Source organism: Rosa rugosa, chromosome 6 (assembly GCF_958449725.1).
Source record: "Rosa rugosa chromosome 6, drRosRugo1.1, whole genome shotgun sequence".
In the NCBI taxonomy this organism is placed as follows: domain Eukaryota; kingdom Viridiplantae; phylum Streptophyta; class Magnoliopsida; order Rosales; family Rosaceae; genus Rosa; species Rosa rugosa.
The window spans coordinates 54,831,918-54,897,539 of NC_084825.1; the positions used below are offsets into that span (position 1 = coordinate 54,831,918).

The 65,622-nt window shown below is 40.2% G+C and overlaps 2 protein-coding genes and 2 long non-coding RNA genes across 13 annotated transcripts; 3 read left to right on the forward strand and 1 right to left on the reverse strand.

Moving 5' to 3' along the window:
* Positions 1-2,005: 2,005 nt before the first annotated feature.
* Positions 2,006-2,915, forward strand: LOC133714086 (sialyltransferase-like protein 2). Its single transcript, XM_062140162.1, has 4 exons — positions 2,006-2,208; positions 2,292-2,365; positions 2,507-2,596; positions 2,822-2,915. The coding sequence occupies exons 1-4, from the start codon at positions 2,121-2,123 to the stop codon at positions 2,891-2,893; spliced, it is 324 nt and encodes a 107-aa protein (XP_061996146.1). The 5' UTR covers positions 2,006-2,120; the 3' UTR covers positions 2,894-2,915.
* A 17,883-nt stretch (positions 2,916-20,798) lies between these two features.
* LOC133718269 (uncharacterized) lies at positions 20,799-24,440 on the forward strand. Of its 10 annotated transcripts, none has more exons than XR_009850192.1 (6): positions 20,799-21,080; positions 21,222-21,428; positions 22,308-22,406; positions 22,503-22,607; positions 22,708-22,880; positions 23,086-24,440. It is a non-coding gene; the product is annotated as an uncharacterized LOC133718269 (long non-coding RNA). The 10 variants fall into 10 exon arrangements; XR_009850196.1 differs by having other exon boundaries at positions 20,804-21,428; positions 23,086-23,165; positions 23,807-24,440; XR_009850194.1 differs by having other exon boundaries at positions 20,800-21,428; positions 22,708-23,165; positions 23,807-24,440.
* Positions 24,441-26,872: 2,432 nt separating this feature from the next.
* LOC133717256 (cytochrome P450 736A117-like) lies at positions 26,873-28,909 on the reverse strand. Its single transcript, XM_062143940.1, has 2 exons — positions 27,925-28,909; positions 26,873-27,627 (listed from the first exon to the last, which is right to left on the reverse strand). Exons 1-2 carry the CDS (start codon positions 28,891-28,893, stop codon positions 27,010-27,012), a joined length of 1,587 nt encoding a protein of 528 aa, XP_061999924.1. The 5' UTR covers positions 28,894-28,909; the 3' UTR covers positions 26,873-27,009.
* A 301-nt stretch (positions 28,910-29,210) lies between these two features.
* On the forward strand, positions 29,211-31,000 carry LOC133714193 (uncharacterized). The gene is made up of 3 exons (XR_009848488.1): positions 29,211-29,720; positions 30,222-30,278; positions 30,698-31,000. It is a non-coding gene; the product is annotated as an uncharacterized LOC133714193 (long non-coding RNA).
* The last annotated feature ends 34,622 nt before the right edge of the window (positions 31,001-65,622 follow it).

Genomic DNA, 65,622 nt, shown 5'->3' on the forward strand with positions numbered 1-65,622 from the left:
TAATACCAATTCGTTAATTTAAAGGTTCCAAGGCAGAACCGAGAGATATCCGACGGTCGGATTCTCGTAATTCGATAATCGAAACCTTAAATTTCAAAATCCATAAATAATTCTAAGTTTCTCTAAAAATTACCAAATTTCACATACAAGCTCTACACAATTAATAGGATTTAATGGGCTAAAAACCGGAATTAAAACACTGCTCTACGCGCCTCCACGCGCTACCCACAGTGGCGGCGCGTGGGGTCCACGCGCCGGCAACCACTACCTCCGATGACCACCAAAATCCGGCAATAGCATCAACACAACAGACCCAACAATTTTCCCAACAGCAACACATTCCAATTTTACCTTGAAGTAGTCGAATCCAACCAGTGAAGAAAAGCCCCGAAACCTGAAGAACCCTAGAAATGCAACTCGTTAATTCGACCTCTACAAAGCAAATTGGAATGAAATACTTTAGGGGAAATGATCTCCATCAAAAACCGAACCTTCGACGTTAACTTGGTGGCCGGAGGTGGCCGGAATTGCCGGAAATCGGCGAAAACCCCAAACTGCAGCCGGAGAGAACTTTGCTTCGATCCGAGCTTTTCCGGCCAAATCGTTGAAAACAAAGGGCACCAGCGTGACAAGGGGGAGGAGGCGACCCTGTGGTGGCCGGCTTTCTGCCGGGTGATGGCCGGACGGCGGCCAATCGAAGGGAAGAAGAATTTCCCGAAGGAGAAAGAGGGAAAAATCGGGGGAGAGGAGAGAGAAAGGTGGGTTTCCGGTTTTGGAAACCTACCACAGTAAATTTCCTTATATATATAATTTTCTTACCATGAACAGTAACTTTCTTAAATCACTCATAACTTTCGCATACGAACTCTAATTTAGGTGTATCACATGTCCACGGACTCGGTTTAACGTCCTCTACGACTTTCAAGAAGGAAGTTTTCTCAAATTTTGGCCCGATCAAAAAGTCAACTTTTAGGGCCACTAAAATACCGAGTTAGAGTAAAAAGTGAGAGTAGTTGTCATTTACCGTCCAAATGACTAGTAAACGGGTAAGTGAAAATACGGGATGTTACATATCATCACAGCACTCTCACTTTGATGAGAGAGAAAACAGATCTGAGATTTCTCTCTCCCCGTCTCCATGGCTGCAAGCTCCAGACCGGGTATTTCTTCCGCCCCACAACACTCGTCATAGCCACTGATCTTCCACTATCGACTCCGTCTCCGCCGCCTTATAGAAGTCACCACCACCTCCTGTAATTTTCGAAATTTCTCCCTTCTCAAATTCTCCATCTCCATCTTCTTTCAATCTCCAATTTAGGATTTCTGATTTGATCCACCCTTTCCCCCAATTCTCAGAAACAAACTCTCATCAAACCTAGGGTTTTATTTCAATTAACCTAGTGTCGCTCTGAAGAAGTCTCCGGTGAGGCACCCCCCTTTCTCTCCAGCGAGGCACCCCCCTTTCTCTGAAGTGGAGCAAGTGTACATACCTCCAATAATATGGAGTATTTGCTATCTCACCAAGCATAAGTAACGCCCACTTTGGGACATCCACAAGACATGGCAAGGCCCAACCGAGACATACATCGTGTAGCCCTATGTTCAGGCTACGCAGCGGTATCCGGAAGTCACAAATCCGCCACCGGGAAGTCGTGTTTCCGCCCTTGCCAAGATGCCACCACAACATAGCTTTCTACATGCTTCTAGGCTTTCTAGACTAGAAATATGTGGAAACTTGTCCCACATCGAAGAACAAGTAATGGAAGGGCATTCCTTCATCTATAAAAGGAATGCCTCCTCCCACAACTCAACACATTCATTACATCTCTTGTAATCTTGTTAGGCCGCAAGGCTCGACACATTAGTATAGCTTTCAAGTGGACGTAGTCTCCCGCTCATGCGGAGGCGAACCACTATACATCTTGTGTCAATCTCTCTCTCTCTCTCTCTCTTTCTTTATTTATAGCTAACTAGAGACCCCTCGGTCACTAACGTTAACAGCAAGTATAGAGCAAAGCAAGCGTGTCCGATCCAGAAAAAGTGAAATCGAGAGCTTCTTCTATTCTCTACCAGCTTCTTCTTTAATCTCTCTCTCTCTCTCTCTCTCTGAGTCGCAGTCAATGAAGCTGTTGCGGTTAGCGTTCGTCATCGCTTTATTGTTTGGATTGGTCGCCATCCTCATCTACATCACCGGAGTCTCCGATCTCTGTAAGCATCTCTCTCTCTCTCTCTCTGTCACTATATAAATATATATGCATGATGTGTATAATGGTTTGAATTGTGTGATGCAGATGAGATCAATCGGCTCACCGATGATGATTTGGAAGCGCTACAAAATCTGCAGAGCCGTTTCCAGAAATGTGTGGTGAGTCTCATCTTCTTCATTCTTTTTAGTCTAAATTGTGTGTGTGTGTGTGTGCTTTGGTAAAATTTAGTAATGTATATGCGGAATTTGAAGTGATTGAAAATCGGTGTTGTTACTCTTATGCCTGGTCTACCTATGCAGGCTGCGAATGGATTAGGTTTACAAGCTGAGACTAGTAAAGATTACTGCGGAGTCACCATGAAATTTCCTAGTGACACCATTCCTAAATGGGTGAGCATTTCTGAATTACACTTTATCCGAAAATCAGTGTAGCTGCTTAATGATTTAGTTTACAGACAAGAGCCAATGTTAAGCGCATTTTTGTATTGACTTACAATCTCATCAAGCAATACTCTGGAAAAATTTGTGTTTGCTTGTTTATTGTGTGCTATTTGTGGTTGATGATTTACGTAAGTTGATGACTCATATATTGTCTGAATTTTTATGTACAAACAGAAAGATCCCAAAACCAATGAGCTTGAAGGTTTATCGTATGAGTTTAATCTGTGTGAAGCTTTGGCTACTTGAGAATAGGTGAGTACTGTGTTATGTTTGCTAGCTGATGCATGTATCATTCTTAGATATGTGCACAAGACTTGAGAACTGATATCTGTCGTAACTGTGTCGTCAAATCAAACATCCAGCCATGCATGTCAAATGTATTTTATTCTGTCTGCTCTGATCTCTCTTTCAGCTGTCAAATTTGATTTCGTTTTATGCTTTACAATTGATTTGTTATTCAGTGAGTTGATTGCTCAGGTGCGGAATAGTACCACCATTCTCACTTGGGAGTTCATTGATTCTTTACCAAATGGATGGGAGGATTATGCATGGCGTAGGATTAATAAAGAAGTACTACTGTGAGTAACGCACATGAAAACCTTTTACAGAATAAAGCACTAGTTTTGGATAAAGCAGTAGTGCAGCAATGCAAGGAGTATCATCAGGCATCAGATACGGTGTCAAATACCAAGGTCAATACCCAAAACCCTTGCTTGTGGCAGAATTTGAGAAATTGAAGCTTGGTGTGTTCTCTCTTGCTTTCTTCCAATCTTTGTACCAATTGAATTTGTGAGCTATGCAATTTTGGTTTTAATTGCTTTATTCTAGTCTTTGTATGGTCACCTTGTCTTGGCTGAAATGTTCTTGCTTATAAATTGGTAGGACAAGCATGTGAATCAGTTTTGAGTTTTGAGTTTGAACTGTTGATTTTGTTTTGCTTTTGAGATTGGGTGGTCTGGAGTTGACTAGAGAGGAAGAGAGTTTGGAGTTAGTTGGTCCAAAAGTTCAGAACTGGGTCTTGTTATATTTTAGCAGCATTTATCATTATTAGGTTGATAGTGTGGGCTTTGTAGCTATGGTTTGGTTCTATATGCCCCTCTGGTTGGGTGTTTTGAGTTTAGATTGGAAAATGAGTGAATATGCCAAGACAGTAGCAACTGAACTAATGGAATGGTGCAAATTGTGTAAAACAATATTGAATATTTCCGTGCAAATTGGGTAGCTTCTAGTGCTTCATTCGCAAAAACAAAAACAAATGGTTTCTTTGTTACTAGTTTTTAAACCCAAAGATTAATTGTTTCTTTTACATGGGAAACATGAACTTAACTCGACCTCCTACCCTCATTTTCATTGTTGCAGCTTGGTTCTCCATACAAAGTCCCAGTTTTCTATTGCTCTCTCTCTTCACAAGTTTCTTTCAGGGAATAGGGTATGAATCTTTTTGTCTCTTTACTGAAATATATAAACCTATGAAAATTAGCTTCTTTCTCTTTGCAAAGCTACATACTTTCTTTGCTCCCTCTTAAACTTTATCGATTCTGCTCTTTTCTTTTCTTATTGTTGATTCGAAAGTTATGCTTAGATTATTTTTTTTTCTTCTTCTTGTTTATATTTTTCATATACCTTGATTCACATTCTTAATATAAATACTGATTGTGTGTCTTTGAAACAGTTAGGTTGAAGTAAGGTTTTAATTCTTGCAATTAAGTCGAATAATTGGCTAATTTTTTTTTTTCCCTTCTTCAATCTTTTCTTTCTCATCGTTACTCATTGAATGGGCTTAACCAAGTTTTTCCCTTCTTCAATCTTTTCCTTCTCCTCGGTCTCTTTATGCTTGTTCTTATCATTTTTTCTGGAATTCTCACCCTTTCTCCTCTGATATGCTTGTTAAAAAGGGTACGCCTTATGAATTTTAATCTCAATTCTTTGATTACTTTCTATTGATTTGCAGCTCTTCATATTCAAATACACGTCTGGATATCTTTTAGCCTCTCTTTGATTAAGCTCTGTTCTTATAGAAACCAATTGGAATAAGCTTTTAGTTCTGTAATGTTATTAACTCATACTCTGTTTCAATTTTATATTTCCAAATAGCTTGAGTTTTGACAAACTGAACTGATACATGATCTTTGATAGTTTGTCTTTCGGTTCTCACTTTTCTTTAAAACTATATATGAGTTTGGTTGTACTTATCAAATTGGACTATCACTTACATAAATTATTTCAGAAACTACAGTTAAGACATATGAGAGGAAAATCAGAAACTACAATTATATAAACTGTTTCTGTAAAACTGTAATTTTCTGTTAATAATTTGAAGTTATTTTCTCCTGAGAATTTGTAGTGGACTTGTTACAGAGTATTTGAGACTTGGAATCTCCTAAAAATGAGTTTTCTATAATTAGTTATGATTTTTCAAAGTTACAGGTCTGTTGCAGGAATTTCAGAAAACAGTATCACTGTCATGTTCTTTTTGTTTCCTTTTGCATCTATTTGTTCTTTCTCATAGTGATAAAGATCTCAACTTCTTTATTTATTAGTTTAGTTTGATCATTCTCTTTTCAGTTTGTGCAAGTTGTTTGTGGGTGATTAGTTTTCAGGTCTTTATCTCTGAAGACAATGCAAGAACCTGTTAGAGTTAGTTTTTGCTTGATTTGAATTGGTCGTGAGTTTGAAGTTGAGCTTATTCTGTTTGCAGGTTTGGGAATATCTAGTGAAATGTTGCCTAAAGAGTCACTAAGTGATCAAGCATGGAATACCAAGCAATGAAGCAAAATATATTTTCTTTCATCATGTAAATTCAGCTAGCTAGGAAACTTTATAGCAATGACATGTTACTTGGATTCAATATTTGGTGGATATATTGGAATTTTATTGATGTATCACATTGCTTTTGGCGTAAATATTAATTATTGTTCATTGGATAATGATTTCAAGCACTAATATAGTAAACTTCACACAATTAGTCACTGTTCATTAGGTAAAATGGAGCATTATTATCAATGCACAAAATCCAAAAAAGACGATTATCACACAACAGAATTTCTAATGTTCACACAATGAATCCTTATATAACATGCAACGGTTCTAACAAACATACATTGTCTGATTTACAATCACACAACAATAAAATTTCCAAAAGTGAAGTGTGAGGATAACTCATACAACAGAGAAAATAAAATGTTGTTGTCTGATTCGCCTTTCATACAACGGCTCGGAAACAACTTTCGTTGTGTGAATGATGCCAATGACATGTGCAGCATGACTGCGCGGCAACTGTGGCTGCCATCTGCCGAGAGAAGGCACAACAGTTTTAACCAAATAAGTGTTGACTGTTTGTGATTCACACAACGGATTTCCACTGTTGTGCCATTTTTCATCACACAACACTCCGATAAACAACGGAGATCGTCCAAATCACACAACGAATTTGGTCCGTTGTCTGTTCGCTTTTTTGGCCTAGTGTGGTTTGCAAAAATTGGGTGCGCTGTTTCACTCCCCTTCTATAGACATTGTTCTCATTTAGGTCATATAATATTTTTTTCGTTTTTCATTTTTCAATAAGAAGTTGAAAAATGTTGAAACTGAAAAGTATTGCAGAACAAATAACATAATATATATATATATATAAATCCTTCTTGGCTAAGGACGTCCTTACCTAAGCTTAGGTACGGATTTTCAGTTTTTTGCCACTTTTCGATCACATATTCACATCTTAACCGTTCAGTTTTTAGGTCCTAATGTATAGATCATCTCTGCAAAATTTCAGCCAAATTGATGATCGTTAAGGTATTCAAAACTGCAATTTACAACAATGTACACGAACGGTTCTGATTCAACAAATTCGGTTCGTTCGTGTAAATTGTCGTTTTGGATGTCTTAACGATCATCAATTTGGCTGAAATATTGTATAAGTGATCTATACATTAGGACCTAAAAACTGAACGGTTAAGATGTGAATATGTGATCAAAAAGTAGCCAAAAACTGGAAATCCGCCCCAGGCGACGTCGTCGAAGGACTGGACGAAGTCGACCCCGAAGATGCCTGAGTTCGAGTGAAGGAGAAGGAGTTCGAGTTTGAGAGGACCTTGAGTTAGTCGATGTCGTAGTGGCAGCCGGGAGGTAGATGAAGGCGGCGACTTCGTGTGAGGAAGAGAAGGAGGAGCTCGAGCTTAGGGTTTCTGTTTCAGTTTTGGGGTTGGGCTCTTTTTCTCTAAGTGTGAAATTTTTAAGTTTTGGTACCCGCTTCAATTAATTCACTTAAAACACTTAGCGCTTTCAGGAAAATTAGGTTCCCGTAAATTTTAAAACTAAAATTTTAACGCCGGTCATTTTAAGAACTGATGTTAATGATACATTTAAATCGGTATTTTTCTAAAACGATGTTAGCTTAGTTTTTTACATCGTGTGCAAGTCTGACCGATTTAAATTATGTGATGTCTATTAACATAATTCTAGTAGTGGCATCAGTATGTACTTGGTTTAAAAGGAAAAAAAATTTCAGGTATTTTGTATTGATGGCTGAACCATCACGCATGTGTAATTATGGGATTATATATTGATTTTTAATGTTGTTTAAAAATCGGGGCGTGACAGTTTGGTATCAGAGCGTAAGGTACATATTTGGTAATAATAAGTACTACTCGAGCGATGGCCCGTCTATAGCAGATCCCCATCTGATGCTCTTCAATATTGATATAATCATTGGGTATGTAGCAGTGTTAGTTGTGAGTTAGAGTGTAGAATCGTCAGAGCATTGGTCTGCTCTGTTAGTGAAGTTGTGAACTCTTGTGTAGGGTCTATGAGTTAAAGTCTTTTGAGGAAATGACAACCTTCGGATTTAACTCGAGATTGACGTAAGGATGGAATTGTATCCTTTGACGTAGTGTTGTGGTTGATTTAGTCACAGTGTTGACTTATACTTGTGTTCGAGGGTTGTACAAGTATTAACCACGTGTTGCTATGCTTCTTAGGTAATGGATCATCTGGGAGGCAGAGCTAGGGGTCAAGGTAGACCTAGAGGCAGGGGTAGAGCCCGACGTAGGGGCAGGATCCCTCCTGTTGAGGAGATATTCGAGGATGATGTGTGTGAGCCCCGGAAAAATGTATCGAGCTTAATGGTGATCATACGTGAAATTATTCAACGATCTCGATAAATGTCAAGATGCTCGAGGAAATTTTCAGAAATTTTCATAAAGTGAATTCCTCAATCTAAGAGTTGGATAATAAAGTACACGACACGATGAGTTTGTTGAAATTTTCGGGGAATTTTCCTGACACCCGAGCTATTTATAGTGATTTTTCGAAGTTATGGGATCTTAGAAAATATTTTAGAGAAATGGAATTTTCTACTGTGCGATCGTGGCCGTCCATCCAGCCACCGCTTCATCCCAACCATCCATAATCCCACCGATTGATCACAACCATTAGATATTAAGAGGAGGGGCTTATATAGTTGCTGGACCAGATCAGGTGATCTAGAAAACACGACAGAGAGATAGAGAGAGAGCTGGGAGCTCTGACCCGAACGCCACCGCAACCCAAGAAAGAAACCCGACCAGAGGGACACCGTTCGGCCACCCCACGATGGCGCGCGGCAACCAACAGCTTCATCTCGTCGTCTCCGTCACGCCTGTGGCCTTTGATCGCCTATGCACCGGACAAGGAGGGAGACTCTACGGTGAGAAGCAGCGACTGCTCCGGTGAGTTTCTGCAATTTCCGGCCACCGCTTGGGCCGCATTCGGTATGGAAGTTCCTCCTCCGCTTGGATCACGTTTTGACGATTTCGTTTCTGGGTTCATTTCGGTTCTGCCGTGTTCTTCGTTACCAGCGACTTTTTCGGCTCTCCTTGGCTTGTCCCGGTCTCGAATGCAACTGTAGACAAGGTATTTAGCAACTGGCTAGGTAGATCATGTCGAAACCCTCAATTCATCACCAACCTCAATTCATATAATTGTTCAATGTGATATTAACGGTCGAAATGTTGGAATCTAGGACTCCAGTAAATCGAGGAACAGATGGTTCGCTACTCTCGGACTGCGTGAGAGAAAGCATCGGAATCCAGGTAGGGAATTCAGGACTCTCCTCGGTTAGCTGTTTTCTTATATATTGTGTTAAAGTAATGCATGTTAAGTGGTATGGTTTGGTTATGTTAAAATGCAATGCATACTAACCAAATTGTGAGAAATGTGATGGCTTGAGAGCGAAAGGGGCACTGACTTCCTTGGGTTCTATTCCCTAAACCTCCGGAGGGTTAGCTATGCCGGTCGTCTGAGTATCCGCAATCACGGACTCGGTACGTGTGTGTAGCTAGGTAGTGGACGCTCTTGCTACGCTTACCTGGTGATAAATTAATTTGAGGTAAGGTCGTGTAGTGGGTCTATGGGACCGGGCATCAGGTAATACTTGGATTTGGCGCCGTATTTATTAAAGCATCATGCATCGGTTTTTAAGTTATAAAATCTTATAAAGTTTGTCGTTCCTTGGAGTCTTTGGTTTAAGCATGTTTTCATACTGGGATCCCAAATATATGTTTACTGGTTTCAAACCTAGTCGTGGTAGAGTTCCTGTAGAGCAGCGAGGACGAAAGCTCACCCCTACAACAGTTTGGATACAGGTACTATGCACTGGTAACGGGACAATAACGGACGGAGCTGGGTGTGCAAAACAAATTTGGTAAATTACCTTTCTATTCATTGAAGTTCGTATTCCGAGACTTGTGAACAGTCAACTGTGTGCCAAATCTAGTCACACTCTTGTTCTTTGAAGTTTGTACCATCTGTGTGAACACTAATTCCTAGCTTTAGACGAATGAAACGAATTTTCACCTCAAAAGTATTTGTAGCTTCCGCTGTGTTTTTACAAAGAGTTTTCAAACAAAATGCCTAGCGGTTCTCTAGAATGTAAATCGAGCGTTCGGTTTATGTTTTAAAGACTCGCGGCACTGTGACGTGCTTAAGCTGGTGAGGTGCAGCTTGGGGCGTTACAATGTGGAGGCATCAAATGTTGAGCTGCCTATTCCACCTGTTGTGGATGTTGTGAATGTTTTGGATGCCACTCGTCTGTCGAAGTTGGCAAAGGAGATTTCGAGGCTGGGAGTAGTCCATTTCAAGGGAGGTACGGATCACATGTTGGCAGATCAATGGATCGAGAACATGAAGAACTACTTCGAGATGGTCGTCTGTGACGACATGGAGAAGAGAAAGATAGCCTTGTTTATGCTTCAGGACGATGCACGGGTGTGGTGGAACTGCACACAGAGGGTTATGGATGTGTCCACCATGACCTGGGAGGGTTTTGTGGAACTCTTTAGGACGAAGTACTTTCCGCCTTCAGTGAGGGAATAGTTGGAAAGGGAATTCATCTCCCTAGTCCAAGGGGCTATGAGTGTGAGAGATTATGAGGCGGAGTTCTCCAGGCTATATAGGTTTGTGAGACAGATGGATGTTGAGAGTTTGGCTATGAAGTTTCAGCGGGGGCTGAATGCTTCGATCAGGCGCGATGTCGCTGTTCTGGAACTGAAGACGGTGGAGCTCATTTTGGCTAAGCCTTTGGCCATAGAGCAGGAGAACAAGACTTTCCAGGAACATGAGTCGGCTGAGAGGGACTCCCAAAGGAAGGGAAAGGCAACTGCTAAGAGCAGTGAAGGGACAGACAATCAGGGTGGGTCTTGGAAGAGGCGAAAGACTCATCAGCAGGTGCCAACTAGGGAAGCAGCTGCACTTGTTAAGACTGCACCCGTCGGGCAAGTGTCACCCTAGAGATGCTTCAATTGCAATGAAACAGGCCATGCTGTCAGATTTTGCACGAAGCCAAGGAACTTGACATGCTACAAATGTGGCTAGTTAGGGCATTACTCCAAGGATTGTGCCCAGGCGCGAGATGGGGGACAAGGGAATCAACAGAGGCAACTACCTCAGGGAAATGCAAGGGTGTTTGTTGTTGTTCAGCAGGGAGCTACGGAGGAAGGTACTTTATCTATTTTCGCTTACCTTGCTAGTAGGGTGTGAGGTGGCAGAGTACTTCGTTTATGTGGTGTTGTTTTGTGTTGTGTTGTGCTTGATGTCTATAGTTAGACTTTGGCATATGACTTCCTTTTGGCCAGTGTAGTATGTGCGTGATGCATCTTTCATCGTTATGGCTTGATTGTGTGACTATGCCATGTGATGAGTTATGTATGGGTTGATCAAGGCTAGACCTTATCGTGATTTCGTGTTCTGAGATGGTATGACACGTATTGAGCTGCGATGCAGATACTATTGTGATAACATGATTCTACTCTTGTGTAGTCTGTGGGTAGTATAGTGGTCACAGAGTCTTTGTGGGTAGTGTACGAGGATGAGATCCATGAAATGTTTTGGTACCACCAAGTGGGTGGTAATGATTCTATGGTTGTGATACCAGGTAGGGTACCAGTATCCATTATTGATTGAGGTAAGTTATCAGAGCTGAGGAATGAGAATTGGATTTGAGCATGATTTATCCGTACTTGTTGGCGTGATACGTTTAAATTTTGGGACTAAATTTCTTTAAGGAGGGTAGAATGTAATACCCCGGAAATTCGTTATAATTTTCCGAGGATTTTCCGGAATTAATTCAGTGGTTGTTGGTACGAGTACGTGGTTCGGGAATGGAGTAGAATTATTTTCGGAAGAATAATTATTCAAAAGGCACGTTTTAAGGGGGGTGTGAAGGTTGACTTTTTATACGTGTGGGTTTTTCCCGTGATTTGGGTGGGTTGTTTCCTTAAATGGAACATGTGGTTTTTTCCCGTGATTTGTGTGAGTTGTTTCCTTAAATGGAACGAGTGGGTTTTTCCCGTGATTTGTGTGAGTTGTTTCCTTAAATGGAACGTGTGGGTTTTTCCCGTGATTTGAGTGAGTTGTTTACTTAATTGGAACGGGTGGGTTTTCTTGTGATTGGTGTGAGTTGTTTCGGTTGTTGTATTTGAGTTTACTCATACAAGCTTTCATAAGCTTACACTAAAGTCGATGAAATCCCCCTTTTAATTCCATTTCAAATTACTCAACTCAAGAGTAATTTAAAGTAACCAAAATCAACCCCACAATTCATTCAAAATCAAAGTCCCACATGGACGACAAAAGCAAGGACATGCCAAAACTCTCTTTTATAAATATATATTCATGAGCACGATAACACAAATTATCCCCAAGCAGTATATTGTACTCAAGAGCACGATAACTCATAGTTATTCCCCAAGCAGTACATTGCACTCAAGAGCATATGATAACACAAAGTTATCCCCCAAGCAGTGCATTGGCAGATAGACTAGAGCTCTAACTGAATCGTTGCCAGTCACCCTGGCCAAGGTTTAAGCATCCGATATTTTGCCTCGATCAACAATGTGATAAAATGTTCCCAGACCGAAACATTTAAAAAGTCTACATGACTCAAAGTGTTACTAAAACTCGACTACTCTTTTAACACAATAAAATCAGCAATTCCATAATATAATGTATTTCCACAAAGAGTAAACGCTCAAAATAATAATTCAATCAAATCACAATCATTACTTCACCCTATGCCACAACATCCAAATATATATTTCACGTAAATATATATATACGTAGTCATCCACTCAGGAATGCCTACTAATCCAACTACAGTTCACACGTATTAAAACCAAGAAATTCATTTTATACTTAAATTCATTTTTTTACCTGTGAGCTGTAGCCCTATGCACTGTAGTCGATCGAGTTCATATTATTTCAAACAAATCTTCCTAGTTTTGAGGTTGACCTGGTGGCTCGTGGATCCCACGTGTCGCCACTACCGACAACGCATCCGGCCATGTCTGGGCAGTTTCAGGTTTTGTTTATCATCTACTCGTCGATATGAGCATTTTGATATATAATATGTAATTTTTGGAGATCGTATGAATATGTTAGGGTTTTTACCGGTTTCGATTATTTCAGTTTTCGATTCGTGAGGATCGGGCCGTTCGATTGACTTGTAGTTTTGACATATTGACCGTAGGAGTGTTCCGAAGACTTTGGGTGGTCTCGGATGAAATTCCACCTCGATTGGTGTTACTTTCGGGTTTTAGTTCAAACGGGGGTTTCGAACTTTAATGCCGTTCCGATTCGTGTGTTAAAGTGTGACCATGATGTGACTAGGTGCATGGCTAGGTTGTTTAGGATGGATTGTGGTGCTTGTGTTATCTCGTACGGCGTGTGAAGACTCAGCGGGATTTCGTGGTGAGTAAATCTCACGTGGTTCATTTATGAACCGAGTTACATTATTGTTCGGTTTAATCGCTAAATTGTGAAATTGTTTTCTGGAAATAAAGATTTGTTTTAAATTATATGAACTTGATCGGCTACGGTTCATGGGTAAGTAAAATGAAATTTTAAGTATAAAAATGACTATGTATAACTATGTAAGTATAAAAATTTGGTATTAGTGACATTCCTGAGTGAATAACTATGTATATATATATTGTGGTTGAGATTCGTAGTGAGTTGAGGAATACTTTATCATATCATTGCGGTGATAAATGCTTCCTGTCGAGAGGAAAGAAAAATAATTTCTTGGATTTGTTGTTGAGATTTCAAATGATTTGGTTGTCACGATGTTGACTTGTGTTTTCCTTAAAAAGAAAAGGATTTTGGTGTTGAAATTAATCATTGTGTTGATTTGTGTTCCTTGAGTCGGAAGGCTTTGTGGTTATTTAGACTCTAAAGTAATGTAATATATGACTCTAAAGAATGTAATAAAGTAATGTAATATATGACTCTAAAGAATGAGTCCATATCGACGTTTGTGAGCTCTGTTTGTTTTGTTGCTTAATTTAAATGAAAAATTTTGTAAGTGTTTTCTTGTGCTTGTTCATTTATCACATTTTGGATTCGAATTTCTTTATTCGAAATTCGGGGCGTGACAATTTGATTTTGTGTTATGAGTTTCATGGTCACCTACTCCAAAGGTATGATATTTAGTGATGTTCATGGTTATGAGGTAGGTTGTATTATACTATGAGTATTTTCCCATAACTTGTCAAGTCGTATATAGTTTTGGATCAAGATCCTCTCCTAAGCAACTTCCCCTCCTAACCTACCTAAGCTTTTAATTAGATTTCTACACGTGGCCATAATGAATTTAATGGTCTACGATTTTTAGTTTATCTTTTTCATTTTTTTCTCTCTCCCCTATTCTTCTCTTCCTTCACGTGCAGTGCCTCATATCTCCTTCCGGTTCTACTTCACTCAGCACCAATACAAAGTAAACCTCCAATCCTGCCACCCACAACCCCTCTAACTGGATTAGGGAGCCTTGATGAAGAACGAATGGGATAGATATCTAAGCACAAAGGTTTAAAACCAATTTCCAGAACAGGAATTCTATATCCGGTAATGGCGAATTTGACGATGAAGGTGACATAGTAAGATTTGACGGAGATCTCTGGCTGGTGCTCCAAGAAGAAGGAGAGGTCGGCTTGGATTTCGTCAAAGATGGCTGGATTTTGTCTGATTGGAGGTGGTTTGGTTCCATCTGGAATGACTGGATTTGGGATTGTGATGAAGACATGCATCTGTAATTTTTTCGGTAAGGAGATTGGGTTTGAATTGTTAAGAAAGTTGAAGACTTGGAGCTGACAACAATTGTGAGGAAATCGACAAGAAAGAATAAGGAGGTTGAGGTTGAATTGTTAAGAGAATAAGGAAGACTTGGATTGATTGAAGCCTTGAAGGGCCTACTGTTTCTGTTTCTGTTGCCATTGAACACTGATGGATCATAGATTCATAGGTCACCTGAGCTAGGATCATTGCTAGATTTCATAATCAGCTTTGGATTTAAGGACATCGTATTCCGGGTTTTCTACTGCAATTTTCCAAATACCTTGTCCAAGTTAAAATTTGGGGTTCTGTTTTTGCTTTGCTTGTAAAATTTGAGAGAATGTCGATGAAATTTTGCTGTAAATTGTTGTGAGAAGACTTGTTTGTATTGATCCTTTGCTTGGAGAGGAGGTTCTCTCTTCTCATTTGTATGATTTCTGTCTATTCAAGGTCATTCAAATGTTGGATTGGATGGAGGCTTTGGAAACGTTTTCAAGGGTTGGGTGGAGGAGAGAACATTCAATACCTTCAAAGGTTGGCACGGGAATTATTATTGTTATCAAGAAATGGAACCCAGAAGGCTTCCAAGGCCATGAAGAACAGTAGAGAGAGAAAAAAAAGAAAAGCTAAGCTTCTTAAAGACCATTAGATCTAATAGTATACACGTGTCACCATCTCCTTAAAAGCTTAGCTAGCACAGGTGAGAACTTAGCTTAGGAGAGGATCCTCTCCCTATAGTTTTAGATACCTTATTGCTATGTGATTTATTAGTTATCTAATCTAGAGGTATGTTATTTAATATATGGCTATAAGATATTTTTAATGTTATTTAATGTCATGGTTATAAGATATGTTTAACATTATGAGTATAATGTAGTAAGGACTTTCAAGTTCAAAAAATTTAATGCATGCCGACCTTTTTTTTTTTTTTTTATGTTACAAGGTTCATTGGTTTCCTATTTCAACGGAATGATATATAGTGAAATTCAAGGATATGAAGTAGGTTGTTTTATGTTATGTGTTTTTTCGATACCTAGTCAAGAGGTATATAGTTTTAGATACCTCATTGCTATGTGATTTATTAGTTATGTATTTTAGAGGTATATATATATTGTCCTGGTTATAAGGTATGTTCAATGTTATTTAATGTCATGACTATAAGGTATGTTTAGCGTCATGGCTATAAGGTAGCATGGTTCTAAAAATCGGCCTGGGCAGCCGCCTAGGCGCTAGGCGTCGGCGCACCGTTCCGATTTTGGCCTGGGTGAAGGTATTAGGCGCTGGCTTCTTAGGCACCCGCCTAGGCGAGCTAGGTGGAGGTTAGGCGGCTTGAGTGGAGCCCACTTGGCACTGGGCGCTTGCATTTTTTTATTTTTTTTTATCCTCATTCGTCAAATCAACAATTCTCTTCTCTCATTCTCTTAGTTCGCCGACAACCCATAACTGAAAAATCCATATTCTAAGCATACAAATCACAATTCAAAATCAACATCATCTATTTGGGTGCAGAGAAAACACGGGATTTTGCACTTTCGTTCAAGAAAAGCAAAAGCTTCAACCTTTATTATATTCCCCAATTTTCTTGACCACATTATCTGGGCAACGAAACAGAGAAAGAGAGTAGTAGCTTACATGTTAAAGATTGGAAATTAGGTTGAGGTAGGTGGAGATATTGGAGGTCTCAGATCTTTGGTGGCCTTGCCCTATGTTTTGAAGCAGAGAACGGAAGACTCAAGCTGGGATTTTTTTTTTTTTTAGGAGAAAAATCTCAACAAACAAACTAGGTGGAGGCCCAACCCGAACTTGTCAATTGAGCAATGTCTTTGTCCATGCCATTCTTTTTATTTTCAAACATTATCCATATTTTATATTTTTATTTATATAATTATATGTTATAAAAATAAAAATAAAATATAAAAATAAAAACCACCTAGTCCCCGTCTAGGCCTCCGAGCGCTAGGCCTCGGGTCACCGCCCGACTAGCGCCTAGCGTTTTTTAGAACCTTGTAAGGTAGTAGGCGATGGGATCGATCAGTGCATTTGCTTCGACCCCGATCTTTGAGGGTTGCAATTTGGGATTGGTATGGTTTGGTTGTTAGGGTGGTGTGATGGCGATTGAGGCCTTGACTCGATGGTGGTGTGCCGGTGTCGGTGATGCAGCAGAGGCGGCGGCGGGGTTATGCAGGGGGGCTGGTGTTGATGCTGCGTTGGGCTTGGGTGCTGGGCTGTTGTTTTCTCCCTGAGATTTGGGTTGGATGCTGGGCTGGCCAATTCCTTAGGAGTGATTGGGCCTAGGCTTTGAGATTAGGCCTTGGGTCTGTTTTTAATTTCCATGTTTTAGTTTATTGTTATTTGTTTGTTGTTGTGAAATTTTAATTAAAACTCAAAAGAGCACGAATCGTCGTTAGTATAGTGTGCAAGTACGAGGTCGTTCCAACTGAGGATTGATAATTAACTTAAATTGTAACCTAATTAATCCAAACTATGAACACAAAAACACAATGAACAATGAAGAGAAAGAAGATACTGTTTTTAGATTTTTGAATAAAGAAATAATGTGAAAATTAAAGAAAGAAACAAACGAACAAATAATGATAAAACCTAGGGTTTCAGAATCAACCACTAACAATCCTATTTATGTTTCAATGCAATAACAAATTCTTTTGTTTTTGTAGATGATAATTCCCGTATCTAAGTCCTTCTCAGGTACTCTAGACCATAGTTTTCCTTAAGTGTATGATGCTCTCCCTCTTGGGTAAAGATCTTATATCCTAACTATGCAGTTTATCCTTCTCAGGTATAAATTTAACATGCAGAACTCATTACGCTTTAGAAAACAAGGGAATCAAACAAACCATTAGTCTTTCTCAAGTAATAATGTAATTTACCACACTTAATCACAAGAAGCTAATCAAATTATATTGCATCTCTGCTTCAAATTCGTCTTCCAATTACTATATGCAAAGCCCTAAGGTTATCAATCAAAGAACCTAAACATAAAGCATCAATTCAAATAGTGATTAAGCATTCCATATTTCTCTGAAAGAAAATTCCATATTTGTATAGACTTCATTTTACTTACTAGGCATTGTTGCTTTTCTCCTTCCCAGATATTAGCAGTTGGAGCAGAGCCTCTACTTAGCCGTATTGACATAAATGGGGCGATTCTTTCACAAATGCAATGTGCTCCCTAGTCAGCCTTTTCTGTCTCATTACATGCATCTGGGGTAAGAACTTGGCTTGATCTTGCACTTTTACTTAAACAATCTTTGTGCCTGCTCATGTTTCAAAATGTTGGTCACTGTGGTAAGATTACAAGAATACTTGTTAGTCATGAAAATTTGTTCTCTGGTCTTATGCCACTGCACCATTCTTCTGTTCAGGTTACAGCAATAGGAGGTTATGGAAGAGTTGTGGATGTTATTTCCCAGTTCGGAAGCCATTTGTGCACGTTTGGCTGCAAATGTGTTTAGATAGAGCTCACTTGTCTTCAGATATGGTGTGCTTGAAAGCTGAAAGCAGCGGAGTAAGCCTAAAGAACATTGAAAACTTTCTTGCTCCGGTGTTGATTTGTTCTTAAGCCTAAAACAATGCTCTTGTTGTTAATGAACCCTGGGCACTTCCTTAGAGTGGGTATCAAACCACCCAAGGCATGTTTTATATAGTATTGCTGACTTCATACTATTAGTGACATGTTCAATAATTTATCATGCTTACCCTAGTAATGTTATCATGCTAAGAAGTCTTCTTTCTTATTTTATTGAATTGTTCCAGGGTGTTCTGCTCTATGGACCCTCGGGAACAGGGAAGACATTGCTAGCCAGAGCAATTGCGAGCAACATAGATGCTAACTTTCTAAAGGTTAATTATTCATGTCTGTGGCTTTTATACTGGGGTTTTACTTTTTATGCAACAGAGTGCTTATTATTTTTGTTTGATCATGTATACTATTTCATATGAGAGCTAAATATACATGTAGAATGTATATTTAGCTGTGTGTTTGATTTTTCCCAAGGATACTTTGCCATTACATTAGATCTGTCTTCTCAGACTAAATCCACTGTCAGTTCTATTATTTACTGCTAGCTTAACTTTGTTTTTCCGTATTGAAGCCCGTACAAAATCTCTTCGAGGATAATGATACGTTACTCATCATTCAAGGTAAACCTATTCCTCACATGTCTTGTCATTATAATCTGCACTTGATTTGAAATTTAACACTATAACCTATTGTTATTAATTCTGCTTTCCCAATTCTTTATGTATAGGTGTAACTTCCATTTACTTCTATGTTCCCAGTTCTTAGTAAGGAATAACTTGAGGATGCTTGTGTTGATAATATTATACGGCTGCGAGGTACATAACACATCCTAGCAGTTATCTAATTGTATATTTTCTGGGTTGTTTATTTAGGATATTATTTGGCAAGGAGATATCAGTGGAGTTAATGCAGTGCTGCAGTTATTCATGGTTGATATATATCCAATCAGAAGATTAGTAGAGTATTCATTAAGTTATTTTTTCTAGTTCATTTTGTAGTCACTTCAGACAAAATTTTGTATGTATATTAATGTATTTTAGTGAGTAATATAGTCCTTTTGGTGGTTTTGATGCTTTTGATAATTTTTTTTTTGGATAGTTTTCAACTTTTAAGGACACATATTATGAGTCCTTACAAGCAAAGGATGACACTTTCATTTTGTTTTGAGGATACAAGAAATGTGTCCTAGTAGGGAAAAGAGGACACATTTCTATTGATATGAGAACACATTTTATTGTCCTCGATCTAATGGATACAAGGACACCTACTTTGCACCTTTGAGGACACAGTTTATGTGTCATAGTAGGGAAAAGAGGACACATTTCTATTGATGTGAGAACACATTTTGTGTGTCCTCTATTGGATACGAGGACACATTACTTTGGTCTTTAAGGACACAATTTAAGTGTCCTTGTAGGGAAAAAGGACACTTTTTCAGTGTCCTTGTATGTGACTTATGATGACACCCGGATAGAGGACACATTTTTTCGGGTGTCCTTAAATGTAATAGAGGACTCATTTTCAATGTCCTTAAATCATGTTATTGTAGTAGTGCGAGGACTATTCTCGCTAGTGGGATTTCATGTAGATATGAGCAATAGAGGTGCTAAGCATGTAGCAGTATGTGGAGCAAGTATCGCATGTATGTATGTAGCAATGTAATCAAGATAAAAGCATGGCGTGTGTTTAGCATGTATTTGTTTTGGAGATGCGAATAATACTTTCCATTTTGTAAGCAAGCTTAATAATCATGGAGACATTAGCATAGCATTAACATTTAGGCGTAGTGAATATGCTATTAAAATTATCGCATTTTATAGGCATGCTTAGATTGTAGTAATCAATTAAGCATGTGAAGTATAGCATTAGCTCAAATTAAAAGGGTGTAGATGAGAACTTATCTGGAGCCGTTTGTAAACTAGTGGGTGGAGGAGAGAGAGAGACTCAGATTTACTTTCTCTTTCCTTAAAAATCACTGTAAACTGAAATTGAGAAGCTAAAGAAAAGCTTGATTTTTCAAAACCCAGAACCCTTTAACGTTGGATTGAGATTATGTGAAGCGTGATGAGCTGCATAATGGTACGAGAGATCAGTCATGGAGGAGAGAGAAAAACTCAGATCTACTTTCTCTCTCCTCAGAGCTCATTGAGCAGAAACCCAGAAGCTAAAAAGCTTGATTTTGACGTGAGGGAGATGAAGATCAAGAAAGAGATATAACTCTTGATGTGTGCAGAGAAAGATCCGAGAGGAGAGAGAACATTTGCTGCTCGGAAAAAAATTTCCAGCGAGATGATGAAATTGCTCGTGCTGAGCTATGAGGTTGTTTTCCACTTGGGAGACCCTCCTTCTAGCGCCAAATGTTTCAGTGGTAGAAACGGGATTGTCATGAGAGCTTCCACCTCCGAGATCCGTACCTGCCAACCATGAACAGAGGTTAGAGGGAAGACCGGGCTAGCCGGCCTTCAACCCTCCGATGCCTAAGTCAGATACATGTAAGAATGTAGACTAGGTAGGAGTCACTACACCAATTTCGGAATCAGACAACACATATCAAACGACAGCAAACATTTTAACTGTCGTCTGAAATAATCAGACGACAGCAAGAAATATTCTGTCGTCTAAGTTTTCGAATCCAACAACAGTTTTTTCTTGGCTCTTGTGCAAAAGCATTTCAGACAATGGTTGATTTTTTTGATGTTGTCTGAATGAGTCAATTCAGACAACAGTTATTACGTTATGTTGTCCAAGGTTTATTTATACAATGGTTGATAAAAGATGTTGTCTGATTGTTTTTAATCAGACAACAGTTACTACTTCTCTGTTGTGCAATTACCATTAATACAATGGTTAAAAAAGATGTTGTCTGATTGTTTTGATTCACACAACAGTTTTTCAGTTGTCTATTGTGTAACTCTCTTTCAGACAATATACTGAAATTGCTGTTGTCTGAGTTTTAGGGTTCAAATGGGCGCGCAACCCTAGTTATATTGAACACTTGGCCAAATTTTTAATTTTCACTCTTTCCCTCCATTAGTTCGACAAAATTTTACTTTGATAGCGACTAACCCTAGAAACCCAGCTGTCTCTCTTACTCGGCCGCACGCCCAATTCTCTGTTATCTCTCCTTCCGTTTCTCCCTGCCATCACTGGAGACCTCCGTTTCTAGCCATCAATTCACGACACCGCCACATACCAATCGAACCAGCACCTTAATAGGATCAAAACCCAAGCCCAGCACCGCCATGCACCGACTCCTGACTCTGCACGCGACCCTCTAAGCCGCGATGCTACTGGTCCCTTACTTTGAGTTTATGGGTTTCTGTTTTTCACTCTTCAATCCATCAATTGATCGGTTTCTTACTTTGAATACTTTCTGGATTTTCAATTTTCAGTCTTCAATTCCTATTGAAGAAAAGGAAAAGCTTATGGAGGGTAACTTTTTTGGTTCTTTTGCAGAAGGAATTTGTGCTGTGTTGAAGTGATTTCTTTTATCTATTTTGAGCACCGGCTTGTAGGGCTGAGCAAGTGAGTCACCGATGTGGCTTTGAGATTAAGCCCAAATTGATTGATGGGTGTGGCTGATTCCGTCAATCTAAGAGAATTAATTGGTAGGATTCATTTGAGGTGCATGTTGTTTTTCCCCAATTGCTGCAAAAACCTCAGGTGATCAGGGCTTTGCATTGGAGCCCTCGACTTTCCCTACTGAAATTCCTAGCTGGGCTTTTGTTCTTGATATTGTTACTGAGTAAATATTTTTGCTTTTTTGTGATTTGGTTGTGAATTTATGAGGTGTGATAATCACACTACTTAGTTTTTGACCGTTTGGAGAGAGAGTGTTCTGGGTTTGCTCTAGTTTGGAACTTTTTTGCCTGTTTTGTGTTGGGGTTGAATTGAATTGAGGATTTGTTTTTGAGTAGAGTTGGCGGAGGAACTTGATGAAGGGAAGGGATTGGGTATCTCTACTTTTGATACTGCATTCATCTTGATTTCTACACTGGAAATTTAACATTCATCTTTTTGGGCTTGAAGAATTCAACAGGGAATATGTTTTATTCGCTCCAACTTTCTTTCTTTTGGTCGAGGATTATTTGAATTTACCCTTCTAAGAGCATAAAAATAGTCGTAAGCTTAGTAAACTTGTGCATTATTCCTGGTAGGCTAGCCAACTGTAGTCATGGCTTTTAAGGCCTTTTTGAGCTTTTAAGGCTTAGCTGAACATATCATAACCTTGCCTATGTTTCCATATACCACTTTTAGGCTTTTAGGTCCTCTGTTTATTCTCAAACATACTTTGTGATATGAGCATTTGGGAACTCATCTGCAAAGCATGCTCCTTTTATGCATTGCATAGTATGATGTTCGTATCTACAATTTCCTTTTCTGGCTTATGTCTTTACAGTATGTTTTCATATTTAGTTCATGTCTAATTCTAGTAAAAAGGCTCCTGAAGAGATAATCCTAAAAATCTTCTTCGTCTCACAGTCTCACTAGAATCTGAGCTGATATGGTCTTATATTAATTCATTCATTTTTTTTTTTGCAGCCTAATGCTGAAAGTGATGATGGTCTTATATTAATTCTTACTCCATTGTTGTCATCTGTGGCAGCTGGTTCACTGGCGTGCTTGGAGTTATTGATTCAGGTTCACTTTCTTCCTTAATGATTTCTACACTATAGTTTCAGTAAGTGAGACGCAGTACAAAGATACAAATATTTTGAATAATTTTCCCTGATACAGATTTTAGGTTTCCAAGTAGGGAGATGATGAGTGAGCCGAATACAGCTTATATTTCAGGTGCTATACAAGATTAGATTCCTTTCACTCAAGGATAAGGAAATTTAGGTTAGTTGATGTTCCTTGCTTTGCTTTAACACTATAAAGTGGGCTACTAGATGATATGTTATTCAGCATTGTCCATTGATTTGCAAAAAACAAAATGCAGGTTAAATTAGACAGAGAGAGATCCTCTCCTACGTGACTGGAGTATAGGTATGGAAAAGGAGATGACTTGATCAAGAACTTGGGAATTATAGCAAAATCTGGAACTTCATGTATCTTTTTTAGGTACATTGAAGTTTACATTTGTTATCTATTTCGAATGAAATTGTTGGAAAGGTAAAAGTTATTAAAATCTATCGTTTGTTTATTTGTCTTCAGTTTGTATACTAGTACCTTCTTCTACTTGGTATGAGTTTTGCATCCCTAATAAATGTCTTATTACCCTGGAAATAAAATGCTAGTAATACAAGATTGATAAATTATTGTTCTTTTGTGTGAGGACCTTGTTGATCTAGTTAAATTAATTAATTATAGTTTGCAGGGGTTGATGTTAAATATGAAGAGATAATTGAAGCAAATTCAACTGGCTCCAGTTCAATGATTTTCAGGATTGTTCGAATGGTTAGTGAACTTACTTTTATTGATGACACAGACAATTATTTTGAGCAACCTTGCCTTTGTGCAAAAACACAAACTCATTGAGGATATTTATGTATCTGTGCAAGGAAAATCTCTTTGTTTTGTTTATTTTTCATGGCACCTGCTTTCTGACTTTTGAAATTTGAATGATAATTTCTTAACTAAAGAGGTGTACCAGGAGCTATTTGCCTAAATCTTGTGCCTAACTCAATTGTAAGTCTCCTATATTTATTAAGATTGATTGCCTCCAACGAAGTGTACTGATGGCTCATGAATATGGCAGGATTGTGTAGTTTAATAGCTGTAGGTTTACATTTGTTGGTATGTTATGTTCTACTAATGTTGGTCTGTAGCATTTGAAATTTGTATGATTGGTTCAGTTAAATACTGTGGTCTATATAGAAACAATGAAATATAGAGTAGTTCTGTGCTCTATTGATGTTTATTGAAAGTTCTGAGTTTCTGACCTAGTTGAACTTTTACTGAAAACTGTACAGTTTGGTTGGGAATTTGAAATTATCATATTCTTACAAATTGCAGTAGACATCTTAAAGATCGTTTCAGAACTGGAATCTCCTAAAAATGATTTTTCTAGAATTACTTATGATTTTTCAAAGTTGCAGGTCTGCTACAGGAATTTCTGAACACAGCAATACTGGGTGTTAAACTATCTTAGTTTCTTGGAAAATAGAACACTGGGTTTCTTATGCCTAAGGTGTTTGTTGAAATGCGTAGCTGAAATTTCCTGTCAGACTTCTTTAACATCTTATATCCCATTTTGGTAACTGATATAATTTTAAGCCCAAGTTGTTCATGTTTTGTGTCTTGGATCTTCTTTAAACAGCAGCCTACAGTTTACTAATTTCCAGTTTCCAGGTCATCAGTTGCATATATTTACTTCTATTTATGGATGTAGGTTATGGAGAGCACCTGTGGATTCCACTTACTCCTAGAATGGTAGACATGCTCAGTGAATAAGCTAAAGTAAACAAAGCAGGCCCTGAGCCTTTGTTCTCTGTTAATTATATGCAGCATCTCAGCAAGGAAAATTTCTGTTCTAGGACACTTTAGGATGCCGGAAAGGGATCACTATCACATTTGCTTTAGTTATAGGCATGGTTAATGTACAATGGACACGTTTTATGGACAAGTTTATATTTTTTGGGTTTATGTATTTATAGGCACCTAGGCAGTGTTAATTCCTTGTAAATGTTGGGATGAATATTGCTTATGGAATGAAATGGTTTTTGGAATCAAGGATGTGTTGTTCAATTGTACAGAATGTATGTCTTCTCTTCTATCTCAGACAATTCAACACCAACAATAAACCATTGTCTAACAAATGAACATGAAGAAAAAAGAAAGAAAAAACTATTGTCTGAATCATCTATCTTCAATAGTTATTAAACATATTTTGTTTTAGGATGCAATAACACACAATGGCTTTAACAACTTTTTTGTTGTCTGGTTCAAAGTCAGTCAATAGTATTCAATTACTTTGCTGATCTCCAAGCGTCCTTCAGACAACAGTTTTTTACAAAAAAATGTTCTCCAACTGTTCTTTACACGTCCCATCCTTCTAGGATTTGCCAACTGAAATTGCTTTGCACAAGAGTGAAGGTACCAACTCTGTTGTTCTTTGTGGTATTCAGACAACAGACTGAGTAATAACTGCTGTTGTACTAAATTTTATCAGACGACAGTTTTCTGGTATTGTCTGATTCATGTATCAGACGGCATTGAGATAGACAACAGCAAACCTTATAATCAGACGACAGTGAAAAACTGTCGTCTGATTGAATTTTTGGTGTAGTGAGTAAATGGAGAGTGGTGGCTTACCTTGAATGAGTGGAGAGACATGTATTTATAGTGTGGGGATGGGCTTGTCAGCCCTTTGTTTCCAATGTCGGACTAGCTGTGGTCCACCCGATACCACAAGTATATGGTATCGGCATCATGTCTGGGCTTTATTGGCGTTACTTTAAGTGGATAGTGAACCTTGTGCTTCTGATACTTGTGCCTGAGAGGTATCTATACCAACACTATGGGTAATGGGAAAATCCATAAGTTTGGTGGTAGAAGGGGGAATAAGTTCCCTCAACTTAGGGTATTTAGGCATTTCCCCAAATAACTTTTGAAAGATTTTTATTCCAATTGCATGTATCTATCAAAAACAAAAACAAAAAGCATAACCAGTCCAAGTTGATAAATAAGCTCTGGAAGCTTAATGTTTAGCCAAAAGTTATAATCTTTGGATGGCTATTGCTTAGAAGAAGGCTCAAAACTAGGGATAGACTTTCCAGGTTTGGGATTATTAATGATAACTCTTGTCTTCTCTGTAATAAAGATAATGAGACTGCTGACCAGTTGTTTGGTTATTGCGATTTCACTAAGGAAGTTTGGAAGCTGGCAAACATTAACACACCTCAGTGAACTGGGAGGAAGGGTATCCCAAGGTCTTTGAGGAACTTTTTTTACAACAACCTTACAATGCTGACCTGTTTGCAAAGATTATTACTCTGTGCTACCAGGTTTGGAAGATTAGAAATGATGTTATTTTCAGAACAGCTTCTATTAATCCTATGTCAATTGCTATGTCAGTTGAAGAAATAATGAAAAGTTTTGTTGATTCTAACACTAGAACTAGTGGAGCAAAAACTTCAAAACTTTCAACCACAATTAAGTGGTCTGCTCCTCCTAATTCTTGTGTTAAAATCAATTTTGATGGTTTAGTCAATACAGATTCATCTGCTAGTGGTTTCATTATTAGAGACCATAATGGAAGACCAGTTATTGCCGCCACCAAGTGTAATATCCCGAAAATTCGTTATTAATTTCTGACGATTTTTCAGAAAATATTAAGTTGGTCGTTAGTATGATTTTGTGGTTTGAGAATAGAGCAAAATTATTTTGGACAATTATTTGCTCAGAATACTTCGATTCAAGGGTTGACTTTTTATACTTCACGACTTTGTAAAAACTTCCTTCACAGAAATCGTAGAGCGCGTCGATACGAGTTCGCAAATATCGAAGTTCGTATGAAGAAGTTATGGCCATCAGAAACAGTTTCCAATTTTTTATAAATAGAAAAATTTGGAAAAAAAAAATCAGAAAACCCTGACTTTCCAAAAAATGAAATCCTGATCCGCTTTTCTCTCCCGAGCCACCACCGACCCGAATTTCTTCTTCCGGCCTGTGCGCTGCCTCTGCAGTCCCTGCCCACCCGTGTGCCGCCTGCTGCCCCTGTAGCACCACCACATGCCCGTTGCATCCTCCTCCTCTCACCTTTCCTCTCGTTCCTGTGCATATCAGTCTGCTTGCATGCCCTGAAACGTCTAGTTCGGGATCTCTGATCAAAATTCTTTATTCATCAAAGTTGTTCACCTATGTCTTTTTATTCATCAAAGTTGTTCACCTAGATTTCCTAATTGTATTCAGATTCTATTACCTTGTATGTACTCTGTAAATCCCTATATAAAGGGCTCCTATTATCAATAATAGAACACACAATTTCTCTCATCATTCTCTCAAATCATATTTTCCTACAACAGTTTTGGTAATTTGTAAAAAAATCGAATTAAAGTAATAGAAAAAATAGAGAGGGTGTGTGAAAATAGAAAAGTTATGTGTCAATAACATCACCAATTAAGAAATCATAAATTTCCTTATTAACATACATATAAAGGTGCACTTCAACAGGGGGTTTGCTCATAAACTACAAACATCAGATGATGTAAATTTTTATGATTATTTTTCTTTTAATAGAAGGCAATAAAAGAGTTTTAGTACAAGGAAATTGAAGTTCACGAGAGGATAGTGAAGCTTCTCAGAAGCAGGAAAAATATGGTATGGCAACCACTTTGAGAGGATGTTTTCTAGATGCGGTTATGCCAGTGGATTCACTCATGTCTAAATCCTCTGCTCTTGCACCATCAGGCAATTTCCAGTTAAACTTGTGAACAATATTTGCCAAAACAATCTCTATCATAGCAATGGAAAATTGGATTCCTGGGCATCCTCGCCTACCAGAACCAAATGGAATTAATTCAAAGTCATTCCCTTTATAATCTATAGTACTGTTTAAGAATCTTTCTGGCTCATACTGCTCGGCATTTGTGTATGACTTGGGATCTCTTCCAATTGCCCATGCATTCACCATAACTTGTGTTTTAGCCTTAATGTTGTAACCGTTTATTTTCACATTTTGGTTGGACATCCTGGGAACAAGTAATGGAAATGGAGGATGCAAGCGAAAAGTTTCTTTGATCACTGCCTTCAAGTAGTTCATTTCCACCAAATCATCCTCTTTTATATCTTCTTTGTTTCCAACTACTTCCCTGACCTCATTCTGCAATTTTGTCATCACCCTTGGATTCCTCATAAGCTCAGACATAACCCACTCTAAGGATGTAAATGTAGTATCACTGCCAGCCGCAAAAATATCCTGCAAGTGCATTCAATTACTTAAATTAACTTCCTTCAAATGAAGCTAGCTAATGTAAGAAGCAAACTAAACTCTGGAATTTGAATCCAGTACTGTATTCTTTACTTAATTCAGTGAGGGTCTTTTGTGAACTTATTTTTGTTCTAAAAACTACTCTATTGTACTAAATTGAGCTTCATTTAATATGTGGAATAGATTTTAAGATATCACAATGTAAGTACTAATTAATTGAACTGAAGTATATATGTATTCCACACACAGAGTAATCAAGATTCAAGAAAATATTAATTAACGTACCAGGATGATTGCCTTTATGCCAACTCGATCAGTAAGGACATGAGCTGCATTTTCTTTCTGAACCGCAAGTAAAACGTCCACAAAATCCTTCTGGTCTTCATTTTCGTTCATACCATCAATTCCACTATTTGATTTATCAATATGCTCTTGAATAACCATATCAAAAAACGCATCCGCTCGTTTAGCCAGGTTATCTAATTTAGCGTCAAACCCACTGAGGCGAGTGAACCAAGCAAGCCATGGAATATAGTCACCAATGTTAACACGTGTGAAGAACTCTGACAAATCTTTAGAAATCCTCATGAACATCTTCCCTCTATCTTCCCCGAGATCGCTGTACTTCCTCCCCATAGCAACTTTGCATATGACATCATTACTAAGCTTCATAAAGATGTTGCTTAGATTTAAAACCGGTGAGGAGGAAGAGGAGGAGGATGATAGAGTACTACAAGACTGTAGTATGTTACTTATCATCAATCTTGTTTCCTCTTGTCTTACAACATGAAAAGAACGAACCCTTTTGTTGCTCAAAAGATTCAAGACACATATACTTCTGAGCTGCCTCCAGTACTCACCATAAGGGGCAGATACAATGTCCTTGTAGTTGTAGATAATCTTTTCAAAGAAGATGAACTTGGGTCTGTCGGAGAATATTAGGTCATGGGTTTTGAAGATCTGGGAGGCAGCCTCAGCCGACGAGATGACAAGGACTGGCCTGCTTCCGAAATGGAGCAGCATGACAGGCCCATGGCGTTGAGATAAGGTTTGAAGTGAACGATGAGGAAGCGAGCCTACTTGGTGAAGGTTACCAATGATGGGTAGCTTTGGTGGAGAAGGTGGTACCGATGAGTTTCTATAAGAGGACCATCTGCGTAAGAGAATGAAGAAAATGGCCACAAGGAATATATATTGGAAAGGAAAAGGTTGCAAAGGGATTGAAAAGGTTTCATTAAGTTTCAGTTCTAGCATTTGCTGAACTTTTGGCATCATCATCTCTTCAAATAATTCAATGAGTCTGGTATTTGGTATGTGTTTATTTATAGTGTCTGCACTATGTAGTGTAAAGTGGTTCATCTACAAGATATTTTTTTTGGTATGAGCACAGCTATATTAAAAGATCGATAGCGATCTCGTGTTCAATTAATTATATTATAGAAAATTACACACAAGTGTCACTTTGAGACTTTAATTAGCCATAAGGCCACCTAGTATTTTTTGTACAAATAAGGCCACTTCCACCTTCAATTTATTTTTTTCTTGACTATTTTGCCCCTCTACAAACAAAACAAACAGTCTCTCTCTCTCTCTCTCGAAATGAGATTCCATTCGACTTGCAAAACCTCGAAACAGTGCCACCACATCTGAAGACGACGACGAAGAAGATCAAATCGGATTTTGCTCTCTCTCTCTCTCTCTCCCCGACGAGCTCGTTCGCTTCTCGCCGCCGAATAACCTCTCTGACGTCGGAAACTCTCCCTTGGCGACAAGTGACTATTGTGCAGTGAAGCTCAGCACTGGCTAGACGATGTCGACTGAGAGAGAAGCCTTGTTGCAGATTGGAGCGAAATGAGACGGCATCGTTTCACCATCTCCTCATCTTTCTTCCGCGTTTTCTCCGATCTCGACGCCAATTCAAAGCAGATCTGATCGGAGCGAAACAAGACGGCATCGTTTCACCATCTCCTCATCTTTCTTCAGCGTTTTCTCAGATCTCGACGCCGATTCAAAGCAGATCTGACAGGACCTTTACCATTGTTCAATCAATACATGTAGCTGGCCAAAATTCACCCCTGCAGGTCAGAATTTGAAAATCTCTATCTATTACACTTTAAGTTGTCGATTGTTTATGTGTTTTTCGATCTATATGCATCTGTCATTTTGGATTTTGCTTTATTGTATCCAATTCCAGAATTATGAGCTCAGATTGATGCTTGTACAACTTGAAATTTAGTTAATTTGTAGCGCACTTAGGCTTCATTTGAATTTGAATTATTTTGAGCTGTTGATCAGGCATGTACTGTAGCTTAGCTTAAGCATTTCTAGTTAGGGTTTTGGATTATTACACATTATTGCATTTTTCACATGATTGTGAATTTCATGAGTTCGAAAGGTTTTTCTTCATTGAAATTGGGTCGGACAAGAGAGGGTTATGTGTTTGAATTGCAACTAAATGTTGACATTCTGTTAAAGGCTCTTAATTTACTGCTACATAGATGTAGATATGTTTGCTGTAAAATCTCGAGGCAGAGTTATTGTTTGCTATAATATGGTAATGCTTTGGTGGATAATGCTTGTAGGATTTGTGCATGGACTTGTTCGGCGGCTGTGGAAGTTAGTATGACTGTTATGACTATGTTAGTATCTTTTCAAGCTGATGTCAATAACTTTTCAGTTTACATTTTGATTGATTACAAATCAGTTTCTTTCTATAACTGTTATAATGGCTTTGCAACATAGTGATAGTGGATTTTTATGTCTATGTTACGTTAGTATATATCTTTTAAAACTGATGTCAATAGCTTTTCTGTTTGCATTTTGATTGACTTCAAGTTGTCTTTTGTCAATAGCTTATCAAATTGGAAAATCAGGTTTTCCCAATTGGTTTTGTTGCAATTAGTATCTATATTAGTAGCTTTTTATTACCGGTCCAGTAGCTTTCTACATATGTCATAGTAGCTTTCTATATCTATGTTAGTATATTTTAGATTGCTTGTTTTTGATTATATAGTTGATAAAGATTGCTTGTTTTGTTGTATTTTTTTTTTTTTTGCAGAATTCTTCCCATTTGCATTTGCAGTATAGCATATTCCAAAAATCATGTGAATTTGGGTAGTGAAGCCTCCATTGAACAAGATATCATGTGGCATTGTGGCCAACCAAAAAATGTTGAAATGTAGTCCGATGCTAAAGGTGGCAAAATAATGCCTATGGCCGGTTAGTGTAGTGTGGTAGAGCGTGACAAAAAGAAACATCAACGGTGGTCATCTTAAAAATGACAGTAGCATTACAACATTGACAGCAGCTTTATACAACTATTGTATTAGATTTTCACAACTATGGTAGTGACTTTTTACAACTATGGACGTAGCTTTTCATAATTATATCATTGTTGATCCCTGCATACTTTTTGTATCATTGAATATGTTTTCTTATCTCAAATTCTCAATTGCAATGGCATTTTTGTTCTGTGTTGTAATAGTTTTTGTTATGCTTGGTTATTTCTTTTGGCGTTGATGAAAGTAGCTTTTGGTCATGCTGAGAGTAGTTTTCTAGTGTTTGTGACAGTAGCATTTGTTACTGATGAGAGTAGTTTTTGGTGTTGGTGACAATAGCTTTTGTTGGTGGGGAGCTTAACTTTTTTTTGGTGTTGGTGACAGTAGCTTTTGGTTTTAGGGAGCTTAACTTTTTTTTGTGATAGTAGCTTTTGTTGCTGGTGACATTAGCTTTTGTGACCGGTGAAAGTAGCTTTTGTGACTTTGCCGGAGGTTGCCGGAAATCTCACCAGAGTAGCTTTTGTTGCTCGCGACAGTAGTTTTTGTTGCAGGTGATAGTAGCTTTTGTGACCTCGCCGGAGGTTGCCGGAAATCTCACCAAAGTAGCTTTTATTGCCAACGACAGTAGCTTTCGGTGTTAGTGACAGTATCTTTTGTGGTCGTCGGAGTTCGCCGGAAGTTGGCCGGAGGTTGCCGGAAATCTCACCAGAGTAGCTTTTGTTGCTCGCGACAGTAGCTTTTGTTGCTCGCGACAGTAGCTTTTGTTGCTTGTGACAGTAGCTTTTGTGACCTCGCCGGAGGTTGCCGGAAATCTCACCAAAGTAGCTTTTATTGCCAGCGACAGTAGCTTTCGGTGTTAGTGACAGTATCTTTTGTGGTCGTCGGAGTTTGCCCGAAGTTGGCCGGAGGTCGATCGGAGACCCGTTGGAGTTGGCCAGAACCTCGCCGGAGAGGAGAGAGAGGATGATTGTTGACTTTTTACTGTAGTGACATTTATGTAAATATGTTAGTTTTTATATCCAAAATTTAACACCCTTTTTAATCTAGTGGCCTTATGAGGGAAAAAAATAGTTGGTGGCCTTATGGCTAAAACAACTTTCAAATATGCACTTATATGTAGGGCAAACGTATCAGCCACGTGGTATGCCCGGCCAATCATATCTCTCTATTTTTTAATTGAATTCCAAAACTACACATGTTTAATTATAATGAAATACTCAAAACAACCCCTGCATAGGCAATGATTGGCTGGGCGTACCGCCACGTGGCACACCTGCCCTACCTAAGAATCTCTTAATTTAATATTCTTTGCAATATCACTACGCTTTATTGGCCAGTCGGTGGCACTCAAACTCATTTACCGGTGAAGCTATGCGCTCATGTATTGATTAATGGTTACGGTTAAAATTGAGGAATACAATAGGATTTTAGTGACAAAATGACAGGCACAGAATAGGGCTAGCTTGTACTGCAGCCCACCCTATAACTTTTTTTTTATAGCTTTTTTGACTTTTATTATCCAGGTTGGACCGGTTTGTCATTGTTAGGTTTGAGTTAAATGAAAAAATTATGCCACTAGAAATTGTTAGGTTAACAATATTTATAATCTGTCACTGTGTTGACTTTTGTTGTCCAGGTTGGACCGGTTTGTCATATTTTAATTGTTTTTTTTTTTTTTGAATAAAGGGCTGGTGCGGCTGCCCTCAAGCCTTGATTAATGAAACCGTCGAATACAAGGGGGGGGGACATTGAGTCTGAACCCCTGATTACAATAAGCATCTAGAGAACATCCTAAAATAATATCAGAATTCTCTACTAAAAAAATGTATTCAACAAGGCACCAACTAGCAAAGAGTGCTATACTGGCTACTCTATTTGGTTTAACAAAGCGGTGACATAACGGAAAGATAACTCGATCTGCAACTCGATTACAGCATAGCATAATTACCAAAAGCACAGCTTTTCCACTACGTTGCCGCCGAAACATAAATCCGACGACACTTAGCTTCACCCTGTCACTAGGTGGCAATGACCATTTGACGAAGCAAGGAACTCGCTGCCTACATAGAGCAGACAAGGCACTTTGAGTGCACACACAGGCACGAAGCCCGACTCGCCTTACACAACTAGTGTAAGGACTTATTACTCGCAGAAAGCGCAACTGAACGAAATAAAATAAGTAAATAACAACTTGGAAAGAAAAAACATATGGAGCCGGGCCCAAGAATGGAGTCCAGACCCAAACACTAGCAGGTAGATCATAGCCATGTACGGCCCAGCCCAATTCAAGCCCAACCCGCGCCAACCACCCATCTTCCCCGTCCCCCCACCTATGTCCGGCCGCCACTTCCAGTAAGTCTCCAGGCCGATTGCCTGATGGTTGCTCCACCACCCTCGCCTTCCAAATCCGAGCGAGTGTACCCTGCATCCTTCCAATCCAGATCAAAATTGGAAACACAAACCCAAGAAAGATAGGTGCCCAACCAGATCGAAACTGGAAATTATGACTGCCCCACATCGGATCCGCCTTCCACCACCCAACCGCGCTGAATCCGGCGACCCTAAAGAAACCCGGCGATGGCACCAGCCTCCAACCCCACCCCCCAGAATCGGGCCACGCCCACACAACAACCATGATCACCTCCACCACCTCCCTCAAAACGCAGTGATCCAGGTCGGAATCCCAACAATTGAGGACACCACTACCTCACAGCAAGCCAGACAACACAGCCCGTCCGACGACAGCGCCCGTGGGGCGAGCCGCCGGACGGAGAAGGGGAAAAGTTTTTCTAAACCCTAGAGCAGCTTTGAGAAGCAAGATTTTAATTGTTAGGTTAAAAATATTTATAATCTGTCAATGTGTTGACTTTTATTGTCCAGGTTGAACCGGTTTGTCATATTTGAATTGTTTGGTTAACAATATTTATAATTTGTCACTGTGTTGACTTTTATTATCCAGGTTGGATCCGTTTGTCATATTTGAATTGTTAGGTTAACGATATTTATGATTTTGTCACTATTTTGACTTTTATTTTCCAGGTTGAACAAGTTTTTTATTGTCCAAGTTGGACCGGTTTGTCATATTTGAATTGTTAGGTTAACAATATTGACAAAATTACTGTGTTGACTTTTGTTGTCCAAGTTGAACAAGTTTTTTACTGTCCAAGTTGGACTGGTTTGTCATATTTGAATTGTTAGTTTAACAATATTTATGATTTTGTCACTGTGTTGACTTTTATTGTCTAGGTTGGAATGGTTTGTCATATTTGAACTGTTAGGTTAACAATATTTATGATTTTGTCACTGTTTTGACTTTTATTGTCCAAGTTGGAACGGTTTGTCATATTTGAATTGTTAGCTAGGTTAACAATATTTATGATTTTGTCACTGTGTCGACTTTTATTGTCCAGGTTGGACCGGTTTTTTATTGTCCAGGTTGGACCTGTTTGTCATATTTGAATTGTTAGGTTAACAATATTTATGATTTTGTCACTGTGTTGACTTTTATTGTCCAAGTTGGAACGGTTTGTCATATTTGAATTGTTAGGTTAACAATATTTATGATTTTGTCACTATGTTGACTTTTATTTTCCAAGTTGGACTAGTTTGTCATATTTTAATTGTTAGGTTAACAATGTATATGATTTTGTCATGGTGTGACTTGCGTTGTTTCTTTTGAGAAAAAGATGTTGAGTTTTGAAAGGAATCAAGGTGTGAGTTGCTTTTCCTTGAGTTGAAAGAGTTTCCTCGTTATTAACGTGGGTTGTTGATTCTTATAATTGAGTTTGCTCAGACAAGCTTAAAAAGCTTACTGGGTTTGTTCTGGCAACTCGGTGCACTATTCTTGTAGGGGTTAACCTGCAGGTCAAGGTAATCGTGGTTGAAGCTCAGATCTGGTAGTTGCAGCTGTACGGGTAGGAAGCTAATTTTGTGGCTTTGCTGTTGTTAAGACTTCCGCTATGTAGTAAGCTTTGAGAGAACATTTACTTATTATTTTGTGGTACAACATAATTCATAAACTTTTGAGATGTAATATATGACTCTACGGGACAAGTTGATACTTACATTTGTGGGCTCGAAGTTGCTATTCCTTAGATTAAATAAATTTCTAAGTTTTTCTTAGCGATTTTTCGAGCATCGCGTTTTTGGATTTTATTTTCTTTATTTAAAATTCGGGGCATGACCCTTAGTCACTCAAACTATTATTTATCTAAATCCAAAAGAATAAAAAAAAGTGTCAAACTATCTAGAACAGAAACTAGACATATTTTTCCTTTTATAAGAATTCAAATAATGCTAGGTGAACTATCTTTTTGGGTACCACCTGCATCTCACCTTATGTGGCAGCTGATGTAATATAATCACGTCATTTAATGAAAACTCTGTGATGGGTTGTACTTTCTGCTACATCAACTGTCACATAATGTAGGATGCAAGTGGTACCCTAAAATGTGGTTCACCTAACATTACTCTAAAAATTCACACTCCAATTAATTCTGAGAAGATAACTATATATAGGTCTTCAAAGTCGATCACTACTCTGTTATGAGATTTTGCTGTAAGTTTTTTTTTTTTTTTTGGAAGCGGTGTAAGAGCTGACTCAACGCCCTTACTCGAGTTTATTAATAAATCAGAGAAAAGATACATAGCAAGGGGGGCTAGACCAAAACCTAGTCAAGAGAACATACAAAAGTATCAAGAACATATGCTACAACCCCGTCAACCGCGAATTGTTCACTACACCAGTCAACACTGACGGTCAAAACCTCAACACCCCCGAGGTGCCCCCGACACAATCTGCCATGGAAAACCAAATTGGCAACAGCCGCCAAGCACCAGGCCGGGATCTCGCCACCATGTTGGAGTTGGCTTTGGCGGATTTACACAACACAAAAAAAGAGCGGGAAAAAGAGCAAAAGGAAAAGGAAGAAGCTCAAAATCAAGTGGCGACGCTATTGTCAAAATTCGACGAGCTAAAGAAGGCGTTGGGAACAAATGCACATCCGACCCAAAGCGAACACTCGCAAAGCGCAAGGCTCAGCCTAAACACAAGGACAAGAGCAGGGCCAATACCAGTAATCTCAATGGGTGTCGCTTTGAATCCACCTGAACTGGCGGGATTAGGGCCAGCGCCACCACCACAGTTGGTACAAGAGCAGGTAGCAGACTCACAGCCACAATATGATAACTCATTCAACGCGGGCCAGCAAAGGGAAACAGGAAACATGCCAGTCTCCTGACAACAAATGTTGGTACCAAATCAACCTCTCCCCAGGCCTATTGTGGAAGCCACCACCCTTATCCTAGAAAAAATGCGTGAACTAGAAGAAAGGTTGTTTAGAGCTGAAACAGGCACCTTACCGCCAACTCAGAATCCACTCTTCGCGACACGACCAGGCCCATTTACCGCCAGAATTTTGCAAACCGTCAAGCCCACATATGCAAAAGCTCCTAAGATCGCCCAATTTGGCGGATCCATAGATTCATTCGTGCACATGGACACATTCAAAAAGGTAACCAACAACAAAGGGTTCGACGACGCAACTCTTTGTCACCTATTCAGCGAAACGTTGGATGGTGAGGCAATGAGTTGGTTTTTTGAATGCCCACCAGGCTCCATGGACTCATTCTCGGCTCTATCAAATGCATTTCTGTCACGGTTCATCCTTATGACGGACAGATATCACAACTCAAGTCAAATGTTCAGCATCAACCAAGGTTTTGACTAGTCATTGAAGGCATTTGTCACAAGGTGGAGGACCGCCACATCACTATGTCGGGATCTTGACAAAACAATGGTGCTGGTAGCGTTCAAGCAGGGACTCCTCAAGGCAAGCTTTTTGTACTACCTCAACTGCAATTGCCCAAATGCCACATATGACCACGTCATGAATGAAGCAGTTTTACATGCCCAGGCTGAGTACAACACTTATGGCTCCATTCCACCACCGCAAACTCCACTCAAAACATCCCAGCCCTCCACATTCCAGCAAGGAAACACCGCCACCACCCCAAATATCACCACACCACCAAATGACAAAAAAAGGGAATGGTAGCAGGGCAACTACCAAGACAAGCGGCAAAGAGATCAACAATACCACAACAAGGCCGGGGCAACAGATCTTTTCACAATGATACCGTGACGGAAAGTTGGAGCAGTACAAGGTTCGACAACCGGCACCTGTTGTCACTAACATTGAACCAATGCGACGGATCAACACCATTGACGGTGGCGCTTTCATTGGCAACTTGTTGCATAGGGCAAGGAAGCGCTATGAGCGCGCTAACTACGTACCTGAAAGAAGTATTCAACATCCGCTATGATCGATCTGCCATAATGGCCAAAACTGGTTGGGAGCCAATTACTTTATCTGAGGAGGAGGAGCGAGGTATTCATGCGCCCCATGATGACCCATTTCTGATGGATGCAATCCTCGACAAGTGGTCTGTTTGACGAGTACTGGTAGACAGCGGGTCCGCCGTTAATGTCATATTTAACAGATGCTACAAGCAACTACAGCACAATAGAAAGCTCCTGCAAGATCATGAGTCATTACTCAGTTTCTCCGGCGACGTGACTCAACCTCTGGGATCAGATTATATGCGCCTGTCTATTGGGACAGCTCCATGTACAGCAGAAATACACACCGAGTTCATTGTGGTGGACTACTTCAGCTCATACAACGCCATTATCGGTCGTCCTGCCCTCAACAAGCTCAAGTGTATCGTCACTGGATACATGCTACTCATGAAGTTCCCCACCCCCAACGGCACTGGCTCTGTCAGGGGAAGCCAATCAGTTGCATGAGAATGTTACTCAACAATGGTGTCAAGGTCAATAAGCCGCCATGAAATCTTAACGGTAGCCAACACACCACAGTTGACGGACAAAATTGACGACCCCAGGGATGACGAGAAAAAATACTTCAAGAAAGAGCCCATCAACCAGAAGAAGCCGCTCTGCGTTGTAAGCATCTCTAACGAGTACCCAGAGAGGACTGTGCGTATTGGAGCCCAACTGTCCTCTGAGATAGCAGCAGAACTTACCCAATTTCTAAAAGAAAATGTTGCAGTCTTTGCATGGTCATATGCCGACATGCTAGGAATCTCTCCCAACATAATTACACACAAGCTTAGCGTTAAGCCATCCTTCTACCCCGTCAAGCAGAAGTAATAGGCCTTTGACGAAGAAAGATATTGGGCCATCAGGGAAGAGGTAACCAAGCTAGGAGACAGACTTCATCCGCCAGGTCAATTACCCACAGTGGATCTCTAACGTAGTGATGGTGAAGAAGCCCAACGGAAAGTGGCGGATGTGTGTTGACTTCAAAGGCTTCCCGTTACCACATATCGACCAATTGGTTGACGCAACAGCAGGTCACGAACTACTAAGCATGATGGATGCCTTCTCTGGTTACAACCAGATAAAGATGCACCCCGAAGACCAAGAATACACAACGTTCACAACCGACAAAGGCTTATACTGTTACAATGTCATGCCATTCGGCCTCAAGAATGTTGGAGCCACATACCAACGGTTGATGAACGCAATGTTTTCAGAGCACCTGGGCAAGATCATTGAGGTATATGTCGACGACATGCTCGTCAAAAGTGTAAAGGCTGGCGGTTATGTGGCCAACCTCCACATCATTTTCGCCATACTACTAGCATACGGCATGAGTCTAAACCCGGAGAAGTGTTTCTTTGGAGTCACCGCCAGCAAATTCCTCGGATACATCGTCAGTGAGCGAGGAATCGAGGCCAACCCCGACAAGATACAAGCAGTCATAAACATGAAATCTCCAGAGAAGAAGGTTGATGAGGTACAAAGCCTGCAGGCAAAGTTAACGGCACTTTCTCAATTCATCTCCAGGCTCACACACAAATGCCTGCCATTCTTCAAGGCAATGAAACGGTCACATTGTAAGGTAGTTGATTGGACGCTCGACTGTGAAGCAGCGTTTCAAGGTCTCAAGGAATACCTGGCTTCTATCCCACTACTTTCAACCCTGGTACAAGGCAAGATACTCTACATCTACTTAGCGGTATCCAAGTCAGCCATCAGCTGCGCCATTGTACGCAGGGAGGCAACAGAAGAACTGCTGGTGTTCTATGCAGGCAGAGGCATGAATGGAGCGGAAACCAGATACCCGCCACTTGAACAGCTGGTGCTAGCACTTATAATGGCCGTTAGAAGGTTGCGCCAATACTTTCAGGCACAAACAATCCATGTCTTCACAAACCAACCGCTAAAGCAAGTGCTGCAAAGCCCTGAACACTCAAGACACCTTAGCAAGTGAGCAATAGAACACAGCGAGTTCAACATCGATTACAAGCCAAGAACGCCGTCAGAGGACAGGCTGTTGCTGACTTCATAGCAGAGCTAACTGAACAACAACAAGAGCAAACCACTGACGTGATACCGAAAGTCAACACTCAACAACCTGAAGCTATGCAAACAAAGACACCGTCACAATGAAACCTCTTTTTAGACGGCTCAGCCTGCGCCAAAGCATGCGGCGACGACATTATCCTCACATGACCAGGGGGACTTAAGTTCAACTTCAAAGCCTCCAACAATATGGTGGAGTACGAAGCACTTATCGCAGGGTTGCTGTTAGCCATTGACTGTGGAGCGGAAAGTGTCGACATCTTCAGCGACTCACAACTAGTGGTCAACTAAGTCAACGACACCTTTCAGGTCAAACACAAACAGTTAATGACATACTTAGGATACGCCAAGACCCTACTCGGCAAGTTCAACTTCTTCAACATAACACAAATTCCTCGAGAAAAGAACGCCAAAGCAGACTCCCTGGCACGTCTAGCAACAGCTCAACCACACCAAAGCCCGACCGACACTTGGGTGGAGACCCTCGACAAGCCTACCATCACCAAAACTCTGGCAGAGATCTACACAATCGATGTAAGCCCAAATTGGATGGACGAGATACTAAAGTACAAACGTGACGGCACACTGCCATCCGACAAGGTCGAAGCAAGGCGATTGGTGCGAAGAGCAACACGCTACAACATTCTAAATGGCAAGCTTTACCGCCAAGGGTTCACACATCCCAACTTAAAGTGCCTGACACCAGAACAAGGAAAACAAGTCCTAGCAAAAATACATGCTGGAGAATGCGGTAACCACTCAGGTGCCAGATCACTCGCCAACCGGACTATGCGCTAGGGATATTTTTGGCCATTATTGGGGGATGACGCCAAGGAAATTTCACGGTCATGTCACAAGTGCCAGAAATATGCAGACCTCCCACATGCACTAGCAGAACCACTATCCATCATTATTGCATCATGGATCCACTCCACATGGGGATTGGACATTGTCGGAAAACTGCCAACCACCAAGGGTCAATTCAAGTACATAATCGTGACTATCGATTACGACATCAAGTGGATCGAGGCTGAACCATTAACAGCCATCACAACAGCTAACGTCCCGCATCTCCTCTGGAAAAACATCTACTGCCGTTATAGAGTTCTTGATACAATAAACACCGATAACGAAACGCAGTTCAACAATGAAGAACTCATCGGCTTCACCGCCAACCTAGGCACCAAGATGTTTCGCCTCTGTGGCACACCCCCAAACCAATGGCCAGGTTGAGGCCGCCAACAAAATCATCAAGAAGTTGCTCAAGAAGAAGTTGGAGGACAAGAAAGGCTTATGGGCTGAAAAACTCCCGAAAGTCCTTTAGGCCATAAGGACAACGCCAACATCCACCAACGACGAGACTCCATTCTTCATGATGTTCGGCTCAGAAGCAGTCCTCCCCATTAAAGTAACCCAACCAACAGCTAGGATTGACGAGTACGACGCCACAACAAACGTTGCCGGCGTCAACCTCGACAAAGACTTACTAGAAGGAAAACGAGACAAAGCACACCTACACAACTTGCAAAACAAGCAGCGGGTGTCGCGTTTTTACAACAATCGCATGAAGGCCAGAAACCTCCAACTGGGAGATTGGGTAATAAAGGAAGTCATACAGCCACCAAAAGCACTCAGCCCAACCTAGGAAGGACCTTACCAAATTGTAAAAGTCGTGAGCCCCGAGATATTCTACTTGAAAACCAAGGAAAGCGTCACATTCACTCATCCTTGGAACACTCAACATCTCCGCTACTACTACAAGTAGTGCGACATTATGCCCACGAGGATCTTCACTTAGCTAATTTTTGCAAAGTTTAGCTAAGAAAAGCTACCCTACGGGTACACATTTTTTGTAAACACTGGTTCCACTCAGTTGTCAATGAAACGAGGAATTATTCAAACCATTGTCCCACACATGCACACAAAATAATATAATCAAGTTTGGCCAAGCCAACACCTTTCGCCCACAAAACAGGCAAAGGCGATATGTGCAATTAGCGGACCAATCTTAATTCCCTTCATGTTTCATTGACATACAAAAAAAAAAAAAAAAAAAAAAAAAGAGGAAGCAAAACACATTCCGCCACAATACAAATACTTAGCGGTAAACATTCGTCACACACAGGAAAAGAAAAGAAGCATCGCACATGCAAAACAAAAAGTTGGGACTCCGCAACCAAAAATTGTTCATATTTCTTCAAACAGCGTGTCTACACCGCCACAGTACAAAAAAATATATATATATACAAATTTAACTACCGACAATTCTACTCTTGCTCGGTATAAGGGGAGGAGCCTGAACCACGATCACCACGATGACGCTTCTCGACAGGCTGACGAGTAGCTCTTTTTCTCTTCTCAGCTTTACTTGTCGGCGTTGGAGTCTCAGGATTGCCATCTGACCGGGCACCATCCTCTCCAGAAGAACCACTCTATTCACCGCCATCAGAAGACCCGCCTTCTGAAAACTCATCATCCCCAGACTTCTCAGCGTCCTCAGCTTCAACATCTTCGCCAACCAAGGGACTTGACGGAGCTCGGTCAGCGATAATCTTGTCAAAGTTTAGGTAACCCTTATCCTTGAGCTTCGCAAAGTTGGCGGCAACACCTTGTTTACTGGCATTTGTCAGCAGGGCCGTAAACTTCGCCGACTTCTTAAAAGCCTCCACTACTTCCGAACTAACCCTTGTCTTCTCATCCTCCGCCATCTTCGCCATCTCCTTCTCCTTGGCGGTAAAAGCCCTTTGAAGTTGGGAAATGGTATCTTCCCTTTCAGCCTTCTCCGCTCTCAACGCCTCCAACTCGGAGTTCAGGTTAGCGATAGTCGTTGTGTCGGCAAGAGCTTTGTCAACCGCACACTTGAATTTCTGCTTCACATCGAGGAGGGCGTCGTCAAGCTTGGCAATATCCCCCTCGGTTCTTTTATTCTTCTCCCTCTCGGCCGCCAAATTGCTGAAGCTCCTGCTTCAACTTACGCTCCTCCGACGAACTCTGATGGAGAAAGAGCTCATGGGCACCCTTCAGAATATAATCAAGCGACAATTCCAACTTCGACGCCGCCGCAGGCAGAGCCAATCTCCCTTCACCGCCAAAACCAAGGCGCTCACACACCGCTTTTCCGCCACCTTCATCTTTTTCGAAGGATCAGGGGGAATGGCTGAGGCGGTAATTTTCCTCTTCTACTGGACCGAGGATTTCCCTTCAGGCTGACCAACGACGCTCCCACCAACGTCTTTTCCGCCATCCTTGTTACCCCCCTTATCCGCCATATTTTTCTTCCTCTTCTCCCTCTCAACATCTTTCCTCACTTCCGTGCTACCATCCTTGCCCGCCACATTCTGTCCTCCACCGACAGTGCTTGTCTTCTCTGAGACTCGCCTATAGGAGCTTCCAGAACTAACCCAGTCTCCTTGATCTCCTGCTCAACCTCATCCCCAATATCCTTCTCTTTGTCACGCCCCGAATTTTGAATAAAGAAAATTCAAATCCGAAACGCGAGAACAAACAATCACAAGAAGACTCTTAGAAAATTTTTCAAATAAACAAAGCAACAAACAAACTGAACTCACAATGTCAATACCGACTCGTTCTTTAGAGTCACATATTACATTACAAAAGTTTACAAATTAAACTGAATATCAATTCAACGTGTAACCACTCTCACCAACTCACTACACAGCGGAAGACTACAAGTAAAAGCGCCCTTCAACACCCACGTGATGGAAAGTCCACCTCAGCTTTGATGACGATTAATCGATATTTTAACCTGCACAATAACCCCTACACCATAGAATAGTGCACCGGGAATGTAAACAACAAACCCGGTAAGCTTTTCAGCCCGTATGAGTAAACTCAATTAAAGTGACTCACGTCACTCATGCTTATAATTTCTCGGCTCGTGAGATAATTAAAGCAACAATACTTAAGATCACAAATGCAACCAAACATACAATCATACAAGATAACAATTAGTAATCCCTGCATCGAAAGTTTAGTTCAGGAGATCACCAAAGTCACCCAATTCAAATTATAGTAATCCCTGCGTCGAATTTTAGTTCAGGAGATTACAATTAAAGAAAACAATAGAAATCATATAAATCCCTGCATAGAGTTTAGTTCAGGAATTTACATGAAGGAAAACAAAAGAAATCATATAAATCCCTGCATAGAGTTTAGTTCAGGAATTTACATCAAAACAAACAATACAAAAAGCGGTAATCCCTGCATATAACTTAGTTCAGGAGATTACATTAAAACAAACAATTCAAAAGACAGTAATCCCTGTATAAGACTTAGTTAAGGAGATTACAATTAAATCAACAATAGAATTCATAGAAATCCAAATCTCACGTAAAGACAAACGCAAAACCCCAAAAACCTTCCCTGAACTATGACAGACTCGAGCTCAACTGAATCGTAACATGTCACCTCTACCGAGGTTCAACCTTACAACCAAACTTCAGACCCTTCGGTCCTCAGAATAGAAACTGAATCGTAACCTGTCACCTCTGCCGAGGTTCAACCTTACGACCAAACTTCAGACCCTTTGGTCCTCATAATAGAAATCCAGGTTACCACTGTAACCTTCAAACTTCAGACCCATCGGTCCTCAGAATAGAAATCCAGGTTACCACTATAACCTTCAAACTTCAGACCTTCGGTCCTCAGAATAAACCCAGGTTTACTACTGAAACCTTCTGACTCACAATTGTCACATCACAACTCCAAATAACTCTTTCAACAATATAATCATCAAACATATACATATCACAACGCCACTCCATCCATATATATATTCCACGTAAATATATATATATGTAGTCATTCACAACTATAGTTTTATAAATTAACTACTCGAAAATCATTTTATATCAAAACCTTGTTTTAACTTACCCATGAACCGTTGTCGATCAAGTTCATATATTTTAAAACAAATCATTTGTTTTGATAAATGATTTTGCATGCTAACAATTAAATCTACTAAAATAAAACATAACTAATTATCAACCGAAACACCGTGAGATTTACTCACCTCAAATCCAGCTGCGTCTTCAATACAACCCAAAATCACGATCACAACCGTCCGCCCAACCAAAACGGTCAATCACCTAATCAAAATACGATCCTAACTTAGCAACCGATTCATAACACACTTAACCGACGATCCAACGGTCAGATTCTCACGGATCGCCCTTGGGATCATCGTATCAAAATTATACGAAGATCCAACGGTCGGATCTTCGCGGATTGCAAACCGAAGATAATGCGTAAAACCGAAACCCTAGCATGCATCAACCTTTCCCAAAATAACCTTATAATATATCAAAACGACCGTATCGATGTGTAGATCAATAAACTGAAAACATAACACAAAAAGAAAGCTGGACGGGCCGCCACGCGCCGTCGGAAGTGGGCGGTCAACGCCCGACGGGTCAACGGCGGTCAACGCAGGCCAACCACCTCTGATGGCAAAGTGACCAACTACAAACTTGTTCAAAATGAAGAGATGAGCCACTTTCATACCTGGAGCTAAGTGAGATTCGGTCTAGATCATCCTAGATCAAGCCTGGAAGTTGGATCAATCTCGTGTGTCTGATCAGATCCTAGATCGAATCAGGGACGTCGAAAACTTCAAACCTTGATCTACCACTCAACACTCAAAATCGTGGTACAAGGCCTACATGGGGATGATCAGCAGGAAGAGGTGATCACGAAAATGGAAAGGATCGGCCCAACCACTGCGTGAATCGGGAAGTTCCGACCGGGTCGAAAAACGCTGCTCCGATCCGCCGCTTATGGTGGTTGTCGTCGCCATCGAGCACCAGAGGGAAGACGAGGAGGTAGCGACGAAGAAATCTGCCTTGGTGGCTTGGTCGGAGGACGCCGGAGGAGAGAGAAAATTCCGGGTCGGGTCGGTCGGCACCTGAGGGTTCTGAGGAGAGAGAACGGAGAGAATGGGGGAGGAAAATAGGATTTTCAGAACTTTTGGGATTTAATGAAATATCCCGGAATTTCTCATATTTATAGAAATTTCCCAACTTTTCAATCGATCATAACTTCCTCATACGAACTCCGATTCTCGCGTTCCACATGTCCACGAACTCGTATCGACGCGCTCTACAACTTTCGTGAAGAAAGTTTCCACAGAAACCTAACGTATGAAAAGTCAAACTTCGTAACCCCCCCAAAACGTGCACTTCGAATAATTATTCGTCCGAAAATAATTCCACTCCACCCTTGAACCACGAGATCGTACAAACAAACACTTTATTAATCCCAAGAAACATTTAGGAATTAATAACGAATTTCCGGGGTCTTACAGCTAGTTTTTTTCTTCGTCAGCTTAGCACGATTAGAATGTAGGGGAGCCTCAAGAATCTTTGCTTCTGTCCCCGTCGTCACCTCCCTCGTCTTGAAGTCGACAGTGTTCTTGCGCACTTTAACGGACTCGTCAATCATGAAGTTAACGTAGTCCTTAATCCTGCCAAGATCCGCCATCGCCTTCTGCAAAACTGCGCCGGTCCTCTTGTTCTTTCGAATTTCCGCTACACAAAAAAAAATAATAATAATAATAATAATAATAAGAGACAAGTCACAGTTCGGGCAAACAACAACAACGCCACAAATACAAAGATCAAGTGACAAGCACCGCTTACCAGGCTCGTGGGTAATGCTCAAGCGAATAAGCAGGGACCAGTGCGACACAACTCGGAGGTCTAGGCAGTTTCTGTTCGTCCAACAGTAGTGCACGCAACACACGCGCTATTGTTCGATATCTGTCAACTTCGGCCTCCAACCCTCTGCGAACATACAGGCAAGTAGTCAGACAATGAGGAAAACACAATAGTAAAAGGTGACGACAAAAACAACAGCAAACACAAAAGAAACGCTCAGGCAAAAACCATATCCCAAACAATCAAACAACCTTTTATCGCTTGAAACTTCGACGGAACCCTGAAGGGTGGAACCTTGGCCCCTTGTGGGCTTGTGTCGTATTCCTAACCTTCCGTAACGACACAAACGGAGGCCCGCCATGTTGTAGAAGAGTCTGGAGTTTGCTCCAGAAGTCTAGGCGCACCAGGCCAAAGAGTCGAAGAGTTAACCTTACCATGCCCCCACATTTCTTTCTCTCATTATATGTCAACTCGTAGAAAAATAGAACTTCCGCCACCGTAGGAAATTCACACCCCGACAAGTCCCATAAAGCGATCATAGCCAATAACATTTTCCACATGTTTATGGAAATCTGGCCCACCGCAACGTTCAGCTCGTTCAACAAGTATTGCACACACAGAAGTAGCGGCAATTTCACACCATGATGGAGTATGGCCTCGTGAATAGCGGTATAGCCTTCAGCTAAGTCAGTAGCTTTCTCATCCTTTTGTAGCGGCCGCAACTTCACGATGCCGGGCAAACAAAATCATTCTTTCAACTTGTTTATCTTCCTCCACGACATGGTAGAAGAAAGTTCGTCCACCCCAGTACCGTCACTGAGGGTCCACGAAAAGTCAGTAGGCCTAGAGCTTTGTCCCTCTTCAATTTCAACCCCCTCATCACTTTGACCCGACGCGCCGACACTATCTTCACTATAGTCGGACACCGCCACCTCCTTACTGTGACGGACAGCCTCATGCTTTTCACTTCGCCGTGACGCAATTGGTGGCGGAGAAACGGTTTGCAGCGGAACTATATCTAGCAGTTCCTCGAAGCTATCCCCTACAGAAGTAGGACGACGCAACGAGTCAATCAAGTCTCTCTCTGACGAGTCTCTCTCCGACTAGTTAAGTGACGACACGGCACTCTTCGCTACTTGAAATATTGATAACGGCCGGCACGCCCTGCAAACACTCTAAACCTAGAAGTTAGCAGTCAAATTAGATCTAAACCTACTCTATGCCACTAACCACAAGAACACAATCGTTCAAAACCCAGAAAAATAAGCCACCAAAAATCCCAGAAAACCCAAAAATTCCCAGACCCTCAGACACAAAACAACATCAAACCACAAGCATACCTTTACCATACCTACGAGACACATGCATTCACATACAAAGGCAGACCAAACCAAGAACACAAAATCTCAGAAACAGAAGGGGCATACCTTGAATCTGCAAAAGCTAAGAATGAAGAACAACCGAGCAGTACAAGCCAAAAGCGACTTCAGTTACTCTTCCCTCACTCGTTTTTCTTTTCCTTCACTCGATTTCCTCTCCTCGTCCACTTGATCGATGTTTACTCCAATCTCGTTTTCTCTCTCTCTCAGCGAAGAAGACAAAGGGGAATGTCCAGAATAAGGCAAAGTGAGGGAAACTCGGTTTCGTTTTCCCCCTTAAATACCAACTCCATCAACAAATCTCCACCGTTGCGGAAAAGTAACCGCCCTCCAAGATTGCGCCACGTACCCCCACTAACCAAGGTGTCACCTCGATAAAACTGACGTAGTCATAAATGCCGCATTTATGACGAAGCGACAACGGCTGCGAAGCGATGCTTCCGCGCACGCCACCCCTATCAGTAATCCACACGTGTCACCTACCATGTCAGAGGATCACTCCAAATCCAAACGAAGTGTTACGTCCCGTATCTCAATTTACCGGTTTACTAGTCATGTGGACGGTAAATAACAATTACTTTCACTTTTTACTTTGTTTCGATACTTTTAGTGACCCTAAATGTTGACTTTTTTTTGGGTCAAAGTTTGAGAAAATTTTCTTCATGAAAGTTGTAGAGGACGTTAAACCGAGTTCGAAGACATGTGGCACGTTAAAATCGGAGTTCGTATGCGGAAGTTATGGGTATTTTACTTTTGATGGCATTTTGGTCATTTACCTTATCCCCTAACTTAATTAAATCAATCATGACATCCTTAGCTCTTAAGGGTAACATACATCACTAAAGTGATAAAATCATGTTATTTCAACTCACACCATAATATGAAAATCAAATCCCTCCTCAGACAATAAAAGAAAGAAACCACTTGAAACTCTCTTTTAAAAATGTGTACTCATGGGTCTCAAGTAACCCACGTGTTATCCCCATGCAATATAATGGCAGACACACTAGAGCTCTAACTGAATCGTAGTCCGTCACCCGGCCAAGGTTATGGCATCCGATATACTTGCCTCTGTCTACTATGACACCATATCCGTAGATCCGAAAACATTTAAAAACATAAGAATACTCTTTCAACACAATAAAATCAACAAGCACATGATATATTGTATTCCCGCAAAGAGTAAATGCTCGAAATAATAATCCAAAAAAAAATCACAATTTTTATTTCACCTAATCTAGATATATATTTCACGTAAATATATATATATATATATATATATATATATATATATATATATATATATATATATATACGTAGTCATCCACTCAGGAATGCCACTAATACCAACTATAGTTCACAATCGCAAAATTCGAGAAAATCATTTTTATACTTAAAATCTCATTTTACTTACCCATGAACCGTAGCCGATCAAGTTCATATAATTTAAAACAAATCTTTATTTCCAGAAAACAATTTCACAATTTAGCGATCAAACCGAACAATAATGTAACTTGGTTCATAAATGAACCACGTGAGATTTACTAACCTCGAAATCCCACTGCGTCTTCACACGCTGTACGAGATAACACAAGCACCACAATCCATCCTAAGTAGCCTCGCCACGCACTTAGTCACATCAAGGTCACACTTTAACACACGAATTGCAATGCGATTAAAGTTCGAAACCCCCGTTTGAACTAAAACCCGAAAGTAACGCCAATCAAGGCGGAACTTCATCCGGGACCACCCAAAGTCTTCAGAACACTCCTACGGTCAATATGTCAAACTACAAGTCGATCGAACTGCCGAATCCTCACGGATCGAAAACCGAAATAATCGAAACTAGTAAAAACCCTAACATATTCATACGATCTCCAAAAATTACATATTATATATCAAAATGCTCGTATCGACGAGTAGATGATAATAAAATATGAAACTGCCATGACATGGCCGAATACTGGCAGTGACGGCACATGGGATCCACGAGCCACCGGGTCAACCTCAAAACTAGATTAATCCAACCGTCCATAATGTAGATATTGAAGGGATGAGCCACTTTCGTACCTGGAGCTAAGGCTGGTTCGGCCTAGATCGAGCTAGAACAAGCTGAAAAATCTGGACCGTTGAACTTCAAATCGTGATTCCGGCAACCACACGTCGAATCATGCTTCAAGGCTGCCAGGGTTGTGATCTAGAGGAGGAGAGCTTCCAATCTTGACCGGTTTTGTAATACCCCAGAAATTCTTTATTAATTCCTAAATGTTTCCTGAAATTAATAAAGTGTTTGTTTGTACGAGTTCGTGGTTCGAGGGTGGAGTGGAATTATTTTCGGATGGATAATTATTCGAAATGCACGTTTTAGGGAGGTTATGAAGTTTGACTTTTTATACTTTTGGATTCTTCGGAAACTTTCTTCACAAAAGTCGTAGAGCATGTCGATACGAGTTCGTGGACATGCGGAACGCGGAAATCGAAGTTCGTATGAGAAAGTTAAGAGCGATTGAAATTTGAGGAAATTTATATAAATATGAGAAAATTCTGGATTTTTCATAAATCCCAAAAGTTCCAAAAATCCCATTTTCCTCCCCAAATTCGCTCCGTTCTCTCTCCTCCCTACCCGCGGGACCCGACCCCAACCCGGTGTCCCGACCCGGTTCGATCTCTTCCGTCCAACGTCAGCCGACGACGAGACCACCGCAGACGGCTTCGCCTCCTCCTCGCCGTCGTCCCCTTGGTGCTCGATCACGGCAACAGCCACGGGAACTTGGAGATCGGAGCACCCACAGACCCAAAAACGGATCCGGCCGGATTTGACCGATTCCGGTATTCCCTTGGCCGATCCATTCAATTTTTGGGATCATCTCGTCCTCCTGATCATCCCTATGTAGGCCTTGCATCACGATTTTGAGTGTGGAGCGAAAGATCAAGAATTGAAGTTTCGACGGTCCACAACGAATCTAGGATCTGATCAGAGGGCCCAGATTAATTCAACTTCCAAGCTTGATCTAGGACGATCTAGACCTCTCCTCGCTTAGCTCCAGGTATGAAAGTTGATCATCCCTTCATTTTGAAGTTTGTAGTTGACGACTTTTGCATCGGAGGTGGTTGACCCGGCGTTGACCGCCACCGTTGACCGCCCGCTGACCCGCCGCTTGTGGTGGGGCTTGGCTGCGCGTCTGGCCTTATTTTTGTGTTCTGTCTTCATACTATTCATCTATGCATCGATACGGTCGTTTTGATATTTCATAACGTCATTTTGGAGAAAGTTGATGCATGCTAGGGTTTCGGTTTTACTCGTTAGCTTCGGTTTGCGATCTGCAAGGATCCGACTGTTAGATTTGCTTCAAATTTTGATAGATTGATCGTCGTATGAGTATTCCGGGGACCTCGAGTGGTCTCGGATGAAGTTTCGCCTCAATCGGCATTACTTTCTGAATTTTAGGGCAAATGGGAGTTCGAAATATAATCGTTTTCGATTAGTTTTAAAATATGTTAACTATAGTTGGTATTAGTAGTCATTCCTGCGTGAATGACTACGTATATATATATTTACGTGGAATATATATATATCTGGATGGTGTGGCATTGTGATATGTATATATTTGATGATTATATTGTTGAAAGCGTTATTTGAAGTTGTGATGTGACATTTGTGAGTCATGTGGGATTTCTTTAATTTGTTCTGAGGGCCGAAAGGTCTGATGTCCGAAGGTTACAGTGGTAACCTGAGTTTTGTTCTGAGGGCCGAAAGGTCTGACGTCCGAAGGTTACAGTGGTAAACCTGGGTTTTGTTCTAAGGGCCAAAGGGTCCGAAGTCCGAAGGTTACAGTGGTAACCTGGGTGCATTGATATCGTAAGGCTAAACCTCGGCTGAGGTGACAGGTTACGATTCAGTTGGTGCAAAGATGTCGTAAGGCTGAACCTCGATGGAGGTGACAGGTTACGATTCAGTTAGAGCTCTAGTCTGTCGTAGTTTCGGAGAAGGTTTCTGGGTTTCTTTCTTTTGTGTTTACGTGAGATTTGAATTACGATGAATTCTATTGTTGATATAATTGTAATATCCTGAACTAAACTATATGCAGGAGTTGCTATAAATTGAACTGTGTGACTTTTGGTGATCTCCTGAACTAAATTTCTACGCAGGGATTACTAATTTTTACCTAGTGTGATTGTATGTTTGGTTGTATTTTGTGGAGTTAAATATTGTTGCTTTAAATTATCTCACGAGCTGAGAAATTATAAGCATGCGTAACGTGAGTCATTTTAATTGAGATTACTCATACGAGCTTCAAAAGCTTACCGGGTTGTTGTTTCAACCCGGTGCACTATTCCATGGTGTAGGGTTTATTGTGCAGGTCAGAGTAACAGTCGTCGAAGCTGAGGTGTTGTTGTTGTCGTAGCTTGGACGTAGTAGGGTGCTTGGTTCTAGTCTTCTGCTGAGTAGTGAGTGTGGCGGGTGCGTTTACTTATTGAATTGTTATTCATTTTAATTTGTAAACTCTCAGTAGTGTAGTATGTGACTCTAAAGAACGAGTCGGTATTGATATTATGAGTTCGATTTGTGTAGTTGCTTAATTTAAATGAAAAATTTTCTATGTGTCTTCTTGTTTTTGTTATTTTTTCGCGTTTCAGATTCGAATATCCTTATTCGAAATTTGGGGCGTGACAGGTTTCAAGCCCTGAAGTCGCCGGAAAACGGAGATGGGTTCGGGTCCGCCGCCGCTTGATTTGCCGCGTCCGGTGTATCTGGGGGCAAGTCAGTGGCTGAGGGAAGAAGATGAGGAAGTTTTGAGCCAGTTGCCGTTGGTTTCACTGCCGGAGGACGTCGGAATCGGAAAGTGGAACCGGGTAGGGTCGCCGGTTTCGCTGCCCGGTCGGGCTGGCTGTTTGAGAGAGAATTCTTCCGGAAAGTTTTCGAAAATGGAAACTTATGAAAATTTTGGGATTTTTTCTATTTATACTAAAATGGAAACTTTTTCTGATACCATAACTTCTTCATACGAACTCTGATTTTCACGTTCCGCATGTCCACAAACTCGTATCAACGCGCTCTACAACTTTTGTGAAGGAAGTTTTAGGAGAAATTAAATGAATAAAAAGTCAACTCTTTGACCCCTCGAAAATAAAACTTGTCGAGTAATTATTCGTCCGAAACACTTTCGCTCCACCCTCGAACCACGAAATCATACTAATAAACACTTTATTAATTCCCGAAATTTCCAAGAAATTGAAAACGAATTTTTGGGGTATTACACAAATAAAATAAAAAAACTTGCTAATGCAACCTACCTCATAACCATAAAGATCACTAAATATCACACCTTTGGAGTAGGTGACCATGAAACTCGATCATAACATAAAATATAAAAAAATAAAAAAAGTTGTTAGACATTAAATTTTTAGAACTTGAAAGTCACGCCTACTACCTTATAGCCATGACGTCAAAATAACTTATAGTCATGACATTATATAACATACCTCTAGAATAGGCAACTAATAAATCACATAGCAATAAAATATTTAAAACTATATACCTCTTGACAAGTTATGAGAAAAAACTCATAGCATAATACAACCTACCTCATCACCATGAACATCACTAAATATCATACATTTGAAATAGGTGACCATGAAACTCATAACATAAAATCAAATAGAATAAAAAAGTTGGTAGGCATTAAATTTTTTGAACTTGAAAGTCACACCTACTACCTTATGGCCATGACGTTAAAATATCTTATAGCCATGACATTATATAACATACCTCTAGAATAGGTAACTCATAAATCACATAGCAATGACGTATCTAAAATTATATACCTTGACAATGTATCGGAAAAAACTCATAACATAAACCAACCTACCTCATATCTAGACCTAGCAAAACACCATGTCGTGTTTGTGTCATATTAAGTTTGTTTCATATATTTATCATGAAACACAATAACAAACCATTAAGCTACCGCGTGGAGGATGCTAACACCAAAACCAAACTATTAAACTTAATTAGTGTTAACTGTTAAAACCCGCTAAGACCCTTTAAGAAAATAACTAAATCGTAACTTACAAAATCTTACAAATTTAGTGTAACATAAGAATCACATGTAAATCTTATACAATTGGGTTACCTTCATTTTGAAAGTTGAGAGTTGAGGTTGTTGTCCTGAGAATTTACAAAGAGATTATGATGAATTAGAGAGATCCATTAGGGTTTCTAATATATATCAGACAGAGAAACTCAAATTTACAAGAATAGCATTATACTATTTGTTGTAATCGTGTTCTTATCGTGATGACTCTATATGGAACCAAACCGATAAACCTCAAACCAAATACTTATGTCATGTGCAATGTTACCAGTTCTATATAGTTTCATTTGTGTTAATAGTTCTATTCATGTCCATGAACATCACTAAATATGATTCCTTTGGAATATGTACCCAATGAAATCCATTGCACAAGAAACATAGATTACATAGTAATGAGGTATCTAAAACTACATCACTCTTGACAATTAATGTATCAGAAAAAACTCATAACATAAAACAACCTACCTCATATCCATGAACATTACTAAATATCATACATTTTGATTAAGTAACCAATGAAACTCATAGCCTAAAAAAACTAATTAAAATAAAGCCAGCCGGCATTCAGTTTTTAGAACTTGAAAGTCACGTCTACTGCATTATAGCCATGATGTTAAACATATCTTATAACTATAACATTAAATAAAATTAAAAATACCATATAGCCGAGACATTATATAACATACCTTTAGAAAAGGTAACTAATAAATCACATAGCAATAAGGTATCTAAAACTATACCTCTTGACAAGTTATGAGAAAAAACTCATAGTATAATACAACCTACCTCATAACCATGATGAACATCACTAAATATCATACCTTTGGAGTAGGTGACCATGAAACTCCTAACATAAAATCAAATCAAATAAAAAAGATTGCTAATGCAACCTACCTCATAACCATGAACATCACTAAATATCATATCTTTGGAGTAGGTGACCATGAAACACAAAACATAAAATAAAATAAAAAAGCTGTTAGGCATTAAATTTTTAGAACTTGAAGGTCACGCCTACTACCTTATAGGCATGACGTTAAAATAACTTATAGCCATGACATTATATAGCATACCTCTAGAATAGGTAACTAATAAATCACATAGCAATAAAGTATTTAAAACTATATACCTCTTGACAAGTTATGAGTAAAAACTCATAGCATAATACAACCTACCTCATACCCATGAACATCACTAAATATCATACCTTTGGAATTGGTGACCATGAAACTTATAACATAAAATCAAATAGAATAAAAAAGTTGTTAGGCATTAAATTTTTAGAACTTGAAAGTCACGCCTACTACCTTATAGCCATGACATTAAAATATCTTATAGCCATGACATTATATAACATACCTCTAGAATAGGTAACTCATAAATCACATAGCAATGAGGTATCTAAAACTCTATACATTTTGATAATGTGTTGGAAAAAACTCATAACATAAACTAACCTACCTCATATCTAGACCTTGCAAAACACCGTGTCGTGTTTGTGTCATATTAAGTTTGTTTCATATATTTATCATGAAACATGATAAAAAAAAAAAAACCATTAAGCTACCGCGTGGAGGATGCTAAAACCAAAACCGAACTATTTAATTTAGTGTTAAACTGTTAAAAACCATTGAGACCCTTAAAGAAAATAACTAAAACGTAAGTTACAAAATCTTATAAATTTAGTGTAACATAAGAATCACATGTAAGTCTTATACAATTGGGTTACCATTTTCTTTTTGAAAGTTGAGAGTTGAGGTTGTTGTCGTGAGAATTTACAAAGAGATTACGATGAATTAGAGAGAATATGCGTTAGGGTTTCTACTATATATCAGACAAAGAAACTCAAATTTACAAGAATACCTTTATACTATTGGTTGTAATCGTGTTAATGGATTAACTGTAAACCAAACAATGAAATTCGTGTTCTTATCTTAATGACTCTATATGGAACTAAACCTATAAACCTCAAACCAAATACTTATAGTTTCATTTGTTAATGTCGTGTGCAATTTGACCAGTTCCACTCATGTCCATGAACATCACTAAATATGATACATTTGGAATATGTACCCAATCAAATCCATTGCACAAGAAACATAAATTACATAGTAATGATGCACTACACCAAAAACCTTATCAGACAACGGGAGAAAACCATTGTGTGATTTGGAGGGCCACCGTTGTAGACCGAGTCGTTCTCTGTTGAAAATTCAGACAACGGTGGAACACAGTTGTCTGAGAAACACACAGGCAATAGGTATGTGTTATAAATGTTGTGTGATGGCTCGGCAGATGGCTCGACAGATGCCAAGTGCAGCTGCGCAGCAGTTGAGGCGCTGCCTTCAGACAACAGTGTCAGTTTTCAAGTTGTTGTATGTTAAGATGGTTAGATAACATATTTTTATTTTTTATGTTGTCTGATTGATCTTCAAACTTCAGTTCTTGGACTATATCTGTTGTATGATTTACTTTTGGGACAACAGAGTTCAATTGCTTCTGTTGTCTGAGTATAAATTAGAAGACACTGATTTGTTAAAAATCGATGTGTGATATGAATGATTGCAATGTGTTTCTGTTCCATTTTTGGCCATTCAGACGACAACGGGCAGTCGTCATTATATCTATTCTGTTGCGTGATCATTTGAACATCCCATTCCTGAATGAGATTGTGCATTCATTTGGTCCATTTACCAAATGAACAGTACTTCATCACATACAAACATTGCAAACCATCAAATGATTAATCCAACATTTTAAACAAGAAAAGTATTCTAGTGAATGCCCATCTACTTGGGACATCAAAAAGCTTATACACATACATCTATTGTTCCAAACATGCCACACATGGTGCATGACGATGTACCAGCAGAGAAGCACAAAAAAGATGCTTTCCTTATCAAAAATGTACCAGCAACAAGTGCGCTACTTGATGGCTCATGCACATGTGTTGACAACAAACTTCCTCCACTCATTTCACACTTGATCAATATCCGCTTGGGTGTATTAGCTGCTGCCTCTCCTCTTCCACTGAAATCAGTTTATTATATCAAAAGGATTAGTTAATCATTTTGGTGAATGAGGCATGGACATAATAACAAAGTTATGAGAAATTGAGTCAAGTGACTATATTTATAGCTATATATGTTGACACCTTGGAAGGAAACAATGACATGTCTTTATCCTCGATGATATCTCTCATGTATCAAATGATAAATTACCTGCACTCCATGTTGCTAGGTTGGGGAGGAATGCCCTAAACACAAGCAAATGAATCAACAAGTGAAAAGTCAAAATGAAATACTGTTTTCTGAAAACCAGAAGTGGTGAAACTTACAGCCAAATTTTTCCATTGGACTATATTTATAGTTGTTGCCTATATATGATCAAAATAGTAACAGATTTAAATCTATCCAACAAACATACTCATAAGCATTCTATGAGTAACAATAAGCTGCAAGCTTGAGACAGTTTCAGAAAACTGGTAACAAGAAAGAAAAATTCACCAACAACTATTCTTTTAGTGATTTCAAGCACAACTTTTCAGATTTCAAGTAGACATGAAAAGCTACTATTTCGCAGAGTTTCATGCTATTCGCAGTTCAAATGAATGGTCAAACAAGAATCTTAAGTGACAGAAACGCTGAATTCTGCAGAAATCCTGAAACAGTGCAGTAACTTCAAAATAGCATAAGTATCTCATTTTAACTCTGTTTTTCACAAAACCAAGTCCAAAATGATCATTGAAGAGTCTCCTTTACACTATCAAAAAATGAGAGTAAAATAAGAAGTATAGGTTTTCCGAAAATCATGAAATGCCCCACTGGTTCAGCTTGGGAGTCAAACACATGGTGTGCAATAATCGAACTTTGATCGCTGAGCATCTGTTATACCCCTTCAACTGTTGGGAAATTCATTTATTTTTCCCTAGATTCTCAACCAAACATGATATGCTATGAGAACTTCAACAACAATTAAAATATAAAAAGAGAACCTGTGGCGAACAAGCCCAATTGCAGGAGGGGAAAAATAGTTCAGAGTACATATATTTGCAGCTATCAACTACATATAAAGCATAAAACCGTTCAGTGTACATTATATATGCAATGCCAATAGGTGACTAGAAAAATAATAGAGTGCTTACATTGTACCTGCAACTCGGGTACTGGTATGGGTTTTGTCATCATCATAGAGCTTTGCTAATCCAAAATCTGATATTTTTAGGCAGAGTTCTGTGTCGAGCAAAATATTACTGGCATTGACATCTCTATGCACAGTCCTTAGGCTTGACTCCTCATGAAGATAAGCAAGTGCTCTTGCCTTCCTCACTGCACAACAAAACATTTTCAATATCTCTCATTTTTATTATATGTAATCATCTAATGAACAAATCTAAACTGCAGAATGAAAATGGTATAAACAAAAACCAGAGGAGGAATCCAATGCTTGTCAATTCTACAAGTTTATTTCAGAAAAAAAAAAAAAAAAAAAAGGTAAAAAAATAAAGACCATGTAATCTGAAAACAGAAACTTGACTATTGTAGCAGCAATAATTCCACAGTCCACTGTTTAAAGTCATATTAAGTTCATGGTGTGCAAGACACCAGCCTAGGAGTTTGTCTTTCCAAGCTATGTTTACTCCAAAACAGGGTTAATTACAGTAACGAAGTTGTGTTTTGTGGCAACAGAACCAAGACATACAATAAGCCAAAACAGATAAGCGAAAAATCGACAAAAGCAACCACAACAATTTGATAGGCTCTTAACAATTTAGTCACCTAAACAGCGAGCAACCAAATAACAATAAATGTACTTGAATGTAATATTCTACTCTAAGTGCAATAGCCATCTTACCAGTTCTCTGTGTAAGAAACAACAAGAGTCTTGTCATGTAAGGGGAGGCTTTCTACATATGAATAAACAAAGCACTACTGATCTACACAAACCCCAAGCTTTTAAAATTGTCTGCTCACAAGGTCAACTCAAAGAAGAGGCATCTGCACAATTTTTCATAATGTTGTTTTTATCTCTACAATTGAACTTTCATGATCAGCTAAAGGAACAATGAAATGCACAAAAATATAAGCAAAAAAAAATTGGGTGGCAGACACAAAACGAGCACACCTGCTGGAGTTACTACTTGTTTGTCTTTTGAATGGCAAATGGCTATTGCTCTGCCCAGTCCATATCAAAGCTATATAATTTGAATTCATCTGCACTTCAAACCCAACCAAGAGACTGATAACTATAACAATCTGAACATACGAAAGAATTCAAAATGCAAGAAATTTTAATGGGGGAATCTAGAAATGTTACAATACCTCAAATACATATTCACCAGTAATTTCAATCGGCATCATCAGAACAATTCAACTTACAACCAAGCAAAACCGAAAAGAAAAAAATCCAAAACATATATCAGAGCAGTGAAACATACAACCCAAAAAAATTGAAGCTTTAACAAGCTTGAGAGGTCGAGAGAGAGAGGACAATAATGCCTAAATAAAAAGCCCAGTCTTGAAACCCAAATGCAATCATATAAACCCTAAGCAAACTGAATTGAAAACAAACCAAATTATGACCAGAAATCAAGGTAAAACAACCAGATCTATTAATGAACCAAAATATGAAGCAGAGATGGAGGCCGTCGAGTTTGGTGTCAAGGCCGATTCGGAAATCAAATTCACATAAAATCAAACACAGAATAAACCCCTTTTTCGAAACCCCAAAACCCGATACAGATTTATAGATTTGAAAAATGAACATATCAAAGAGAGAGCTTACCAGTGAGTGTTACGCCCAGACCCAAGTTCGAGTGAAGACTTCCGCCGAGTGCTCCGACAAAGACGATATACATTTTTGGGTAAGAAAATCCAATAACAAGGACAAAACAGTATACCACAAAAACAAATCGATATACATTTAGGTTAAGCAAATCAAAAAAAAAAAAATATCCAATAACAAACACATATCATATTGTCCATTGGGAAATGCTATGCTAAAACAACATCAAAACAATTCTCTAATAAGAACATTAACTGCAGATGTAGTATGAACCAAACCAGTCCTACACATTTCACCAAAAACAAATCCAATGATACCATGATATATGAAGCACATATATAGAACAATAGATTTCAACAAATTAAAGCTTCAAAACAAATTTAATAGCAGTCCACAAATTCAACAATCAAGCTCACAATACTCACCAATCTAGCTCCAGTAATGAATACCAACAATAGCATTCAAGTTCACTCCACCAGTCAAACTCATTCTACAGCTTCTTCCAACTCCACCAGATATGCCTTAATTGTGGGGCTGCTGAGAATAATTAACAAGGCCATCAGATTTAATCCAAACCTCAACAAGTCCAAGCTTCCAGAATGCACGACTAGACAAGACCCAAATGAAATTTGTTCAACAAAACCACCAGCTAAATGCAAGCTTACTACTCAAAGGCCATAGTTTTTTCCAAACCTGTTGCATTCTTGAATCTAGACTAGAATCGCTTTGGTTTCGAAGCTTGTAAAGCATGTTTTGTTAAATGCTAGCAGGCTCATTAGCGGTAGACGGGGTATGAACCGATGATGAAACTAGTTTACATGTTGTCGGTGAAGACAGGGTGTTAGCGGTGCAACCAAGTTGTTATCGGCGGAACAAGGTTGTTGTCGGTAACACGAGAGTTGCGGCTGAAAATGTCGATTTTGTTTGACTATCTTTAACGGAGAATGATGTTACTTAGCGGAAAATAGCCTTGCGTGACGATGGTTTTTTTTTTTTTTTTAAATTTGGGTTCTTCGTGACAAGATCCGCCCTGAATTTCACCCTGAAATCCGAAGTGGCCCTGCAGGGCCCACCTTAGAAGAAATTTTACCAAAAATTTTGCAGAACTTTCCCTAAAAGTGGACTACCCAAAACCTGTAGAAAGACATTTACACTTCTAAGCAATTCATTCTTATTCTCCTGGAACCATCCTGCTCCTCAAATCACAACATCTTCCAATTCACATTACACAATAAGATATAACATTAATCTCGTAGGTTATCAGAGCAATTCTAAAACAAAAGATATACTAGAATAAATAGTAAAGAGGATAACGGATCGATAGATCCTACAATGCGGAAGCAGTGACAACTATGCTTCAACTCCATGTACGCCCGACCTCAACTAATCTAGCCTGCAAACTGGGCATTTGAAACGGAAGGGCCCAAGGGAAAAGTATTGAAAAACACGTTAGAGTGAGTGGACAAAAATAAATAATCAATATAATTTAAATGAAGCAAGCTTGAATACTTTCCCACTTATTTAAATTTATAAAACCTCGATGCATGCAACGTTTATAAAACATATTTCTTTAAACTCAAAATCCCTTGAAAACATACCAGCCCTGTTGGTTAAGAGAAGTTGACTTGCCCCGCTAGTCAAGTAATAATAGGATATGGGGAAGATAAGTATAGACAAGTGATTAAATAGGATATGGCGGAGGCAAAGTTTGAGGTTCTTGATGCCGACATTGGATTGCTAAAGCGCGCTAGCATCAATGAAGGTGGGACAAGACAAGAGGTAGTGTTCCCAAGATCAAGGTACCGGAACCAAAGTCATTCCTAGGAGCGAGGATTGCAAAGGAGTTAGAGAACTTCTTGTGGGACATGGTGTTGTACTTCAAGGCTGTTCATGTCGATGACGACGAGAAAGTGGCCATGATAAGCATGTATCTTATGGGGGATGCAAAGCAATAGTAGCACACGAGGGTCGAAGACCAAGGAAGACCTCCAATCACAGATTGGGAGACATTGAATAAGGAACTGCAAGATTAGTTCTTGCCATGCAATTCCGCATGGGTGGCACCTGAAGCATTGATAAATCTCAAGATGAAGGGGTCCATACATGAATACTGTAAGCAATTTTGTTCCTTGATGCTTGATGTGCATAACATGTCTGAGGAGGACAAATTATTTTGCTTCATTGTTAGGTTACAACCTTGGGCGAGAGCAGAGGTGCAAAGGCATGATGTGCGTGATCTAGCCGCTGGCTTGGTGGTGGCAGAACGCATGTCAGATTTAAAGGGGGCTACCAGCATGCATGCAGGGGCAGTCAGCGTGCATGAGGGCACCATGGGCCTGCCTGAAAGTGTCCTAGGCCTACTTGGGGGTGCTGCCAGCACGCATGCATGGCATGCAGGTTAGAAAAATAAGAGCTTGACAAGTGGCAGAGGCAGTTTACAGCAGCCCAAGGCAGTTACAGGCAGTTATTCCTTAAAGAAAACTGCCATAACTGCCCATGGAACTGCGACTTAAGAGAGAAAATTGCCCCTACGATGCTATATATGCCAAGGTAACCATTAGGCATGAGACTGCACCAAAAGAGAAGTCACTGCAGCTTTACTAGCCGAAGAAGAAAGCCCTTACAATCAAGAAGCCGAGCCGGAAGTTAATACGATGGTGTTGCGAAACGCTGCAACTGTCGATCCCACAGGTTAGGGAAACGCTAAGCATGAGATGGAAGTGCTAGAGGACAACCAAGTGCTTTGGAAGTCTTCGTGGATGTATGTATTCACGCAGCCAGCGGCCAAGTAACCTTGCTAGCCACGTTGGTTGATGCGGGGACGTTCATCGAGGACGAGGAGGAGATGCACCTCTATCTATGGAGTCATGGGCACTCCAAGGAGGAGATAGAGATCGCTGCTGTCCACATAGTGGTAAGCTAGCATAGGGGCAAGGGTGCTACTGGGCGCCACTTCGACCTTTACACAATAATCCTCCCAAGTGAGACCGCAACCTTTAGGCCCTTCAAGAGGAGCAGCAAGATGCATGTTGACTATCTTGCTGCCTTGCAAACCTACGACTTTGAGTGGAAGCTCAAGTTGGGGCAGCACGAGGAGGTAAACGAGCCGGGTCCATAACAAGAGGTCATCATCATAGACGACGATTTTAGTGACATGGGCGGACCTGTGCCCATGGCCAAGGAAGATGTCACCACCAACAACAATGAAGGCCAAGGCGGAGGTGGGGTAGATCTGGGAGAGATTGAAGTTGAGATGCTTGGATCCGAGGTAAGTGGAGGTGATAAAGTTGGGGAGGTGGCCATTGAAGGCCACTCCTTGAAAAACTCGCTGGAGGAAGCGAGGCTCAACCTTAAGGAGAACAAGGTCGAGGCGTTGGTAAAGACAAAGGTAGGAGGCCTTAGTGATTCTGCAAGTGAGGCGGAGTCAGCCAACGAGGGGCAACTGGGAGGTGCCAAGAAGTCTGCTTAATTAAGGAGGGAGCATCAAGGAGGCTGACGAGGAGCAACCAAGCCAAGGATGCACATGCAGGTGCGACGATGAGGTCACGAGGACCACCAGACCCCTTTGGCAACGAGGGCGTTGCCAAGATCAAGTAGGGAGGTTTGTTACACCCTTGAAGGTGCAAGGGGTGAAAGCATCGAGGTTAGGCATGTCTTGCACCGACCATGAGTGTTAAAGGGCAGCAGGGTTGCCCAAAGGAAGACAAGACAAGGAAGTCCAATGTTCTAGCAGCTAGTCTTGCTAGGAACAAGGGTGTGCAGAGTGTTAGCCTCGCCAAGGCACAGGAGGTGCTGGGCGTTAGCCTCGCTAGCCAAGCATGCAGGCAGTAGGCAAAGCCAACATTAGTACCATTAACAGGCAAAGGGTTAGCCTCGCTTGAGTTAGCCTCGTTGGGTTAGTCTCATAAAGAGCCTCGCTAAGCGTTGATGGCTGGCAACCATCAGTAGGTAAGGAGTTAGCCTCGCCGAGATAGCCTCGCTGAGAGCCTCGCTAAGCACTGATGGCAAGCCCATGCATTGAAGTAGGCAATGCATGGCCCGTATGGCGGACTGAAAGGGGCAACACACAGTGAGGGGTAAGGATGACAACACTGATAAGCATCTGCCAAGGCTGGGCAAGGCAGCAAGCAACAAGCACATGATGCATGCCCGAGCAAGCAAGCTGATGCAAGGGCGATGCGAGTAGCTGTTAGCATAGGTTATTAGCTGATATCCAAATGAAGTTAGAGGAAGTTACCTTGGGTAACTCCCCTTTGGATAAACCTAGGTGGTTGGGGATGTCAACCACAAGATCGAGTAGTTAATCGATCTAATCCCTAGGCGGTTGAGGGTGTCAACCGTTTCAGAAAAGCGTGCATTGCTCCACACAACTACCTAGGGAAGTTGGGGTTGTCAACTTCTAAGGGTAGGCTGCCCTCTATAAATAGTCAAGTGTGTTGAGACTCCAAACGACATCCAATTTGGGAGACACAACCAAACTTAGGAGTGTATTGTGGAGATCCAAAACACGAGTTCATTTTGTTAAGTGTGAGTTAATAAAGGGTTGGGATTTTTCCGTATTTATTGTGCATGGTGGGTTGAGACTCTTATTCCTTATTGGTGTCCACTTGAGTGTGGGGTGGCAACGAAACACTTGAGTGAAAAGCACATTATACTATGAGGTGTGCTTGGCTGGTCTTATTGTCATGGGGGGGCAGCAAGGCGCCATCATAGACTTGAGGGAACCAAAAAAAATTCCCTATTCGAGAACGTGTCTGTGGTGTGGCTCGTTAACGAGCCACATTTCGCTCGCCTCCGCCAACGAAATGGTTCGTTAATACCTTCCATTTTCAGTTGTCTATACAGGCAAAACGAGCTGGTAACATACCTTTCGTCAACGCGCTCTGTACAATGACAATGATCTTTATGACACATTACGATCAAGATTCTCCTCCAGGAAAGAGTAAGGAACAGGTTAAAGCAGCCCACGGCAGCCACTGATCAGGCAGTTAACCCCCGACACTTGAGCCATAAAAGATTATGCTAACTACCTAACACCCACTACTTCAATGCTCCCCTCCTCAAACAATCATCAGGCCACACAGAGGTCTTTCTTAGTCGGGGAGTGGGGGACTCCCTAGGGGGCCTAGTAGGGGCCACCCGAAATGACAAAAGCGCTCACTCAGAGAAGTCTATGATTTAAGGAGCACTAGCACTGATTATGCCCGACATGCTGCTGAGGCCTTGCTTTAGCGGCAGTAACTCCCCAACCAAGAAATCCCTCGTTGACTGGGGATTTAGAGGACTTGTACATACATAGTACTGTCAGGCATAATCAACAAAAAGGAGGTCCGCCTTTCGTTGGTAGGTTAGCCCAGCAAGGGCGACCTACGAAAATACGACAGGCTAAGTTGTCACTTGAGCGAAGCCTCAGGCCGAAACGTATTGTGACGCGCTGTGCAAAGTGTAAAGATGGCTTCTCAGAGAGGTCCAAAAAATCAAACTGAAGTATATCAATCCCACATCGAAAACAAGACTGAGGCCAAACCTCACCTCACCTATAAAAGGTCTATTCCTCTCTCTTCATTCATTACGCATTTAATACTTACGTACCTCTACTCTGCTAACATAAATACATTGACTGACATTAGCATCAGAGGAGCGAAGACCGCCAACTGCGGTCTCCCCTCTTGACGCTGGTGTATTTTACTTGATAAGTGTCCAACTCTCACCTCACTATATCGGCTGAGACTTCAGACTCTTTGTCCCCGTTAACGGGATCTGACATCCTTCAAAATCCTAAGCATTAACAAGGTTTACGACTATCCGCCAACGACGGGGCACAACGCCCTAATGACAGTGATCTCCACGAGACATTGCAATCAAGATTGTCCCCTGAAATAGAGTAAGGGGACAGGTTAACGCAACCCATGACAGCTATTGATCGGGCAGTTAACCCTGATACTTAGGTACTAAAGATTAGGTTCGCTACCTAACGTTTGCTGCTCTAATGCAAATCCTTTCACCAAACAATTATCCGGCCAAACTGAGGTCTTTCTTAGCTGGGAATGGGGGAATCCTTGGGGGGCTTAACAGGGGCCCACCCGAAAGGGCAAAAAGCGTTTACTCAGACAATGTCTATAGTTGACGACACCCTCGCACTGATTATACCCAATGAAGGGCCTAAGGTTACGCCTCAACGTCAATAACTCCCCAACCAAGAAATTCCTCTTTAATTGGGGACTTGTATATACAGGGAATTACCTGGCATAATTAGCATCGACTGGGAGCTGCCTCATATTATCGGAATGGCCAAGATGGTGTGACCTCCAGGAACACCGCAGGTTAGGCTTTCACCCAAGCCAAAACTCAAGCCAAACATGTTGTAACACGCCGTCATGC

What these genes read in the sequence shown, in the direction of transcription:
- LOC133714086 (XM_062140162.1), top strand. Translation starts at nt 2,121, where the DNA reads ATGAAGCTGTTGCGGTTAGCGTTCGTCATCGCTTTATTGTTTGGATTG. An exon ending in CACCGGAGTCTCCGATCTCT is followed by an intron (nt 2,209 to 2,291) that starts GTAAGCATCTCT and finishes TGTGTGATGCAG; the next exon opens with ATGAGATCAATCGGCTCACC. An exon ending in GCCGTTTCCAGAAATGTGTG is followed by an intron (nt 2,366 to 2,506) that starts GTGAGTCTCATC and finishes CTACCTATGCAG; the next exon opens with GCTGCGAATGGATTAGGTTT.
- LOC133717256 (XM_062143940.1), bottom strand. Translation starts at nt 28,893, where the DNA reads ATGCTAGAACTGAAACTTAATGAAACCTTTTCAATCCCTTTGCAACCT. An exon ending in GCATAAAGGCAATCATCCTG is followed by an intron (nt 27,628 to 27,924) that starts GTACGTTAATTA and finishes ATGCACTTGCAG; the next exon opens with GATATTTTTGCGGCTGGCAG.